This window comes from Ceratotherium simum, chromosome 1 (genome assembly GCF_057802395.1).
Source record: "Ceratotherium simum simum isolate JZ-2026a chromosome 1, ASM5780239v1, whole genome shotgun sequence".
Taxonomy (NCBI): domain Eukaryota; kingdom Metazoa; phylum Chordata; class Mammalia; order Perissodactyla; family Rhinocerotidae; genus Ceratotherium; species Ceratotherium simum.
In genome coordinates this window covers 104,069,957-104,131,305 of record NC_141900.1, presented here as the reverse complement: position 1 = coordinate 104,131,305, position 61,349 = coordinate 104,069,957, and the positions used below count along the sequence as shown (strand labels likewise).

Genomic DNA, 61,349 nt, shown 5'->3' with positions numbered 1-61,349 from the left:
CCGACCAACACACAGCCCTGGTGTTCTTCCCCTCACCCCTTCCTCAGCACCCCTCTCCCTGCTCCCCAGGCTACTCTTTGTCACCCTGTCACCAGGCACTGGGAGCATCTCTTGCTCTGGTTCCTCCCAGGGGTGGTTCTTGGGCAGCTTGCTCTGTGTCTGTGATTTCTCTCCCAAATGAACTTGTGTGCTGTGGAAAAACAGGTCAAGTTCTGCTCATTTGGGATACTGCTGGGCCTGAGTACCCTGCACTGAGTAGGTGCTTCATGAACATTGGCTTGTTTAGCTGCAAATGTGTGCAGCCACCCAGGGACCCGAAGCTGTGTTCTGGAGGCAGTGGAGAGGGGCCACCGGGAAGGGAGTTGGCTAAGGCTGGATGGGTCTGGGTAGGCAGAAAGAAGGGGTCAGGCTGGTGAAGATGATGGGTCTAAGCAGGGCCATTCTCTGGCCACAGGGAGGTGGGGACAGTTGAGCTGCACTGATGCACTGATGCAGCTGCACTGATCAGCTGCACTGACGGCACGGGGCAGGGCAGGCTTGAACTGATGTGGACAGAGGGAGCCATGGCAGGGGTTTTAGGAAGAGGAGGGGAAAGTCAAAATAGAGGCAGGAGAAGTCAGAGGTGGGAGCTTTCCTCACAGGGACATTTTCCTTCTCCTACTTCTCCTGGGGCTGTGGCCGGCATCGCCCCACGTGTCCTAACTTCCACCAAGAGACTGGTGTTCCCCACAGTTTGTGATTCTTCTGCCTCTGGGATCGGACTCTCCCTTCCCTCCCAAGGGCCCTGCTTGGTTCTGTCTCTCTTGGTACCTTGCTCTTTGTCAGCCATCCCTGCGAGGGCGTTAAGGCGTATGCCCCTCAAGGGCTTACTGTTCTTCTCAGCAATTGCATGTTAAAGAGTAATTTCTGAAAAAACAAAATTTTCAAGACCCGCAGAGTGGACATCCACTGATGGAAAAGAATATTAAGTTGTGGGATTTTAAGCTGGAAGGGGCCTTGGAGAGAATCTGTTTGGGAGCCCAGCCCCTTGGTCCCTGACAGTGGCTGTGTTTTCTGCCACTGAGGAGGCCGGCCCAGACCCCAACCCCTCAGCCCTGGTCAGTGAGGATGACAGACCCTTCTGTGGGTGAGGAGCCAGTCCTCTGGCTCTTCCTGCTCCCTCAGAAGGCGGCAGACCTTGCTCCTGCCTTCTGCTTAGAGCAGAGTGCTGTGTAGGGCTTGAGGTGAGATGCCCTGACCTTGGGGGAGGGAAGCCCTGGGTCTGAGGGGTATGTGGGGTTGTGGGGGCTGTGGAGGGTGGCGGGTGACGGGAGCGGAAGGCCCTGATTCTTTATAGCCCAACCCGGGGTTGTTCAGTGTGAGCTGGAAGTGCCCCACCCTCCCCACTACGAGCAGCTTCCTTCCTGCCTGCTGGCAAGGGCTGGGTGGGGAGCAGAGGGGAAAGGAGGGAAGGGAGGGGAGAAGCAGGCAGTGGGGGAGCAGCCCTCTGCAGCTCAGGAGGCCTCTGGCCTCCTCAGGATGTAACTCATGCTGCGTCAGGAGGTTGGGAGTGGAGAAGTTTGCTCAGCTTCCAGATTGCAAGGCGGGTCTAGACATTTGTGGAGGAAATTTAGGCAGGGTCTGTGCTGTTATAGGGCTCAGGCAGTGAGAGGTATTGCCTGTCTGAAAGGGCTCTGGGCTGGCACTGGGGAGCCTGCGAGCAGCCCGGCCCTTCTTGAGGAAGCCACATGGGGGCAACAGAGAGCTGAAGAGAAGTGGCGCAAAGGCCTGGGCTCAGACACCCAGAGACGACAATGAGACCCAGGATGAGCGAGGGCCACAGTGGCGCGTGCCTCTGGGCCCAGCTGGGGTGGTGGGTCCCCACTAGCCTTCTGGGACCCTGAAGTGGTTCGTTTGCATAAGCCTGAAGCTCCTGATGATGGCTCTGTGACCACCCCGCCCCCAGAGGAACAGGAGTTCCTTTTCTTGGGAAACCTGCCTGCCTCTGCACAGACCACAAGGGGTATGGGGATCTGAGGGTGCAGGGAGCCATGTCCAGCACAGCCCGGGCGGGGGCATCAGGCGCTGTGGCTCCTGTGAGAGGATGCAGGTCCGGCAGCTGCTGGGAGTCGTGGGCAGGAGTGCAGGGACCCACCCTCTGGTGCTTGTAGGTGCCATCCCCGTCCACAGGTGGGCTCCTGAGGGCACGTGGGCCCTGGTAGGGAGACTCTTCTGCCGCCGGGCCCTCAGACTGGTAGGAAAGTCACCGGGCTGAGAGGCCTTTGAGAATCCTAAGACTTTGCCCTGGGAGTGACAGGTAACTGGGCTTCTGGGAGGTCCTGGGGAGTTCGCACTAACTTCCTGAGGGAAACCTGAGTGTCTCCAGGCCTTGATTCTCCTTGAGGTTTAGACTCTTCCTAGAACCACGGCCCTGAGCAGATTCTGTGCCTGTGCGGTGCGTGTGTGTAACCATGAGTATGTGTGAGTGTGTATGGATGTGTGTGAGTATGTATGTGTGTATATATGTGAGCATGTGTGTGTGTGTGTATGTATGTGTGTGTATTATGTGTGTGTTTGTATGTATGTGTGAGTGTGTATTATGTGTGTATATGTGAGTGTGTATGTATGTATGTGTATGTATGTATGTGTGTGTATACGTATGTGTGTATGTATGTGAGTGTGTGGGAGTGTGTATGTATGTGTGTATATGAATGTATATGTATGTGAGTGTGTGTATGTCGGTGTGCATGTGTGTATGTGAATGTATATGTATGTGAGTGTGTGTATGTATGTATGTATGTGTGTGTATGTGAGTCTGTGGGAGTGTGTATGTATGTGTGTGTATGTGGGTGTGTATGTGAGTATGTAGTATGTATGTGTGTGTATTTATGTGTGTGTATGTGTGTGTGTGTAAACACACATGTGCACGTGCCCATGGGCAGCATGTCCTGGGGCTCCCTCTTTGACCTGCCTCCTTATTTGGTCCCTGCTCCTCCAAAGCTAATTTGGACAAAGAACATCAGTGTAGATATGAGTGTTTTTGCATCCATGGGGACTTGAAATTGTGCTTCAATCCTGGGATCCAGAGTGAAAACGAGGAATTTTGAGGGTCGGTTGAGGTGTCCCAAATGATGACCTTGGGGGTCCCTGTCTCAGGCCATGCAGTCCTTACTTATAAGGCCACAGTTGTCAGGGATCAGTCTGACAAGCCCTGCCTCCTTCCTCCCTCCCCCTCTCCCTCTCCCCTCTTCTCTCTTTCAATCCCTCGGCTGGCCCAGTTTCCTGGTGTGGTTGCTGTGGTGCTGGGTCTCTTGGGAACCAGGGCTCTGAGCATCAAGTGTGCCCAGTATGGAAATTCTGTAGCAAGCATCACTGGGGATTGGCTGAGCAGAGCCCCTTCCCCCTGCCTTTCAGGTGCCCCGGGCAGGGGCCAGGCCCTCTCTCCAAACCAGGGTGGGAGGGAAGCCTTTAGATCCATCTACTGATTTGTGAGATATGGAGAGCCTGATCCCAAACCCTGAGGCACCAGCAGTCATTGTGCTCTTTTTCCTGTCCTCCCAACTGGGTTATAAGCCTCTTGAATCCCAACGATGAGCAAATGAGACGTTCCTGGTATATTTGCTGTGGATGATCTGGACCTTTCCTGGGGTTCCCATTCTGTTGTTTGGCTTCCTAAACTGCAGCCCAGTAGGAACTGGCGGACCCCGGTTCCTGGAGGAGCCTGATTTACATGGTGTTCTGCCTCGTGGATCCAGAAGGGGGAGCTCTCTAAGCCTTGTCTTTTTCAGGGGAAAAGATTTCTCTCTTTCGGGACATTCTGGGCCCCTGCACCTTGATCCACCTCTGCTGTCACCTTTACACCCTCACCAACTTTACCTTCCTACAAGAAGCCCCCACGCTGGACTGCTGTTCTCCAGAGGGATGAGGATGAGGTGTCCTGACAGCTGTTGTCAGCTCAGCCAAATTCTCCCTCAACCCTGCTCCTTTGTAAAGACTTTCCTTCCCTTTCCAGTGGAAACACGCTCTCTCCCTACTCTGAAGTCAAAGCATTCATAGTCTGCACCACTTCTTGGCACTTGGGATCCAGGACCATGTGACTTCTCTTGTTGGCTGCCGTTATTGGTATTTGGCGCCTGTAATATTGTCTATTCATGTGTAAGCATCTTTTCTTGGCAACTAATTGCAAACTTTTAAGGCCTGGGGGCTGAATTGTATGCCTTGTATTTCCCTAGGGATTCCACACAGGTTGGAGCACATGGAAAGTGATGGATAATTTTTTTGTGAATAGATTGGGGAGAGGACAGAGTCGGAGATCTGGTGATCCTGAGTTCTCTTCTCCAGTCCTTAATGTTGGCTGATGTTCCATGGGGTGGGATAACTACCCTTTAGGATATGGAACTAGTGTTGGGTTAGCATTCCCATGCTCATCCCCCCACCCAGGCTGGTGTAGGCTCTGAATTCTGCCTGATGAGTATAGCAGAATGAACAGGACATGGTTCTGGAGAGCTGACATAGCCACCTCTGTATCTAGAGCTCTTTGGGTCTTCTGTCCTCTCTCTGTCTCTCTTTCACACACACGCATGCACACGTACACACACCTTGAATTCCCGATTTCCTATAGCTCTTGTTATATGTGGTAGATAGTCCCTGGCCTGGCCTGGTGAGTGTGGGGAAATTACTTGACTAAGAACCAGGAGACCTGCTTCTTGTCCAGTTCTGTTTCTAACTTGTGGCATGACCTAGAGGAAGGATCTGAGCTGCTCTGAATCTGTTTTCTCATCTACAATATGAAAGTGTTCACTTCTGGCTCTAATATTTCATAAAACAACAGAACTCCCCAAGGAAGGCCCAGGAGTTAAAAGTGCAAAGTTCAGGGGAGGCTTCATATCTTTTCCTTGATGACTTGTTTCAGGGTGAGGGAGGCAGGCACATTCTGGACATATGGCAGTGGGACCTGAGGCTTCTTAGTACCGATTGGCAAAGCCAGCTCTTGCTTCACTACATGCTGCCTCCTGGAGCTACTGTCCAGTTCCAGAAGCACTGTCATGGTTTGGGGTGATTATTTAATTCACTGTGTCCCAAGGAGGGCCCCAGTCTCGGTCACCCGAGCTGCCCTCCGTGGTTTCCTGGCGAGCCTGGCAGAAAGGGCTTTCAGCACCTTGGACAGAGACAGAGCTCCAGCCCTGCAGGACCTGAACAGCCAAGAGAGCTTGGGATCTCCTGCCAGGCCAGCCAGCTTCCCTGGCAGAGTGGCACCAAAGTGTGGTTTGCTCCTTAATATTTTTCAGTCCCTCAGAGACATCCTAAAATAAAGTGTCCTAGTCTCCCTTATAATCAGAATACCCCTCCCCATCAGACCCTCCTACACAGTAATTCTGGAGCTTCTACTTGCTAAGTTCTGAAGCCTCACTTAAGCCCCTTCTGGTGTCTCAGGAGGCTGAGCCCCACCCTTAAATCAAAGGGACAGATGGCTGTTAAGGTTTCAGGCAGAGGAAACTTAAACTGACCCCTCATCTTTCTTATTTGGTGGTAAGTAGATCCGTGGGAGGACTCCATACCTGACCCCTACTGAGATCTTGCTTTATGAAGATGCTCCCTCCCTTCCTCTGTGCCTGAGAAAACCCTTACCATGCAGGAGGGCGCAGCCTTCCCAGGAAGCCCTCCTGGCTGCCCCAGCCCACTCAGAGCCCTCCCTCCTCTGGACTCCCTGCATGTATTGTCAGTAGCACAGTGTCACACCAGACTGTTTTCAAGACATTTCATGCCCGTTAGTTCTCTCCCCAGTTAGATTATGAATTCTTTGCAGGTGGAGTCCATATTCTATGTCTGTTTGCTTTCAGGAGACCCCACAGTGATGAGCACACAGCAGTGTGGAATGGGAGGCTGATAGGTCTGAGGGTCTTCTCACCTGCCCTTAAGGGTCTCCCACTCCACTTATTTTTAGTCTGAAATAAATATCCAGGGTGCTATCTGTGGAGTAACTATCGGCCTCAAGGACACCTAGGATCAGAGAGCAGAGGCAGGAGGTAGAGGTGGAGATGGGTATTACCATCGGTGGGTGGGCAATGTGGTTGTGTAGAGTTAAGGAATCACTCACTCTTGGGGCTGGAAGGGATCTCAGAGATCATCTTGTTTGATCTCCTCATTTTACAGGTAAGGAAAGTGAGATTTAATGATCCTCCTAAAGTTACACAACAAATGGGCCCCTTTCCATTGCCTCTGACCTGGTTCAAGTCTTTGATATCTTTCCCCCGGTCTACTGCACAGCTTCGTGTGGCAGATTATATTTTTCCAAGATGGTCGTGCCAATAGATCCCATCACACATGCTTTTCTTATGATATGTCAGTGACATTCCTCCATTGAGAGGTGGTGGTGTATGTTCCTCTGTTTGAATCTGGCAGGCCATGATTACGGCAGAGGTTATTTTATGTGACTTTCGAGGCTAAGTTATTAAAGGTGATATAGCTGCTGCCTGAACCTCTTCTGGGACACTTGCCCTTGGAACTCAGCCACCATGCCAGAAGGAAGCCAGGCAGCCACGAGGAAAGGCTTCATGTCGGTGTTCTAGCCCCAGTCCTAGGTGAGGTCCCAGCTTACAGCTAGCATCAACCACCAAATGTGAGTGAATGAGCCTTTCGGTCCTGAGTTGAGTGGAGCAGACACAAGTGGTCCCAGCTGAACCTGCCCAAATGGCAGACCCATGAGCAAAATAAATGCTGTCATTGATTTAGGTCACTGAGGTTTGGGATGGCTGTTATGCAGCAATAAGTATTCGAAACACCTCATATCTGCCTCAGTTTCTCCTAACTATTATACACATTTCATTAATTCAACAGACCCTCATTAGATACCAACTATGTGCTAGGATCTGTACAGAGACAGACATGAGTTCTGTATTCATGGACAATACATTTCAGCTGCCACTGCTGTTCCTTTGTGCACAGAATAAAATCCATACTCCTCAGCCCTCTACTAATGGCTCTAGCCTATTCCTCCACTGACACCTCACCAAACTGTTTTTTCCCCAGACCTGATCTCCCTTCCCCAGTCTCTATGCCTTTGCTCATGTTGTCCCTTCCAGCTACAGTGCTTCTGCCCTGCCCCCTCTCCACCTTCAAGGACCTGCTCTGAAACCTCCTCCCCTTGAGAGACTCTCCAGTTGAAAGTAATCGACACCTCCTTGTAATCCCACAGCACTTACAGCGGACTGTACAGTAGTCTACCCATCGCCTGCCTATCGCCTCTCAAGCCTTGGTAGACTGTGAACCCCTGGAGGAGGGGTCCTGGCTTATCCCTCCTGTCCCCCCACAGGGCCCAGTACATAGGAGCCCCCCAGTAAACATCTGTTGATGTGACTAGTAGCAGAACAGGAATTAGAAGTCAATTCTCCTGAATCCTAGTCTCTAGCACCTTACTTGCTTCTTTTGACATCACCATGGCAGGGAAGAAGTCCCACAAATGCTGGGTATCACAGGGTGGGAGAAGACTTTGGTTATGGGCGGGGGGTTGACAGGATTGCTGCGTGCGGAGCTGCAGACGGCAAGGAGTAGAGGGAGCTCTGGCTTCTGACTAGGAGTGAGGTGGGACCCCCTCTCCCTTCCTTCCTTCCCTTCTTGCTTTCAGCAAGCCCTGAGCACCCACTTCTGGGTGGTTTCTTTAATCTTCTTCTCCTCCAACTCCAGTTCATATCTGAAAACATCTCTCTTCTCAGGACCCAGTTGCACAGAAAAACAAGGCCCCACTGTGCAGTCTAGGCTTCCCCTTGCTCTGTGTTCCTCCCCCCAGGGTTTCTGAGGAACCATTCCTCCATAAGCTGTCTTTCCTGCGCCCATCTGACTGGAACTGCCTCCCAGTCCCCAGTGAGTGTCACTCACTCTCCTGGGCCTGATTTTGGCTGCCTTGCCTGGCCAGCTCCTTGGGGGTCCACAGGGGCAGGCTTTAATTTCTTTTTTCCTCCCAGGATGTCCTGGCTCAACTCCTTCAGACTGAGCAGGAGTAGAGAGTGGGGTGGGCAGGATGTTTTCCGCAGACTTTTCTCCCTAAATTGTCTCTTTCTGGGAGCTGGGAGGAGCCTGTGTCTCACTGTTGGGACAGCCTCTCCCTCCCCTCAGTCACCAGTGGGGACAGTCCCTGCAAAGGCTCTGGAAGCCTGAGGTGGGGGTGGGGTGGTGTCTGGTTGCTCTGGGTATTACAGTTGAGCCCTTTCCTCTTCTCCCTGACCTGGGGGTAGTGGTGGTGGGAAGGTGGTGGCGGAGAGGCTTCTCCATCAGCTCATCTCTTGCCCTTTACCTCTTGGTGCCTGGCATCTGTGGCCCCGGGAAGGATGCCTCTGGGGAGAGCTTGTCCCCATCTCACAGCCTCTCTTCCTTGTCCCAGTCCTGGGCTGTGGGGTGGCTCAGGGGGACTGCCTTCAGGCTCTCCCTTCAGCCTCTAGGAAGTCAGAAATCTGCATTCGGCTTTGCCATCTGAGTGTGTGTGTGTGTGTGTGTGTGTGTGTGTGGCGATTATTTATCTCTTGTTAGCCTGAGGGAGCAGCTGTCTCCTCCCCTGCCTCTATGCCCAGGTGAAGGGTTACTCTGTGCCTGGTCTCTTCTCTTTTGGGAGGATCAAGGGTCCCTCTGATTCCTTCGTCCTCCCATGGGATAATAGCAGAGGCCTGTCCCAGGACCATGGGTACCCGTGTGGACAGCTGGCCAGACTACACAAGTAGCCCCTGCCCTTCAGCCTGGCTCTCCCTTGCCCTTGGTCTGTAGAGGGCATGCCACATTGTCCCTTTCCATTTCTTCTCTCCCCACGCCCATTTTCCCTGCAGGCCCTTTCTCACATTCTCAATCCCTTGACCTGAGAGGGAGGATGCCCCACTCAAACATGAGCCACCCTGGACTCAGGTCAGGCAACCCAGCATCCGGTGGGTGGCCTCGGGTGGGGGGGGCTGGGCCCGTCGTAGACTGGGTACTGGGCCTGTCCACCCAGTACCCAGATGGATTGATGTGCCTGATGCCAGGTCACAAAGGAAGGGTAGTCTGTGCCACCAAGAGCCCTGGGCATCTTCGAGTGCGAGCGAGGAAGCCGCCGGAGGTGGCGAGGGCCGAAGTGATGACTGTACAGGCAAGAGCCTCTGGTCTTTTTTAGCATCAGCTGGTGGAGCCACCTCCTTCTCTCCCACTGGCTGCCTCCCTGAGTCACTGCCCACCCACCAGCAAATAAAAAAGGGGTGTCATCTGCTGGCCAATGGCCCCATCTGGCCCCAGTGTTTGCATCTTTTTGCTCCTGTGTGGAAAGTGAGAGTCTGGGTAGGGTAGTCTAGCCAAGACCTCTTCCTCTGGGCCTTTCTCCTCCCAGACTCTGCTTCCTTCTCTGCCCTTTGTACCTCCCCTCCCCCCACATCCCATGATGGTTCTCCCTGGTGACAAGACCCACCCCCTTGCTCCAAGGACAGAGGCAGCTGCAAGCCCTCAGGGGCCCCCACATGGCCCCATCCATCCAGCCGGGTCTCTGATCCGGGCAGCAGGGGAGGGGACCCAAGGCCGGCTGCTCAGCTACCGACTCCTCCCCACCCGCCAGCTCAGCTGTCATCACCCGCCTTCCCGCCCTGGCCTTCCCGGGGCCCTGCCTGGCTGCTTTGGCCGGGGCACACCGCACTCCAGAGACCCTCACTCGAACCCAGGCAGGCGGTGGACAGGCAGCGGGCAGACACCCTGCCTGCCCTTGAGCATCCTCAGGCCTCCTTGCCTAAATAAGGGAGCTGCAGCTGGAGCGAGCCAGCTGGCCGGGGGGAGGGGCCTGCCGCTAGGCCAGGGTTCTCCGAGGGGCTGGGCCGCCGCAGCGCCGCAGGGCCCCGAGCCCGCCGATTGGGCCTGCCTGGCTGGCCCCGGGCTGCAGAGGGAGGGCGGGCCGCTCATACAAGGGGATCCCCAGGCTGGAACCTCGCGCTCTGGGGCCTTTCTTTGATCCTGCAGCTAGGAGGCCGCAACTCCCGTCAGAATGTCCCTCTCTGTGCCGGAGGGCCCCGAATAACCCTGGAGAGGGCTGTGTGTGTGCGTGCGTGTTGGGGGGGGGCGCCCCTGCACTGGGTGCGTGCCCCTCCTCAGTCTCACCCACTCTTATCTCAAATCTCGGCTGGCCTGAGGCCTCCAGATTGTCTTGCCCTTCATTTCCCGGGTCTCTCCTGACCCAGGGCTCGTCCTCCCAGGGACCTGGCCTCGCCCGTGTCACTTACAGCAGGCACTGAGAGCATGCTAGTAGCAAGCTGGTGCCTGGCGTGGTGGGGGACCAGGGCATAAGGGACCGGCCTTGTCCCTTCAAGTCAGGTTCCTCAGCCCTTCCAGTCCAGGGGTAGGGGCGGAAACCCCAGGTCCCCCCTTGGCCATCTCAAGGCAGGCCGTCGCACCTGTCCTCAGGGTTCCACTACCTAAGGGTCCCTTCCGCCTCTCGGGGCCGCGAGTCTCGGGGGCTCCGGGCCTGAGCGAGGGGCTGGGTGGGGGGGAACCCTCGGCGCCTTCCAGCCAATAGGAAGGGCGGGCGCGCGGGGCGTGAGGTGGGGGGGAGAGGGCGGCGCTGCGGGCGCGCGGCGGGCGGGAGGGGGCCGGGAGGCGGGGGCCGGAGCCCGAGGGGCGCGCGCCGCGTTAACCCTTGCGCGGCCGGCCGAGCCGCAGGCGCAGCCGGAGCCGCGGGCGCCGGAGCGGCTGGCGGCGCGGCTGGCGGGAGCCGGGAGCCCCGCGCTCGGGCGGGCGGAGCGCAGCGCGGGGACGCGGCGGAGCGGGGCCCGCGGCTCGGCGGGGGCCGGCAGACAGGTGTGCGGGCGGCCGGGCGGCCCGAGCTCAGACGGCTCCAGGCCGGGCCCGCGGTCCGGAGCAGGGAGCCGAGCGGGGACCCCGCGCCCGCAGCCCAGTCCCGGCCCCGCCCGTGCTCTGCCTGGCCGCGGGGTGCGGGGATCACGGCTGGGCCGGGCCGCCCGAAGCCTGTGTCGGGCCGGGCCGGGCCGGGGTGGGTGGGTGCCCGCCCGGCCCGCCCATGGGCTCAGGATGCCGGTGCGGAGGGGCCACGTCGCGCCGCAGAACACCTTCCTGGACACCATCATCCGCAAGTTTGAGGGCCAGAGTGAGTGGGGGAGGGGCCGATGGGGAGGGGGCTCTGGGGGCAGGCCGACCTCTCCCGAGTGTGGATGGGGGGGCGTGCCCGGGCCGTGTGCATCCGGTAAGTGCGAGTCAGTGGGGGCTGGTGGCCCTAAGTCGCTGGCCGGGGGTCGCGGGGTCAAGGCTTGGTGCTGGGGGCCATGGGCTTGGGGCCAAGGGGCCTGGTGTTGGGGCTCCTGGTGGGAGGCTCAGCTCAGGCTTCCAGGATCGGGGAGTGTGTGTGACACCCTGAGTGTGCAGGGAAGGGAGGTGGGAGTGTTCAGGTCTCCCTAACTCTGGGTGCCTGGATGTGGATGGGGCTGTGTGGGTGCAAGGACAGGAGAATGTATGTGGCCCCAACTGTGGGACCCTGACAGACGGTGCATGTGGCTGTCTTGACAGTGTTGTGAGAGACTGCAGGCCAAGCAGGCGGGGTCATGCCTAACCTGCTCTTGGGTGTGTGGGGTGTGTATGTGTCACCCATGAGTTCTACCTGCATGGGCAGGGGGAGGTGTCTTTGACAAGGCTACAAACTGTGGGCCCTGGGGTGGGAGGGGGTCACAGGCTGAAGCTGGGCTTTGAGGGTCTAACAGGCTCGATGCAGTGTTCCCATATTGTTGATTTTCCTGTCCTGAGCCCCTTTATGGGGACTACCCCTAATCCTGGCCTGGTAGGGGAGGCTTCCAGAAGTGTCCCAGACTAGGTGAATGTTCTGGGCGTGGGCGTTTGCACCCTCCTGGCATGCATGTGTCTGTCCCATGCATGTGCCATGGTGGGTGTGACTGCCAAGGGCCCTGGGAGCGGGGAGTGGTGACATTCCTTGCCCATGACCCTGTGAGCACAGGACAACGTGTGCTTGTAACCGTGGCAGGGGGAGGAAGGGGTCAGTTCGGATGGGCAGCATTGTCTAAAGCAGAGGAACAAGACGATCCCGAGGGGGAGGAGACTGACATGGTCAGAGGCCGGGGCTTTTCTTCCCACAAGCTCCAGGAGGCTGGCTAGGCACAGGAAGAACCTGGGCTGGGATCTGAGGGCCTGGCTTCTTGCCCCAACTCTGCCACTGACTGCATGTGACCTTCAGTGACTCTTCCCGGTTGGTCTCAGTTTCCACATCTGGGAAGGAGGGGGCTGCCAAAGGGGCCTTTCAGGTCCCTCTGTCCTGGTATTCCAGAAGCTCATTGAGGGGGGTGGGGGTGGGGCCTGCCTTCGAAGAAACTCACTCTTCTTTCTGGGCCTGGGAGTGGGGTCCAAGTGGTTTTTCTTCTCCGAAGCTGGTGTGTGGCTGGTACTCTGGACTGCCCTGGACTCAGGTGGAGATGGAGGCTGTCAGGGGTCTTGTCAAGTGACAGGGAGCCCTGACTCTTGGGGTTGATGGCTGCCTGGGAGTTTTGGGGGGCCAGGGGAACTGACCTAAAGATGACCCAACTTCAAAAAGTCACTTCCTGGAGGCCAGGGTAAGGGAGGGCCAGGAAGGCAGGAGGAGGCCAGTTCCTGGTGGCCCAGCCTGCCTCAGGGAGCTCTGGGTGCTGCAGCCTGGGCCTTGCCCATGGGATTGCCCTGGGCTGCAGCCTGAGGGCTGTGCCCATTGGGAAGGGAGGGGGCAGAATTCCGACTGCTGCTGAAAGCCCCAGCATTAAAGGCCAAAGTGGCCGGAAACTTCTGTGTTTATAAAAAGCTCTTATCCCTGGAGCATCTTCCCTGGCACAAGCTGGGGCGGCTGCTGCCCGCTGCCTGCTGCTCACCTGCCAGCCTGATTCTTGGGGCAGACGGGGAGGGGTGAGCCAAGCCTAGCTGAAATGGGTCCACTGGGGCACCTCTCCTTGATGGGGCCAAACTGAGGCAGGCCTCACATCCCTGGGGGAGGTCCCATTTCCTGGGTCTGTCTGCTTAGAAGTGGGCCACTCTCTCAGGCCCCTCCCTGGGCTTCAGGGATTTCCAGAGTTTGGAGCTGTGGGTCCCTTTCCTTGCTTCCTATGACCTTGGACTTCTGCCTGTGACTCTCAACTTATTTCCTCACCTTCTGCCAGACCTAGGTTCAAAAGCTGGCTCTGTTACGTACAAGCTGCAAGCTGTGGGCATGGTTCAGAACTTCTGAGCCTTAGTTTCTTCGTCTATAAAACGAGGATAATGATCCTATCTTACGGGGTTGTCAGAGTATTAAATGAGAGAAGGCGGAGGTGCTCACGGGTAATTCCTTGCGCCCACTCCCCAGCCCCTGACTGCTCTTGGAAGGGGCACGGAAGTTCCGGGAGGTACTGACCTGGAAGGGTCCGCAGATACTTGGGGGAGTGATTTCCTAGGGATCCCCGGGGTAAGGAGTGCTCAGGGAGCGCCCCACGGTCTAGAGAGCGGGGGTCAGGAAGAGAAGCCAGAGAAGCCGCTGCAAAGGGAAGGCCGGCCGCCATCTCTGGCCCTTCCCAGGCTCCCTCTCCAGCCCCAGTGTTTATTCCTCCGCCGCGGCTGCTGACACGCGTTGCTGACACCCGCCCAGGCTGGCCTCGGCCCCGGGCGCGGAGGGGGCGGCGGGCCGCTGGCAGCCTGCCCGGGGGAAGCCAAGCAGCCAGCTAGCGGGCCCGGCGGGGGAGGGGGCGCACCGCCCGGCCGGGCCGCCGAGGCACCTGTGTCTGAGCACAGCTGCGTTCGCCCCCTGCTGGGGGACCCCGTCCCCGCTGTGTTCCCTGAGGCGGGGAGTCCCCGGGCGGGCGGCTGTGTGTGACAAGATAATGCGTGGAAGGGCTGGGAGCCCCTGAGGCAGGGGTCCCTGCTCACGTGCCCGCTCATCCCCGCCCCCCAGGCCGCAAGTTCATTATCGCCAACGCTCGGGTGGAGAACTGCGCCGTCATCTACTGCAACGACGGCTTCTGCGAGTTGTGCGGCTACTCGCGGGCCGAGGTGATGCAGCGGCCCTGCACCTGCGACTTCCTGCACGGGCCGCGCACGCAGCGCCGCGCCGCTGCGCAGATCGCGCAAGCCCTGCTGGGCGCCGAGGAGCGCAAAGTGGAGATCGCCTTCTACCGGAAGGATGGTAGGCGCGGGCCGGGGCGGGGCCGCGGCGCGCGGGGGTGGTGGGGGGTGGGGCGGCACGGCGGGGGCGGGGCCAAGAGGGTTGGGGGGTGGGGATGGGGGTGGGAATGGCCGGAGCCCGGGTGGGTTCGCTGGGGGCGTGACCCCAGCTGGGGCCCTTGTAGTGGGCCAGGTGGGAGGCGCAGGCTGGGCGTTGGGGTTGCTGGGTTGGGTCTCTTCTCCTCACACACTCTGGTGGAATGGTTTTCTGGGTGGCCAAGGGGCTGCTTGGCTGTGGTTTGGGCGCCTCTGGTTCCTTCCTCTCTGGGCAGATGTGAACACGTTGAGCTAGGTGGGCTGGTGTTTGACGGGGCCAGGATGGCAGGTACGTGCGTGGACCGAGGTCATACAAGGTCAGGCTGGAGGCTGGGCGCTGGCCTCCGGCCACAGGCCTCTAGCTATCCTAGGGCAGCCCCTGCCAGCTGACTGGCCTGGGGCGATGTCACTGAGGGCAAGGTAGGGGAGGGCAGCTCTGGTTGGCTCTCTGCTGCTCCTCTCCTGCCCCCTCTTTCTTCTGCACTTCAACTGCACCTGGCGGGCGGTTTGTGCCTCTCCCACAACTCAGTTCCCTTTGTCTCATCTTCTGAGCGTCCAGCCTGCCACCCCCTCCTGCGCCAGGTGTCTCTGCTCAGCCACTGCCTCCCAGCCCAGCTGCTCTGGGCTTCCGGAGAGCTGATAAACAGAGCCCTGGGCGGGCCTGCTTCCAAACCACTCCTGACCTGGGGGGAGTGAGCTCTGCTCAGGGAGGGCAGTGCAGTAGGACTTTGGGGTGCCAGCAGGTATCAGAGGGCTGGGGAGGCGGCCCCAGAAGGCGCCACTGGACTGCCCATGGGTGCCCAAACGCTGCTACTCACCAGTGGGTATCTGACAAGCATGTACTGAACCCCTGTGAGCCAGGCACAGCGCAGGGGTCTTGGAGATAGAGCAGTGAACTAGACAGATGAGGTTCCTGCCTGCAGGGAGCTTCCCTGCTGTGGACGGCACTCTTTCCCTCCCCCTGGGGGTAGGCTAAGTGAGCCAGCAGCCCCTGTATGTCCTTGTCCCTGTGTCTGGGAACCTCCCCTGCATGCTCAGGGTTGGCTGAGGTTGCCCTGTAAAGATTGCATCCCCCAATGACCCTGCTTTTGCAGGCATGCAGAGCCTGTGACATCACTGGACAGCATTAGAGGGCCACTGGCATTGGGGCATTGTGGAAGAGGGTTTGCTCACAGCAAACGGGGGTTCTGGCTGGGAGGCAGGGGCTGGGAGACTAGATGCAAACTCCAAAGGCAGGGCCTTCTGTCTGGTTTTTCACTGATGTCTCCCCAGAACCTTAATCAGAGCAGATCTACTTCTGCATCTGCCTGGCTGTCTAGTACTGGCTGACCTTGGTGGGTGGCTTCTGTGTGCTGGACACTGGGCTGAGTGTTTCTTTCACATTATCTCATGGAATCTTCACAACAACCCTAGGAGATAGATACTATTTTTATCGCCTTTTTATAGATGAGGAAACTGAAGTTCAAAGAAATTAAGAAACTTTCCCAAAATCACACAGTTAGAAAGTGGCAGAGCTGGAAATGGAACCATGTCTGTCTGATCAGAGCCCTACCCACTCTGCTCTGCTGTCATATGTTAAAAATGACACCAAATAGTTACAGCTATACCTGTATACTGCATATTACTTTATGTACAATTTTATTTTGAAAGTTGGCAAACCATTGGTTTATGAAAAGTCCTGGGTTCAGGTCTAACTCTAGAAATGATGTAATATGGGACAAGTTGGGTACTGCCTTGAGCCTGTTTCTACTTCTGGGATAATGTGCCCGCTCCACCCCTTGGCCACAGAGGCCTTGAGTGCTTCTGTCTTCACTGTAGTGTGTGTGGGGAGCTGGCCCTTCGTCCTGCCCCTGGCTGGCTCCTTTGGGAGAGGATGGCCATGGGACCCCTTCTGCAGAGGTGTTATCGTGGAATCTTGGTGACCCTGAGGATCACTTAATCCAGCCCACTCGGGTTACAGATGGAGAAACTGAGAAGCAGAGGTCCAGTTACCGGCGAATCAGTGGAGGCAGTGGGACTGGAACCCAGGCCTCCTGGCCCAAGTACGAGCTTTTCCCCCTCCCAGTTACTGCTCCAGGTAGGGCTGCGACCCAGAAAATCCTATGCCAGCTGTCTCTGCCTGCCCCCTTCTCTACTGCCACGTAGTTTCCATGGGGATCAGGTATCTCCTGTTGGCCAACAGGCTGGTCTTGGCCCTCAGGTCATGTGGGTCCCCTCTTGTCCTGGCACTTGAGGCCTAGGATGTAGACAGATTTCCTCCACCTCCCCTCCCTCTGCCTTGAAACACTCAGTCCCTTGGGCGGATCCCTGTGGCCTGACCTGGGCTATGTGTGTTTGCACACGAGCTCACACCTTTATGCATGGGCAGAGTAGGGAAGCAGAGGCGAGGAATGCCAATGCCACCTCTTGTTTCTGTCCAGGCCTTTCTCAGGGTCTCTGCTGGGGCCAGCCGCAGGGGTGTGGGTCCCTAGGCTTCAGCCCCAGGGAGGTGGGTGGCTGGGAAGGAGGCGGGGCGTTTCGCTGGCAGGCGCCACTGCCGACAGCTGTGCTGTGTCGGTGCCTCTAGCCCAGCTCTGTGCAGTATCAGGGCCTGGAGCCAGACAGCCCCGTTATTTAGTTGCTGGGACTGCTAGGAAGTGGGGAGGCCGGACTGGGGGGCTGTGGGCTGTAGGGAGAGACACAAGGGGCCAGGGGCTCACTGGCCCTGTGTCTGTGCCCCTTAACGTCATGCCCAGGATTAAGGTGGAGTTGGGAGCAGATCCCCGCAGCGTGGGGCTGGCAGGTGGTGGCATCCCTGTGGGCCGTGGGGCCTCGCCTCGGCAGCAGGTGCTGCTGGTGCACACCTGCACCCCATGTCGCCATGGGGGGCTGCGGGTCCCTCGCAGTGTGGCTCTTCCTCACTCTCTCCCCTCCTCTGCCAGGCCTCATGGAGGTCCCCTGCACTCTGTCCCTTGCGTTCTCTCTGCTCTTTGTTCCCACCTCTCTGCGCCCCGCCTCCCACAGTGCTCAGCCTGTCTGCCTGTGCCAGGGGTCTCTGCTCCTCTCCATCTCCCCACGTCTCGGCTGCCTGCCTGCCGACTCGACTCTCTGTCCCCTTGGTCTTTATCTCCTTCTCTCTGCATCTGTCTCTCTTCTTCCCTCCCTTCAGCACCCCTGAGCCTTCTTCCTTGCCTCTCTCCCTCTGCCCTGGTGTCCTTCGCCCCTCTGGGCTCCATCTTGAAGTCTCTGTCTAGCTTCCCATACCTCTGCCTGTCCTGGCCTGGTCTCCATGTCCCTGTGTCCCCGGGAGGATGTGCGTGGGTGGGGATGGGGGTGTCTCTAGGGAAGAGTCTGTCAGCTTCTCCATTCCAGCTGCAGGCTGGTTGCCATGGTAATAGGGTCAGAGGGCCCCCACTGCAACAGCTGAGCTGTGGGCTGGGGGAGGGGTGGAGATCAGTGGGCCACCCTGCTCCCCAGTGCCCCCAGTGTCTGTGGGGAGCCAGAGCCGCAGAGGTGGCCCCACACTCATGGTCTGTGGTCTCCAGACTCAGACCCCAGCTTCTCAGGTGCTTGTGCAGGCATATCTATCTGGCCCCAGTGACATTCCACACACCCCAGGCCATTTCCACGTCTCCTCCCTGTCCGCTGAAAGCAGACTTCTCTCTGTGACACTCCTACACTCCCCTTCTCCATCATGGCCAACCCTTCCCCCAGCTCAGATACCCATCCCCTCCGTCCTCTCCAGGCTGTGGTCCTCAGGCCCCCAGGCCCCCATCAGTCTGGGTTGCTGGTAAAGGAGCCCCTGGGTATGTTGAAGTCGGGCAGGAGGGTCAGACAGGGGCTGGTGCCTACATGTGTTCTTGAGATGGGAGCAGACCAGAATCATCCCCAGGGGAACAAGGTTAGACAGAGGTAGCACTTTTCTCTGGGAGCAGAAGCCATGCGGGGGCTCCTTCCACCTTGGGCCCTTCCTGTCAGGGCCTGGGGCAGCGTGGAGACAGCAGCAGGTGAGAACACCTGTATGGGTGGCCAGGAGCAGGCCCCAGGGCCCTACCTCAGAGCCCAGCTGCATTCCCCACCCAGCACTTTCCCTCCGTGGCTCCAGGGAGGGGTCATTCCTGAGAAGGAGCAGGGTGCCCTGGCCTGCTTGGGGGTTCCTGTCCCAGCACCACCCTGGGGGCGAGGCAGGCCTGCCAGGATTGAGTGGTGTCGGCCAGTCCTGGCAGACTCTGGGGTCTGGAGAGTGTTGGGAGGGCGGCTCCTCCATGTTGTGTCTGCTGTAGCCCCCGGAGAGGAGCTATGTAAATATTTGCAGAGAGCCGGCTGGGATGGGAGTAGAGTTTCATGGTGGCCTTGGGATCTGGGGAGGGGGCTGTGGGCAGCGGGAGGGCCAGCGTGGAGGGTGAGACTCAGCCACTTTTCTGCCCAGAGGTGGCTTCCAGGGTGATGTGTTGTGAGGTTCCGAGAAAGCCCTTTCACGCTTGAACAACTCCTGTGAGGGTGCCTGAAATGCCTCCATTAGAGAACCTTTCTCTTGGGCTGAGAATGAGCTTTTTTCTTTAAAAACACATTCTCTCTCATCACCCCTTCCCTGTATGCAGGGAGAAACGTGGAAATATCTAGCCCTTAGCGTGAGGGAGTTTAACAGAAACTTTCCTCCCTGACATGGGGAGGGGGGTGGGAGGCAGCTGGGACAGGTGATGAGTATGGGAGAGGGTCCGCATGAGCTGCTGTCCCCCTCACGTCCCCTCCTGTCCTTAGTCCAGGGGCCCATAGAGAACTCCACGCTGTGAACTGTGGTTGGCCTCGAATGGTCCTCTTTCCGTTTTGGTCACACGTCTACTGGACTAGAAGCACCTTGAAGACCAGGCAGTGTCTTCTCCTTGGCCCACCATCTCCTCGCTCACTGTCTGCAGGAGGTTGCCATGTCTGACTTCCCCACTGGATTGTAAGCTCCAGGAGGGCGGAGAGCAGCCTGTCTGTTTTGTTCTCTGTTGTATCTGTGTGTCAGGTGCATAGTGGGAGCTCAGTACATGCTTGCTGAATGAATGAATGAATGAATGAATGAGGAGGGCAGTGTGCAGAAGCCTTGTACTGGGAGTCAGAGACTTGGGAGTGATTTCTGGCTCAGTTAGAGACTTGCTGTGTGACCTTGAGCAAATCACTTCCCATCTCAGGGCCTCAGTCACTCCCTCTGTGGAATAATTGAATGCTGGGGCTGGGAGGGGGCTTAGAGGATGGGGGCTGTCAGGGCCAGAGGAAGGTGGGCCAGGGAGAGGTGGCCTGCGGTGGCCACTGAGAGAGCTGGGAGTCCTCCAGCCCTGCTGTGTGTAGGGGATGTTGTGGGGTGCAGGGAAGGCCTCTGGGGACTCTCAGCCTCCCCCTACTCAGAGGCCTGGGTTGGGGAGCAGAGCCGGGGGAGGAGCTGTGGCCACTGCACCACCCGCGCTCACAGGCACACTGATTGTGGTTGCATTCAGAGTTTGCAGGCTGGGACGCATGCTTTATGGCAGTGACCCTCACGGCCCTCTAATAGGTAGGCCTCTTCTCTATCATTTTACAGGAGGGAAACTTGCTTAGAAAGGCTAAGGGGATTTGCCCATTTTTACCCAGGTGGTGGGTGCCTGAGTGGGAACTCGAACCCATTTTTCCTCTTTCCACTCCAGAGCCCTGCCCAGCATGGAACATAACCACACAGGCTATCTTGCCCCAGAGGGCCCTTTTGGGGTGTGATGGGCTCAGGGCCCCAGGAAACTTGGATTCTGAGAGCTGCAATTCCTCATAACACCTGTCCTCCCAGGTACTGCTGGGAGAGGTTCCCCAGATAAAATTATAGATGCTGACAAAGCAGCATCAAGTGCCAAGGCTGTTCTGCTCGCCCTCAGGCAGGGCGTCACCTAGATGGCCGCAGGTCCTGGCCAACTGTGAGAAGCGAGCCGACCCAGGGCCTCAGCATCCCTGTTCTCTAGGGTGCTCCCTGCTCGCCCTGCACCCTGCCTATAACCCCTGCCAGCCACTCCCTCTCCCTCCGCAGGCTTCTGCTGGGCCTGGCTCCTGACTCTTCCCCCAAATCATGGAAACTGTGGTATTTGTGTTATTGTTTTTTTTTTCTCTTTCATTTGATTTTTTTCTTTTCCTTTTGATCTCGCTCCCCAGTCCCATTACCCTCCCCTTAGGCAATCATTCAAATGTACTTCCTGTGAAAGTGTTGCTTCCATATGTTCTTGCAAAGTGTGTATTTTGTCTGGATGCATAGGTTTAATTTATGTAAATGATATTGTGCTATATATTGTATTCTGGTGTTCACTTTTCTTACACAGGAGTATGCCTTTAAGTCCATCCAGGTGTTATTATTTTTTTTTTTTTATAGATTTTATTTATTTTATTTTTCCCCCCAAAGCCCCAGTGGATAGTTGTATGTCGTAGCTGCACATCCTTCTAGTTGCTGTGTGCGGGACTCGGCCTCAGGATGAACGGAGAAGTGGTGCCTCGATGCGCACCCAGGATCCGAACCCGGGCCACCAGCATCGCAGCGCGCGCACTTAACCACCAAGCCACAGGGCCGGCCCATCCAGGTGTTATTTGACATCTGGTTTTAGCTTCATATTCTGTGGTGTGCACCCACCTCATTTTACCTGTCCCGTCTCCTGGGGAGGGCCCTTCAAACTGTCTCCATAAATAATGCTGCAGTGGGTGTCTTCATTGTGGCCCCTTTTGGACTCACATGAGGATGTCTTTGGGAGGCATCTCCAGGAGTGGAATTGCTGGATCGCGGGGTATGTGGACATTGATTCAGCCAAATATCGTCAGGTTGTACCTCAGCCTGGCTGCACTCATCATCACCCTCCTAAACAGAGCGCCAGATTCTTCTTCCCTCGGATCTCTGCCACACCTGGCAGTATCCAGCTTTCTAATTTTTGCCAATCTAATGGGTGAAAGTGATATCTTGCTGCTTTAATTTGTATTTCCTTGATTTCGTGTGAGTCTGAGCATCTCTTGATAGCCTTCAGGGTCACTTTCCTGTCAATCACCTGCTCAGATCCTTTGCTCACGTTTCGGATGAAGCCACTGTCTTTTGTTCTTATTGATTTGCAGGAGCTGCTTGTGTATTCTAGAAATACAAATGCATCCAGTTAAGTATCTGATGTGTATTCTGGTTATTAATTCCTGTTGAATCAAGATATTGCAAATATCTTCTCCCATTCAGTCATCTGTTAAATTTATTCAACAGAGATACTTAATTTTCATATAAACAAATTCATGGATTTTTAGCTTTGTTTGTGCTTTTGACATTTTGTTTAGGAAATTCTTCACCATCCTGAGGTTGCAAAGGTCTACATTTTCTTCTATTATCTTAATTGTTCTACCTTTCTCATGGGTCTCAAATCCATCCTGAGCCTACCTCTGTCTGTGGTGTCAAGTAGGGATCAGGTTGTATTTTTTTCCGTGTAGTGAGCCAATTTCCCCAACATATCAAGTAAACAGCCTGCTCTTTTCCATTGATTGGTGGGGCCTCCTTTATCGTAGGTTCATTCCCATGTATCTGTGGGTCTGCCTTTGAGCTCTCTGTTTTGTTCCAAATATTTATATGTCTGTTCTTGCATCAAAACCACATTAAAAAAAAAAAACAAAACTATGGCATTTCATGTGTCTTAGTATCTAGAAAGGCAAATCTTCCCTCTCTGTTCTTCTTTTCAAAGGTTGACATAGGTATTTGAAGACCTCTCTTCTTCTTTATAAACTTTAGAGAAAGTTTATTGAGTTCCTGGAAAGAAAAACTCCACTAGAATCTTGATTGGGATTAGATTGGTTTTATAGATTAATTTGGGGAGAATTGACATCTTTATAATATTTGTCCCATCCAGGAGCCTAGAGTGTCTCTGCATTTATCAGATCATTTTTGTATCCTTTATTAGTTTAAAATTTTATTTTACTTTTTCCCTATAGAGGCCTTGTGTATTCTTGGTCAATTCCAAGAGACTTTATAGTTTTTGTTGCTATCATGAAGGAGATCTTATTTTTGACTACCTATTCTAATAGCTTTATGCTGGTAGAGAGAAATATTATATATTTTGTGGGCTGATCTCATATCTGGCAGCCTGGCTGAACTCTCTTATTAGTTCTAATTGTTGATCTGTTGATTTACTGGTTCTCCTGGGAGATGATCCTGTCATCTGCAAGTAGTGCTGCTTTTCTCTGTTTATGTTTGGGTCATTGTCATATTTTTTTTTTTTGCTAGGAAAGATTCGCCCTGAGCTAACATCTGTTGCCAAGCTTCCTCTCTCTTTTTTTTCCGCCCCAAAGCCCCAGTACATAGTTGTATATTCTAGGTGTAAGTCCTTCTAGTTCTTCTAGGTGAGCCGCCGCCACAGCATGGCAACTGACAGACGAGTGGTGTGGTTCTGTGCCCAGGAACCGAAGCCAGGCCGCTGAAGTGGAGCATGCTGCAATTTAACTACTAGGCCATCAGGGCTGGCTCTGTCATATGTTTTTTTTTTTTTTAAAGATTTTATTTATTCATTTTTTTCCCCCCAAAGCCCCAGTAGATAGTTGTATGCCATAGGTTCACATCCTTCTAGTTGCTGTACGTGGGACTTGGCCTCGCGTTGGACGGAGAAGTGGTGCCTCGGGGCGCGCCCGGGATCCGAACCCGGGCCGCCAGCATCAGAGCGCGCGCACTTAACCGCTAAGCCACGGAGCCGGCCCCATCTGTCATATGTTTTGATGCTGGAATGTTCCATCTGACTTTTCAAGAGGCTTTCATGTGCGCTTGTATTTGTCTGTTGGAGTGTCCCGCTGCCCTGTGAGGTGGGCGAGTCAGGGAGGGATTATGACTCTCGGTTTAATGGTTGAGAAGCTGTGGCCAACTGGGTGACCGATGGGAGAGCTGGAACTGGGATGGGGCTCTCTCAGGGTGTCCCCAGGCTCTCTGGGGTGTGCTGGGAGCCAAGATGGGAGCACAGTTCTAGACGCTTGCAGAACCCTGGAGGAGGACAGGGACCCCAGGTTGTCCTCTGGCCGACTGTGGCTCCGTGCATCCTTGCGTGGGCGTCCCAGTGAGGAGGGCTAATCAGTGTCTGAGGCTCAGAAACACCACACCTGTGAGGCTCCTGCTTTGGCCCCTCATCCTGGATTCCTGGGCGGTCAGCCTGCATGTTCCATGCTGACTGTTGACCAGATTTAACAGCACTTCGGTGAAGGACACCACCTTGATTCCCATGGTCATTCTGACTGCTGTATAGACTCAGGATGGGTTTGAAATGGACAAATTCTATTGTTAAAGGACAATCAGTGACCCTGGATCTGAAAGGGAGCTTAGAGGGTGGGGAGATGGTCCTGTCCACACCTGCCATAAGCACAGGTCACCGTCCTGAGTCCATGATCAGTCCTTGGACACTTACTTACCCAGTACCTCCCGTGAAGCCAGCCCAACCCTGGCCTTAGGGTTCCGACTCTGGGGCGAGGGAGGATGCTCACCCCAGAAGCCGGTGTACAATTATCTCCTAAATCAGGGATACAGTTCTACAGGAGTGCTCAACGAGAAACATCCATGTGGTCCTGATGGGGCAGTCAAGAAAAGCTTTGTAGAGGGGATCCTGCAGGGCCTAGAGGGATGGGAGAAGTTGGAGGGGAGAGGAGTGGGGGCCATGGGAACGGGAGGATGGGGTGAAGCTGGGGTGCACGGGGCGGGGGCGGTGCTGAGGCCAGCCTGCTTGGGACTCAGCATGTCTGTGTGTCCAGGGATGGGAGGCTCAGCTGGAAGGGCAGGCCGAAGAGTGTGATGTGGTCGGGAACAGGGGATTCTGAAGGATTCTGAGGGGACAGACTCCAGGAAGTAGGGGGGAGGTAAAGGAGGCCACTTGTAGTGGCCTCGGGGAGGATGGGAAGGAGAATGTGTCCAGGAGAGAGAGTGGCTTTCCGGCATCAACATGGCCTTCTTTCCCCTTCCAGGGCTTCTGGGGAGCAGGGCATGGGTGTGACTCCCAGTTTATAGACCACGAGGCTGTGTCCCTGGAGGTCAAGTGGGGCTGGGCCCCAGAGCTTTTCTAGAAGGTCAAGTGGGGCTGGGCCCCAGAGCTTTTCTAGAAAGAGCTCTTCTCTTGAGGCTGCCTCAGTGGTCCCGAGGGAGGGTGGTGCAGGCAGGCCACATGCAGTGGGTTTGGGTGGGGATCGGACAACTGCATGGGGGCCCCCTCTGTGGGACCCTCTACATCCCTAGGGAGGTGTCAGGCTGGAAGAGCTGGTGGAAGGGTCTGTCTGGAGGTGCTCCTTTTGTGTGAGTTGGGGGCTCACTGATCATTCCCCAGGGAGTCTGCATCACTCAGCTCCTGGAGGCAGGAGCATAGGATAGATCTCTCTCTTACACACACACACACACACACTCGCGCGTGCATGCGCACTCATTCACTAGCTGGCCTCTCAGGCTCCCCCACTCTGTCCCCTGAGCCTGCAATGTCCCTGGCCTTCCCTAGGCCCCCGGCTGCCCATGAAAGCGGTGTTAGTGACATGGTGGCCCCTGGCCAGGAGCAGCTCCTGCTGCATCTTCCTGTCGCCGCCACCAGGCTAAATATAACCTGACACTGCACAGCCCTGGGCTGCCGCAGAGACAGCCTCTCTGCCTGGGGGCGGACAGGGCTGACTGGAGCCCCAGCCTCCTGCCCTCAGCATGACTTTGGGCCCAGCTCCTCCTGCTGAAAGTGAGGCAGGGAGGCAAGCTGGGCGAGGATGGCTGCCTCCCCGAGGTCACCTTCCCTGCAGGGACCCGGCACCCTGCGTTGTTACAGCTCTGGATGCTTCTGCAAGGCCATCTGTCATCTCATCTGGCACCCAGGGTGGGGATCACTTGTCCCCGCAGTACCCACAGGGAGTCTGAAGCTCAGAGAGGTGGGTGACCTGTCCACAGTTACACACCAAGAGCCCAGCTTCCTGACGGTTGGGGCAGGTCAGCCCATCTCCCTGGGGCTCCTCCCTCTGCCTGGGTTATTTTTTCTTTCTTGTCCTGGGCTCTGAATTGGGGTCCTGTTGACTCCTTGGCTCAGGAGAGCAGGTGCCAGGCCTGTCTTATTCCTGTTGCCCAAAACGCTTCATATGTGAGTGCTCAGTGAATGTTTGTGGGGGATGAAGAGCCACCCGTGAAGAAGCTGTGATGACACCTCGTTTACAGATGAGCAACCAGAGACTGTGACCTGGGGAACTTGCCTAAGGACGCTCAGCGTCACCTGCAGGCCTCCGCTTGCCGTCACCTATGCCCTGAGAGACAGAGATAGGCCCGCCCTCGCTAAAGCCAAGTGTGGCTCCTGCCTGGGGCCCAGCTGAGGCCAGGGGTGCCCAGAAGTGGGAATTCGGGTTTAGCCCCTGACCCTTGATGGGTTGGGATGCTGGGCAGGGATGATGCCCCTGGGTGCCATGCTGGGCGTGAGTCGGCACTATATGAAAGCAAGGCAGCGTTGTGTTCTGATGAATGACGGTGCCCTTCCCTGCGGTCAGGAGGAACTGTACCTGTGGCACCTGGAAAGTGTCTGGGCCTGGCTCTCCGGCGGGGTCCCTCCTGCTGCCCCTCCCCTTCTCCCCTCCTCAGTGACCTGCGGGGAGCTGTGTGACCTCTGTAGGCACAGAGGGTGTGAAGAGCGTGGAGCCTGTCACTGCATGGCTGTCAGCCGATGACTGCCTCCGCTTTCCTTGTCTCTATCCCCACAGAGCCCGGGGCGCCCTGAGACCCAGGAGGCAGGCACAGCCTGGGCACCCAGGCTCCTCACCCCTGACCAGGGGTCTTAAGCTAGGGCTGGGGGTTGGGGGTGTGTGAGTGGGGTGTTCTTTGGCATCAGCCACATGAGCCAGGTGGCCCCTGAGCCTCTCTCTTCCTGAGACCGGCCCACTGCCTCCTCCCATTTATCAAGATCTCCCTTGGCCCAGGCTCCTGCTTCATGTGCATCATGTCATTCATCCCCACAGCCTTGTGGAGTGGGTGTGACCTCCCCAGTTGCAGATGAGCGCTCTGAGGCTTGGGGAGCGTAGGTAACGTGCCCAATGTCATTCTAACGCAGTGAGCGAAGGCCTCCTGACTCCTGGCCCGGAGCCTCCTACCTTTGCCTCAGGGAACCCACAGCCTTCCTGTGGGTGGGGCGGGGTCCTCCTGTTCCCCTCCAGGCTGTCCCTTGTTCCCGAGTGAGCAAGTGCTCCTGGGGCTGGCTGCCTCGGGAGTGTGGGCCGTGCCTGCCACTGCGTGGCTCTCGGAGGAACTGCAGCCTTGCCTGGCTGCTGCCGGTCAGCCCCTGTTCCTGGGGGAGCTGTCCTGGGGGCAGGGCAAGGTCAGAGGGAGAAGAGGAGCAGAGGGCTGGGCAGTGTCTAGGGGCAGGTAGGAGCAGGACTGGTGGAGGGCGAGGCGCCGTACTGTGTGTGCAGTGCCAGCCCGGGGCTCCCCGGGGGGCAGCTCTGCCGGACTCGCATTTCTTCTCTGCTGGGAAGTTGTGTGACCGTCAGAGCCCCACCCTCCGCAGGCTGCGATTTGCTCTGTGCTGATGCCCAGCTCTGACTGTTGCTGTGCCCCACCCTGGGCCTGGCTGACCTTCAGCTGCCCTCAGGGACCCACACCCCCCATAATCCCAGCCAGTAATGGGATGGGGTCCGCTGGCAGGTCTGGCTGAAGAGCTGGGAGTGGGTGATGTGGCAGCTCACGGAAGACCCAGCCAGCCTGGCAGGGTGGTGGGAGGCAGAGCCTCAGAGAGCCCTGGCTGACCCGGGCCACCGCTTTCCTTCCCTCCATGTCCCCTTGAAAATAGCAGCTGGAGCCTACTCGCCCTCCCCGCAGCCATTAGGCAGCACTCCAGTTCACATTTTTGGAATAACCAGGGCTTTGACAGGGTTATTCGAAAGGAAAAATTCCTTGAATGTCCACAAAGGGAGAGGGCCAGGGGGGCTCCAGGGGTGAGCGTGTCTCTGGGGCCAGTAGCAGGCCTGTGCTGCCAGGGGCGCTGATTCTGGAGTTTCCGCAGCCTGGCAGGGGGTGGGTGGCAATTTGGGATGCCGGGGTCTTGGGCTGTCTGAGCTGCAGCATGCAGCTGTGGCCTCTCTTGCTGAGAAGCCTGAACTGAAGTGGGCATGGAGTGCCGCGGCCTCAAGTCCAGAATCCTGAGCCCTGTGCTGGGGACAGAATCCCCAGGCCATCCTGAAGGGTTGGGCTCCTCTGGGTTCCAGATGCTGAGTTTCTCTGAGACTAGCTTCCTGGTGGGGAATGAGGATCAGGGGCCTGGATCACTGGGGTCCTGGGGGCGGGTGTTGGGGGTCTCCAGGGCTAAGGTTTCCTGGTCTTTGGCATCTCCTTGGTCCTGATGAGTGCCAGTCCCTGTTCAGGCCGCTGCTGGCCATCACCATATTAGGGCATAAACTCTAGGCAGGCTGTCTGGGTGCCAAACGGTCTCCAGCTGGGCCCGGCCTCCTGCAGCTCCCAACACCACAGCTGTACTTCAGCCGGGCCATGTCAGAGGCCGGAGGTCAGGGGACAGGAGCGGCTGCTGGAGGGAGACCCAGACAGAACCCCCCAGCTCAGGTCCTGAGGGCCGAGCCATGAGGGCCTGGGATGCGGTGAGTGGAAGGGCTTCAGGGTGGGGCGGAGAATTCCTGGCCGGCCCCTCCCCTGGTCCAGCCTCATCATCCCAGTGCCATCCTGTTTCCCTTGGTTTCGGAGGATCTCCTTCCACAAGATTTATCCCACAGCTATTAGAATTGCTGATCTGCTTCCCTCTCTCAGCCCTGTTGCCAGCATGTCTTCCCAGAGCCTGACCAGCATCTCCCAGGAATCAGGCCCTTCATGCCTGGCCTGCTGAGGCCGATGCTGAAACTGCTGCCCCACTTCCCAGGGCTCAGTGCCCAGGACCTTGTTGGCAGCATCAAGCAGTGGCCCCAAGCCCCTCCAGGTTGCTGGCCTCTGCCTTGACTCAGTTCACCACCGCCACTTCCTCTCCGCCCCGTCCATCTTTGACCCCTCTCCCGCTGTCTGCACTGCCACGTCACTATCACCACCAGCCAGTGCCTGCTCCCTGGTGCCTCGTTCTAGGTGGTAGGCCCTTCAGAGGGATGCAGACAGTGGAGAGTTAGGCCCCTGTAGTTCAGAGAAGACAGATAAGCACAGAGGAAACCGAGACAAAGAGAGAAGTCTCTGCCCCGGGAAGAGAGGGAGCTGAGGACATGCCTGGTCCCCATAGGGTCCATAGGAGAGGAACAGGATGTTAATGCACCTTCTTTATTTATCAAGGAGGGTTTCCTGCAGGCCAGGGTACTGAATTGGGCCTTAGGCAGAGCCTGAGAGCATGCCTGGCTCTCTTTCAGAAATCAGCAGAGAGAAGGGTGAGGGGGCTGTGCACTGGACAGGGAGCGGACTGGGTACATTTGGCCTGGTGGACTGACCTCACCTGGTACAGGGGCTCTGGTGGCCAGAGAGAGAGATTAGGAGGGGAAAAAAAATCAAGGACACAAAAGACAAGGAGAGACAGATGAAAGATCTAGAAGCAGTGCTTCTCAACTCTTTGGTGAATGATCAGTTTTCTTTGTTTCTAATATGTCACAGACCAATACTCGTGTGAAATACAGAATCACGTGCTTGGATATTGTGGTGATGCCAAATCGCTGGAAAGGTTTTGAAACTCTTGCTCTCGACTTATGAACTTACCTTGTGTGGACCGACACAGCAGTTGGGTATCGTGTAGAGAGAGCGAAGGCAGAGACAGGGAGTCACCACCAACCCGTCTATAGCATTCAGTTCCCGCCATGCCTAGGCACTGGGCATATGTTGACTTATTTAATCTTTACCAACTTGCTAGAGAGGAATTATCATTCTCATTTTATAGATGAAGAAAATGAGGCACAGGGAGGTTAAACAATTTAAGAACAATGCGTAAATGACTAAGCAGCAGAGCTGGGATCTGAACCCAGAGATCCTGGGCCTAAAGTCTGTGGGCTTAACCACCGGGCTACACTGCCTCACATGAGGGAAAGCAAAGATAGATTGAGAGGGTAGGGAAATGAGATGAAAAGACAGAGGACGAAAGGAGCCTAAGCCAGTGTAGGGGAGCATTCAATAGGGAGAGAGGGCTAGAGAAACAAGACAATCAGAGAGAGGGGAAGGGAGAGCTTTGAAAGCAGCAAGCTGGAGCGGATAGATCGAGGGCAGAAACTCAGTCTGGCAGGCACACAGCAGGAGCAGGGGTTGGGGCAGGAGATCCTGGAGCAGAGGGAGCCGGGGACTGTGTGCAGGGGCCCTGGGGGAGGCAGAAGTGGATGGGCCCCTTCAGATTTTTGCTCTGCCCACCGAGGGGCCCTGGTGCCACAGTGGCTGTGTCCCCCACTCTGCAGGGAGCTGCTTCCTGTGCCTGGTGGATGTGGTGCCCGTGAAGAACGAGGATGGGGCTGTCATCATGTTCATCCTCAACTTCGAGGTGGTGATGGAGAAGGACATGGTGGGGTCCCCGGCCCGGGACACCAATCACCGTGGCCCCCCCACTAGCTGGCTGGCCCCAGGTAAGTGCAGGCGGGCTCTCTGGCTGGTGCAGGAATACATGGGATCCCTTCCTGGGGCCATGAAGCCATCCAAGGCCAATGCCCTGCAGGAAGGGGTGTGGGAGGTGGGGGTCCCTTCAGAGGTCTGGGAGAGAACACTGAGGAGGATATGGCTTGGTCCCATCTGGCTCAGGATGGACAGACAGGGCGGGGTGGAGTGACAGACAGCTCAGATTCACAGGTTCTTGGGGCAGGATCACACCTGGTTTCCTAGCCTTACCTGCTTGAGTTCCCACCACCAGCGTCCCCGGGAGTGGTCCTCTCTCTGGCCCCAGGGATGGGGGATTCACCCTTCCCAGATGGCCCTGGCCACCTCGGAGCGGCTCCCTCTGCTTATCGGAAAGTTCTGTCTCCCATGGACTCAGCTCTCTGTGAAGTTTCTGCCCTCTGGTCCTTGTTCCTGGACTGGCCAGCTCCCTGTTGTGGCCTTGGCTAATTGAGAAGAGGATTTGAGGGGAATGCTCACTGTGGCTGGAGACGTGGAGGCCTCACCTCATCTCCCTGTGATTCAAAGGCTCAGACCCACCCCCACCCCGCCCAGCCATGGCCACTTCTTGGTTTCTCAAGTTCTCAAGCTCTAGAATGGCAGTGTTAATAATGCTGGCACCACCTTTTCACAGGTGCCCTTTGCAAGGAGGCAGGGTATGGCAGGAAGGCCGTGGCATCACTCCCCCATTCAGATGTAGGCCCTGCTATTTACTGTGTGATCCCCAGCAAGTCACATGACTCATTCATGCCTATGCTTCCTCACGTCTAAAATGGGGATAATGATACCCACCAGCGCAGCTGTGAGAGTCAGGATGGTTTATGAAGAGCCCACCTGATATGTGGCTCGAGAAATGGCGGTGGTTATTGTCAGAGCCTTAGATAAGACTGTATTCTAGAATTGTTTTGAGACTGGAGTTCTGTGCAGGGGGAGTAGGGGTGGAGGGGTACCGGATGTGAGGGCTCTCACTTCCCCTCCTTCCTGCCTCTGTGGGCCTCCCCGGCTGCTCTGCTCGCCTCCACTCACCTCCCCTCTCCCTTCCGCTCTCCCCTCAGGTCGCGCCAAGACCTTCCGCCTGAAGCTGCCCGCACTGCTGGCCTTGACGGCCCGCGAGTCGTCGGTGCGGCCCGGCGGCGGGGGCGCCCCGGGGGCCGTGGTGGTGGACGTGGACCTGACGCCTGCGGCGCCCAGCAGCGAGTCGCTGGCCCTCGACGAGGTCACGGCCATGGACAACCACGTGGCGGGGCTCGGGCCGGCGGAGGAGCGGCGCGCGCTGGTGGGCCCCGGCTCGCCGCCCCCCTGCGCACCTGGCCCGCACCCGTCACCCCGGGCGCACAGCCTCAACCCCGATGCCTCGGGCTCCAGCTGCAGCCTGGCCCGGACGCGCTCCCGGGAGAGCTGCACCAGTGTGCGCCGCGCCTCGTCGGCCGACGACATCGAGGCCATGCGCGCAGGGCTGCCCCCGCCACCCCGCCACGCCAGCACCGGTGAGGGCCGCAGGCCACTGCGGGAACTGCCCCAGCGCTTCCACACCCACAAGGCCTACCCCGTACCAGGACGTCAGCGTCCTCCCTCTCGGCCCCGTCCTGTGTGCCTGGGAGATGGAAATCCCATTAAGCACTTATTTAATCCCATTAAGTGGACTTTTACTCCATTAAACGTCCATTCATCCCACTACAGTTGTCTACTCGCACAGCCTTTGCTGGCCCATGTGCTGGCTCTCCCAGGACAGCATGGAGCAGGGGTGGCCATGGAGAGTCTGAAGGGCGGGAGAGGCATTTGGGTCCCTGCCACCACCTGGCCCTCTGGCAGGCTCCCAGTGCCCGCTGGATAGACTCTTAGGGGGGATCTTCCTCCTCCTTGGTCACCTCATAGTTGCATCCTGGCATACTTCCTTCAGGTGGGGAGGGGGCTGGCCTTGCTTGTTGCTCTGTGAGTCTGCCCCATCTCCTGAGCTGGCCTCACTGACACACTGGACCCCATGGCCTGGCACAGGCAGGGCCTGGTCTTCACCTCAGCTCTATGTTGTCGACCTGACCCTGCTTTCCCCTTCACCCCAGGGGCCATGCACCCCCTGCGCAGTGGCCTGCTTAACTCCACGTCAGATTCGGACCTCGTGCGCTACCGCACCATTAGCAAGATTCCCCAAATCACCCTCAACTTTGTGGACCTCAAGGGCGACCCCTTCCTGGCTTCGCCCACCAGTGACCGGGAGATCATAGCACCCAAGATAAAGGAGCGGACCCACAATGTCACTGAGAAGGTCACCCAGGTAGGTGCCTGGTCCCTGACTTTCCCCTCAGCTTGGAGGAGCTTGGAGGAGGTGGGAGTGGGCTGTGGTCAAAGGTGGAGTGGAGGAGTCCAGTCAGTGAGGGCTCTTGAGGGTGGGCAGACCTGTTGGCTGAGGGTGGGCAGACCTATTGGCTGAGGGTGGCAGTTCCAGAGCTGGGGTGAGAAAGAGAACAATCTGGGAGGTCCTGGAGAAAGGGAGACTGGAGGGGAGGTGGCCTTGGGACAGGGCAGATCTAGAGGACAGGTTGGTGGCGCACAGGGAGGACAGTGCAGTTGAGGCTGGGCACCTGAGAGGGTCAGGGTGGGCAGGAGAAGGCAGCCACAGGGACACAACAGGGTCTGCTCACAAGGTGTGGGGAGGGGAGTACTGGGGGCAACCAACAGGAGGCTTCGAATTAGAAGGGGCCACAGAGGTCAAGGTCAGGGGTCTTGATTCTTGTAGGCCAAGGTGATGAGCCAGGTAGAGAGTGGGGGCCTGGTGCTAGGGCTGGGATAGCCTGGAGGTGCCTACCCCTGTCCCCAAGCCACAGCAGAGGAGAGTTTCCTTCCCACGTGGGAGGGGAGGGTGTGGTGGTGGGTGCACAGATACTGAGAGATGGAGGGATCAAATCTATGAATTCTGGGCCAGAGAAGACCTCCAGCCTTTGGGGGCATTGCCCAACACTGCCTGGTGGCAGGGCCAGGCTGGTCTCCTGCCCCCTCCTGGCAGCAAGATGGCCTGCACCACCCGACTGCCCAGTCCATCCCAGCTCCTTCTTCATGTCCTGGCAGAGGATCAGGAGTGGGGATCCCTGCAGTGAGTGAGAAGCCTGGGACAGTGGGAGTCCTTTCCCACACCTGCTGCACCCCGGTCCCTGATGCCCCCTGCTGCCCCTTTCACAGCAGCTCCCCGAGTTGGCCCAAGTAAGGGAGCGCCCGTTTGCTGGCCCCGCCTGCTTCCTTGGCCCTCCTCCTGGCCCTGCTCCCACCGCCTCTGGCTCTCTGAGTCCCTGCCAGGTCTCCAGCCCCTTGGCCTTGATTCCAGAATGTTCCCCCACACCCGAGGCCCCATATCTGGCTGCCTACCCCTTACCGCTTCCCGCCCCTGCCTCTCTCTTGTTCCCACCTGGAGCCCTGGCGTCTGCCCTGCTCCTGTGGCCGCAGCAAGTGCCTGTCCTGTTGTCGTGGTCTGTGCGTGTGCGTCTATATGTGTCAGCGTGTGCCTGTGTTCCTGGCTCTGCCGGTCACTGGGCGGTCTCTCCATCTCTGGGTGTCTGACTCTGGCTGGCTGGACACTGGACTGGCGGGGCGGGGGTGTCGGGGAGACCATTAATCTGCAGTGACAGTCCGGGCTGCCGGGGGAGGGGGAGGGGCACGGGCTGCAGGAGCGGCTGCAGCAGGAGCTGGGAGCGGGCCGCGGGGGAGGGGGCGCTGGTCGGCAGGGGCAGGGTGGGGAGCCTAGTGTTGGCGTGGGGGTGGGGACCTGGGAGGAGGAGGGGCCGGCTGGAGGAGCCGAGGTTCCGAGCGCGGCGCCGCTGCTGGGCTGGCGGCAGGCAGAGCGCAGCACCCTGGCAGCGGGGCCCGCACCAGGGGGCCATGGGCAGCCTGAGCCAGGCCGGCTGCTGTCCACGCTCACTGCCAGGGTGACCCCAGCCCCGGGCCCAGCCCCAGCGACCCTGGCTTCATGCCAGAGGCGGCCCTGGGGGCCAGGCCGCCAGCCTCTGGGGCGCAGCCTGGGCTGGGACTGCTGCTGGGGCGCAGGTGAGGTGCTGGCTGGGCCCTCGGGCCCCAGGGCAGGCAGGCTGGGGGGAGCCAAGTCCTCCATGGCGGCCCCAGCGGGGAAGGCGAGCGGGACAGGGGCTCTGCAACCCAGGGCCCAGAAAGGCCGGGTGAGGCGGGCCGTGCGCATCTCCAGCCTGGTGGCCCAGGAGGTAGGTGACACCCCGGCCCCTCCCCCTCCCTTCCGGGGCTGGGGCATTGAGACAGGCGGCAGCAAGTCGGTTGCAGTCCAGAGGGCTCTGGTTCCAGGCCGGGAGAGGGCTTCTGAGAAGCAGGACAGTTTGAGCCACGGGTCCCTGCTCATCCCGCTCTTGGTTCCAGCTCGCTTTTCTCCAGGCCGCTGGGCCGGTGCACAGTGCTTTCCTCAACAGGGGGCTTCCCTCTCTCATGGCCTCCCTGGCCCACAGTCTTCTAGCTCAAAATGCAAAGGGAGGAGGAGAACAGGAATGAAATGGGTGCCCAGAGAGGATGGCAGGGAGACTGGGGAGGAGAGGAGCCGGCCTCCTGCTCCCACCCCACCTCGCCCAGTGGGCAGGGACAGTGAGAGGGCTGGCGAGCAGCAGCCAGGCCTGGCATGGAGGCGCTGGGGCTCCACCGCTCCCACACTCTGTGTGCCGGAGGTGGACTCTGCGCCTGCGAGGGAGGCATGGGTTGCTTCAAGGGTCCAGCCTAGAGGCTGGAGTCTGGTGAGGGTGGGGGTCAGAGGCCACTGGATGATGGTGAGGGCACGCTGAGCTGAGACAGCTGGCTCACCTCCTCCTGGGCAGCCTGAGGTGCTGGTGGCTGGGCCATGGACCCCAGGCTGATGACTGCAGGCACCTCCTGGGAGCCACCTCTCTGCCCAGAGAGGGCTTCTGTCAGAGAGCCCGGAGGAGGCTCCGGGCAGATGGCAGATGTCTGAGGATCCTGCCCCTGCCACCATCTCCCTTGGCACCTGAGGTCTCTGCTGAGGCTCACATGCTCTCCCAGCTGGGGGACAGGTATCGGGCCTTCTTCCCACCCACAGAGGAGCCCAGGGTTTGGCTTAAATGAGCTTCAGTGTTCTGTGGGACAACAGGTCAAGGGGGGTTACACACCTGGCCTGAGGCCGTATGGTAAGCTGCTGGTAGCAGAGCTGGGCCTGGTCTCTGTGAGATGAGGTCTGCGGGTCCAGGCTTTGAGTCCCAGGCTTGCCCCATGCACATGTGTTTGCACATTGGGGCGTTGCTGGTCCTGCCATGGGCAGACTTGGGAGGCAAGATCACTGTTGTCAGGTGTGGTCCAGCAAAGCCCCCAGGGTGCCTGGCCTCTCAGGCATCAGGAGGAGCCCCATCGAAGGGCAGTTACCTTCTTCGGCCCCCTTGTCTGCAGGGGCCCTGGCTAGGTCCATTTTTTCAGTCCCCACTTGACCCCTGAAAGGCCACTGCCCCATGCTGTCTGCCTTAAGCAGCAAGCATCTTGGGGTGAAGGCAGGGCAGAAGGGGGTCCTGGAAGCCACATGCTCCCTCCCCTGCCCCAGGCCCCAGCTGCTCCCCCTACCCGTCACTTGCCTCTGGAGGCACCATGGCCATCCCAAGGTGGCCACACCCCTAACTATGGCCCATCTTAACTTCCAGTTACTTCCTCTAAGGAGTTGTTCTCCGAACAGTCCATCTGGTGAGGGTGGGCCCAGGGGATTCCCCAGCTTGGATATGAATGGAAGACTTTGAGGCTCCACCCACCATGCCCTCCCAGCCCAGAGGCCTGAAGGCATGGGGCTCTGGCACTCAGGACTGCTGGAAACAGGGCCAGCAACCTTGGCTCTCAAGGGGCTGGGCCAGGCCTTGGTTCGGGGCTGCCCAGGGATGGCAGGGCCAGGCTGGGAGAGCTTGGGGAGGGGGCTCTCGGGTTGAGTCAGATGTCTGTGAGAGAGGATTCCGAGGGCCCAGGGGAGGGCACGGGGTGACAGACGAGGCTCCTGGGACAGTGTAGGAAAAGCCAGCCTCAGCTCTTCCTAGTTTGCTTGGGGAGAAAGAGTGCTGTGGCTGCTGCCACCTGGTCTGGATGGTGACCCTGCCTCCGCCTGACTGTTGAGGGGGCAGGATGTGAAGGTGAGCCTGTGCAGGGCTAGTTGTGTCCCTTCTGAACGTCTGCTGTGTGCATGTTCCTCTGTGTACGTGTAGGCACATCTCTGGCTGGGTTGGGGCTTGGTGCACTAGTGTAGGAGTGTGGAAGGGGGAGGACTGCCCTGGGCCTGGGGGGAGAGGGGGCTGGGAGTGTCTTGAACTCTTCCCCCATGGAGGCCAAGGGGCCTGAGTCTGGGAGGCTGGTGTCTTGGGCCAGTGGCATGAAGGGACCGTTAGGCCCTCAGTCCCTGGGCCACCAGCAGTGGGACTCATAGGGAACTGCAGTGACCACCACCGTTTTATGTGTTGAGGCTATGGCTTTGGGGCATTTTCTGGACTGAGCCCATGGTGTGTGTGTGATGTGTGTGTGTGTGTATGTGTGGTGTTTGGAGGGTGTGGGCAAGATCCCATGGTGGGAGTTATAGCCATAGGTGTGGGTCTGTATCGCTGGTGGGGAACAGTACTTCTGGGCATGACTGCACGGTGCCCTGGACTCAGGTAGCCAGCCAAGAGGTCCCCGTGCTGCACAGGGAACTGTGGTGCCCAGGTTGAGGGCTGGTCAGTGGCTGTAGCCATTTGGCTGAGGGGTGGGCATTCTGATTGAAACTTTTTGGCCTCCCTTCTTACTCTGCTTGGCCTCTTCTCTGGAGGCTCCAGCAGAGATGTTACCTTCTCCTACCCTGGAGGTACCATGGCCTGTCCTCCTCTGTCCTAGAGCCCGGTTGGACATCATCCCCTCACCTCCACCTCCCCTGCCTGTCCAGGTCCTGTCCCTGGGTGCTGACGTGCTGCCCGAGTACAAGCTGCAGGCGCCACGTATCCACCGCTGGACTATCCTGCACTACAGCCCCTTCAAGGCTGTGTGGGATTGGCTCATCCTCCTGCTGGTCATCTACACGGCTGTCTTCACGCCCTACTCGGCCGCCTTCTTGCTGAAGGAGACGGAAGAGGTCCCCACGGCCCCTGACTGTGGCTATGCCTGCCAGCCCCTGGCCGTGGTGGACCTCATCGTGGACATCATGTTCATCGTGGACATCCTCATCAACTTCCGCACCACCTACGTCAACGCCAACGAGGAGGTGGTCAGCCACCCTGGCCGCATCGCCGTCCACTACTTCAAGGGCTGGTTCCTCATTGACATGGTGGCTGCCATCCCTTTCGACCTGCTCATCTTTGGTTCTGGCTCTGAGGAGGTGTGTCGGCAGGGAGGCAGAGGCAGGGAGGATATGGGGAAAAGGAGAGAAGGTGGTGGGAGGCAGTGGGGCAAAGAGGGTGGCGAGGGAAAGGGCTGCAGAGGCGTGGTGGGTGCCACTGACCCACGCCCACGCCCACTCCCCCTCCATTCCAGCTGCTCACTGGTTGTAGAGGTCCGGAGGGGGCGCCTTTTGCTAATTTGTCTTTTGAAAGAGGCCCCTGTCTTCTCATTCACACAAAAGCTAGTGGGCACTCTGGCCAAACACCTTACTGTGGGTGTTGCACTTTTTGGAGTCCTAGTTTCCTTGCTGTCACCATGGGGACCATGAGCCCTCTGTCACAAAGCTAGCACAAAGATTAATGGGACTCTGTGCTGGGCGCGGCATGTAGGGGTGCTTCAATTATTATGAGGAGATCCTGGGAGGAAGCCTTGGGTGCTGTTACTGCCGATGTTCCCCAAGGGCTGCAGTGCCCCCTCTCCTCATTTGCCCCCACACTGAATGTCCCCCACAGCTGATCGGGCTCCTGAAGACAGCACGGCTGCTGCGGCTGGTGCGCGTGGCGCGGAAGCTGGATCGCTATTCGGAGTACGGGGCGGCGGTGCTCTTCCTGCTCATGTGTACCTTCGCGCTCATTGCGCACTGGCTGGCCTGCATCTGGTACGCCATCGGCAACATGGAGCAGCCGAACATGGACTCCCACATCGGCTGGCTGCACAACCTGGGGGACCAGATCGGCAAGCCCTACAACAGCAGCGGCCTGGGCGGCCCCTCCATCAAGGACAAGTATGTCACGGCCCTCTACTTCACCTTCAGCAGCCTCACCAGCGTGGGCTTTGGCAACGTCTCCCCCAACACCAACTCGGAGAAGATTTTCTCCATTTGTGTCATGCTTATTGGCTGTGAGTGTGCCCCTTGGGATGGGCAGGGGAGAGTGGCCCAGGGTCTGGGAAGGAAGGCAGGAAGGATGCTAGAGCAGCCAGAGTGGGGCCCTGGGACTTAGAGACGCCAGGGGTCACCATCACGGTGTGTTGCGGGGCTGGGACACCAGGGGAGAGGCACAAGGCAGAGTCCAGGGGCGTGTGTGTGCTTACACTGAGATGTGACTGCATGTGTCCTTGACCCAGTGCAGGGGCGGGCGGGGTCCCTCAGATGCTGATGGCCCCACTCACCCCCACCCCCAGCCCTCATGTACGCCAGCATCTTTGGCAACGTGTCGGCCATCATCCAGCGGCTGTACTCGGGCACAGCCCGCTACCACACGCAGATGCTCCGGGTGCGGGAGTTCATCCGCTTCCACCAGATCCCCAATCCGCTGCGCCAGCGCCTTGAGGAGTATTTCCAGCATGCCTGGTCCTACACCAATGGCATCGACATGAACGCGGTGAGGCCACTGGGCTGTGTGAGGGGCTGGTGGTGGGCTGAAGGGAGCAGGGTCATGTGGTGAACACGTCTCACCTCCCTGCGTCACACTCTGTGGTTCAGGTGGTCACAGTTAGTGCTTAGAAGGACCCCAAGAGGTATGGACCCTCCTTGTGCTAATGGAGCTCATTTACTGGGAGAGCTCTCACTTTGGGGCAGGCTGAATCCGGCCCTTGCACATGGGCTATGCATTTAATCCTTACAACATGATTTGGTCTCCACACCTTACACGGAAGGAAATGGAGGTCTAGAGCAGGGGGGAGTCATCCCCAAGGGTGCACGGCTAGAAGGGGTGGAGCTGGAACGGGTACCCAGGTCCTTCCCCCTACACTGGACCCCCTGATGCTCCTGCCAGGGCCGCCTCTGGGGTGGGGGTTGGGCATGGGGTTCCAGGGGAGGGCGTGCTGAGCCGGCCCACCTCCCCCAGGTGCTGAAAGGCTTCCCGGAGTGCCTGCAGGCCGACATCTGCCTGCACCTGAACCGCTCGCTGCTGCAGCACTGCAAGCCCTTCCGAGGGGCCACCAAGGGCTGCCTGCGGGCTCTGGCCATGAAGTTCAAGACGACACACGCGCCGCCAGGGGACACGCTGGTGCATGCTGGGGACCTGCTCACCGCCCTCTACTTCATCTCCCGGGGCTCCATTGAGATCCTGCGGGGCGATGTCGTCGTGGCCATCCTGGGTACGGCAGGGACCAGCCCCTGGGCCGGAAGTGCCCGCCATGGCCTGGAGAGGTCCGAGCCCTCTGAGGACACAGTCGCTGGGGCTGTGGATCTGGGACTGCCTGCAGGGACCTTGGGCTCTTTTAATTCGCCCCAGCTCAGGCCCTCGAAGGGGGGCAGCAAAAAGGAGCCCCACATGGGTTGGGGGTGCTGAACTCTGGGGGTTCCCAGATTCTGCTTCCCTTCAGGATCTCCTCCCAGGCAGCGACACTCTTGCTTCCTTAAAACAGGACCAAATCCAGATGCCCCAAGGTGGGCCGTGGAGGGAGGCCTTGCACCTGATTTTACTAAGGAAATTTAAAGTTCCCTACAGCCTCCTGTGATACAGCCAAGCCCAGCCCTCCTCATCTCCAGAGCAAAGGGAGTCCTGCCCTTCCTCTCCTCCCACCCCTTTCTTTCTGCCCTACCTGTGCACCTGGGCAGATGTGCCTGGGCAGGGGATGTCCTGCCGCCTGTCCTTCCCTTGGCCCTGTACACCTTAGGGAAATGTGTCATGGTGGGCCATTGTAGGTTTTTATTTCTCAGTTCAGTACAAACACATACACTCACTCTACAAACACCCCCAAACACAGCTAAAACCAAAGTTTCACTATACAACACTGGGCCTTATTACATGTGGTACATTCTGGTGTTTTCTGTTCTATGCTGTGCTAAGCTACGCTATCCTATTATCTTTCAGTAAACAAAATGCTGGTCTTGATTCACTACTGTGTTATGATCTGTAGTTGAAAGAACACTATTTATGAGGGTGTGGTGATGGGCCAGCAGGGCCTTTGGGACATGGGGTTTGGGGAGTAGAAGTCGAGTCAGGACCCAAGGAAGCCAGGGACATGGGCAGAGTGGGGCATCCAGGCTGGTACTGCTGGCTAGTTCCCGGCCCTTTACCTCGCAGGGCACTGCTGGTTACACAGTCCCCCCTTTGTGGGGGTGGGTGATGGGGTGGGGAATGGGGCTGGCGGGTGCTTCCCTGGCTCTGGGGGCTGGGCTGGCCGGTGGGTGATGAGACCGGGGGGAGGTGCCTGGAAGACAGGAGCCTGCTGCCTCTGCCGCCCCAGGGGCTGAGCCCCCCTCTCGGTGGTCTCCAGGGAAGAATGACATCTTTGGAGAGCCTCTGAACCTGTATGCGCGGCCCGGCAAGTCCAACGGGGATGTGCGGGCCCTCACCTACTGTGACCTGCACAAGATCCACCGGGACGACCTGTTGGAGGTGCTGGACATGTACCCCGAGTTCTCCGATCACTTCTGGTCCAGCCTGGAGATCACTTTCAACCTGCGAGATGTGAGTGGTCCACCCCAGCCGGCGGCACCCTGGGTGGCTGCCCCTTCCCTGTGTGCCCTCCTCTGGGGCCTGTTTCCCTGCCAGTCAGACAAGGTTGTGGAATTCCCAGACTCGGCCCTTGTCTGGGGTCAGAGGGAGGCTGCCCTAGAGCCAGAGCTGCCAGCCCCAGCTTCTCTCTGCTAATGACGCGGTTGGGGCCCGACCGGGCAGGGCGGGGGGGGGGGGGGTGGGGGGGGTGGGGGGGGGGGGGGGGTGGGCGCCTCAGGGCCCTGACACCGCTCTTGGTTCCAGACCAACATGATCCCCGGCTCTCCAGGCAGCGCGGAACTGGAGGGTGGCTTCAACCGGCAACGCAAGCGCAAGCTGTCCTTCCGCAGACGCACGGACAAGGGTGAGGGGGGAGGGGAGCGGTGAGGGGGGAGGGGAAGGGTGGGCGGGTCCAGGAGCCCGGGACTGGCCGAGGGGGACGTGGAGGGGAGCCGGGGAGGAGGGCGGAGCGCGGGGTTGGCCGTGTTTGCTCCACCCTGGCTCCATAGACGTTCCTGCCCCTATCTTCAGTATCCCCCACTCCTCACCTCAGCTGTCTAAACGCTGCCCATCCTTTCAGGCCCACTAGAACTGTCACCTCCTCCAGGATGCCTTTTTCCGCCCTTCAGGGCACGGGCGTCGCTAAACTTCTTTGGTCCTCACAGGGCTGGCGTCTTGGTGGGCGCTGCCTTGAACTGATGAGGGGACAGGAGACAGGACAAAAGAGGGCAAGGGGGCCAGCGACGGGGACCGAGGGCCCAGGGGTCCCAGAGAGTCCCGCCCAGCAGCGCCACTGCCGGTGCTTAGGAGATGACCTGGGCCCGCTCCCGGGAGTTCTCAGTCCGCTTGAGTGGGGGGAAGGCAGAAGCAACAACGGGGACCCACCAGGGCGTCCCGCCCCAGCCCTCTCCCAGCCTGCTCCGGCTCCTCCCCTCCCCCGCTCCTCTGCCCTTCCGCGCTCCACGCCCTCTCTGAGGCCCGTTCTCTGTTTCCCACAGACCCGGCACAGCCAGGGGAGGTGTCGGCCTTGGGGCCGGGCCGGGCGGGGGCAGGGCCGAGTAGCCGGGGCCGGCCGGGGGGGCCGTGGGGGGAGAGCCGGTCCAGCGGCCCCTCCAGCCCCGAGAGCAGTGAGGATGAGGGCCCAGGCCGCAGCTCCAGCCCCCTCCGCCTGGTGCCCTTCTCCAGCCCCAGGCCCCCCGGAGAGCCGCCGGGTGGGGAGCCCCTGACCGAGGACTGCGAGAAGAGCAGCGACACTTGTAACCCGCTGTCAGGTAGGGCGGGGGCCGCCCACGGCGGGCGGGCGGGGCGTGGCATCTCTCCTGGTCCCAACCCAGCCCTCTGGCTCCAGGTGCCTTCTCGGGAGTGTCTAACATCTTCAGCTTCTGGGGGGACAGTCGGGGCCGCCAGTACCAGGAGCTGCCTCGCTGTCCCGCTCCCGCCCCCAGCCTCCTCAACATCCCTCTTTCCAGCCCCGGCCGGCGGCCACGGGGCGACGTGGAGAGCAGGCTGGATGCGCTTCAGAGGCAGCTCAACAGGTGAGGGCGCCCCCTGGGATCCAGCTTAGGCCCCAGCTGTGTGTTGAGGGGAAGGTCTGGTAGGTGGTATGTGATCTGTGCGTTTCTGGCAGTATTGTAGGGAAGGGAGAGGGTCAGCTCTAAGTAGGCCTGTCAGTGTGTCTGGCAGCTTGACCCTCTCCTTCCATTCAGAGCTGAGCCAGGGGCTGCCACACCTACGATGAAGAGTGTCTGGGGTTGACCAGCTGGCCTGTCCATAGGGTGGACCTGAAGTCACAGATACTGGTGTCTCCACTTCCCCTAGACCCAGAGCGTCCTCCTCTTTCTTGCCCCAGGCTGGAGACCCGGCTGAGTGCAGACATGGCCACTGTCCTGCAGCTGCTGCAGAGGCAGATGACACTGGTCCCGCCAGCCTACAGTGCTGTGACAACCCCGGGGCCCGGCCCCACCTCCACCTCCCCTCTGCTGCCCATCAGCCCCATCCCCACCCTCACCCTGGACTCGCTTTCTCAGGTACGTTCCAAAGCCTCCTCCTGCCCTGGCACCCAGCCCTGCCTTCTCTGCCCTGATTCCACCCCAATTCTGCTTTGCTGCCTTTTCTTTGTGGCCCTGGCCCCCAGTGCCCCCACATCTCCCACCGCCCCCCTGTTCCTGCCCTCCTCCCAGGCTGTGCTCCTGGAGGAGGGCTGCTTCAGAAGTAAGGGGCACACAGCAAGGCAAGGCAGAAGAGCCCCCAAACCAAAGCCCCCAGACAGCTGGGTGAGGGAAACCAGCAGGCTGAGTGGTGTGTGTTCGCCTAGTGTCACCTGAATGGCGGATCTGCTCATGGGACCTGTATCTCCAAGGAGGGGACTGACAGAGCCCAAGGCCTGGTGGTGGGTGCCAGTGCACCCTTGGGACAGGGTCTCAGGTCCCCGCTGTGACTGGTACCCCCCAGCTCTGACTCTGCTGCCAACCAATGGCTCTCATGCTCTCTGCTTTGCAGGGCTGTCTTGAGGGCTTGGTGAAGCCCCAGGGTAGTGCCTGCATCTTTCTCCTCCTGCTGGTGATGGGCCTCTGTGGCCCTTTGCCCTTTCCTGAGTGGACATGGGGGTTTCTGGCCCCCTGACAGGACAGCTGTATCTGGGCCCTGAGAAGGGGGCTCCTCTGGCTACCAGAGAGGCCTAGGATCTGCTCCCCTTTCCTCTGGCATCTGCTCCCCCTCCCATATGCTGCCTGCTCCTGTTTGCAGACACCAAGGCCCACGTCAGCGAATGTGCCAGTCTCCCTTCACGGCCTCCCCCGCAGAGATCTCACAGCAGACTCGTCAGCACCCACAAACCCCCTCCCGCCTGCCCTGGCACGCTCCCTGGTCTTCCGAGGCCTGGCGGCCAGCCCGCCTCTGTTTCTATGTCCCCGAGTTCTTTCTAGATTGGAGGAAGAGCCTTGTTTCTCTTTCTGTCCCAGTTCAGGGCTCCTTACTCAGGGTTGGGTTTGGGTTGAGCTCCCCCATTCCCTGGGGAAGGAAGCAGCCGTGGCCTCAGTTCTCCCCGATCAGGTGGGAGCTCCCACGGCTCGCAGCCACCTGGGAGGGCTCCTGCCCCCTGAGAGCACATTTTTCTACTTCCCACCTCAGTGCCTCCCCTTTGTGGTTCGAGGCCTGCTCTGTCTGCCTTGGCCTGTCTCCTTGTCCTTCCAGCCCTCTTCTGTTCTCCTGTCCTCTGTCACCTGGATTCTCTGGACCGTCTCTGTCCTCTGACTGCCCCTTCTATCCCCTTCCTCCCCCTCCATGGGCTCCTTGCCTCTCACACTCTGTGGTCTTTGCAGGTTTCCCAGTTCATGGCGTGCGAGGAGCTCCCTCCGGGGGCCCCAGAGCTCCCTCAAGACGGCCCCACTCGACGCCTCTCCCTGCCAGGCCAGCTGGGGGCCCTCACCTCCCAGCCCCTGCACAGACACGGCTCCGACCCGGGCAGTTAGTGGGGCTGCCCAGTGTGGACACGTGGCTCACCCAGGGTTCAGCACACTGCCTGGGGTCCCCCCTCGAGGCCCTGCCCAGGAGGCCCTGGCTGCAGAGGGGAGAGGAACGCCAAGGCAGGGCCCCTCCCCCAGCCCTTGGGACCATCTCCTCCTGCGTCCCCTGAGTCCCAGTGGGAGGGGCAGGGGTAGGGCTGGGCAGTGGCCGGGGGTCTGTGGTCCCCCCACTGCCCTGGGGGCAGTAGCTGGTCTAACTGCCCGGAGGCACCCGGCCCTGGGCCTTAGGCACCTCATGGACTTTTCTGCTATTTACTGCTCTTATTGTTAAGGATAATAATTAAGGATCATATGAATAATTAATGAAGATGCTGATGACTATGAATAATAAATAATTATCCTGAGGAGACTCTAGTGGTGTTGGGAGGGTGCGGCCGTTAGCATGCTGTATACTGTGTTCACATTCATGCGTGTGCGTGTGCTCTGGCCTCTCTGCAGGAATCTGGGTGTGTCTCTGTGTGCACAGGGCCTGCAGGGGCGGCCCCGATATCTGGGTGTGGGGTGTGTACAGTGGGGGGTGCCTCCTGACTCTGTAGGGCCCTGCTTCCACGTGGCCCTGGATTCAAGACAGCAGAAAACCACCTGGACTGTTTTGAATACGGAGGTAGTCCTAATGGGCTGGCAGACCTGCAGCTAGCCCTTCAGGGCTGTGTTGCCTGGATGGCATCCTGGCTCCCAAGGCAGCCGCCATACTGACTGCTAATGCACCATTCTCTTGTTCCCTTACACAGTTCATGAGCCCAGCCCACGCTGACCCTAACCTGGGGCTGTCTTTGGCCTAAGTCCTGGCCCACCCCCCCAATCCCCCAACTAGATCTTGTCTTGACCTTAACCCAGACTCACACGGACCCTATATAATTGGGCCCCACACCCATCCAACTCTGGGTGCACTGGCTCTCCTGGCCCTGAGCAGGGCTCCCTGGGGTCTGGCTGCAGATGGGCTCGTCTTGATCACCTCGATCACTTCGTCACCTGTGATCTTTGATCACAGAGGAGTTGCGGCTGTGAGGACACACAGCTTCCTGGAGGACCAGCCCTGTGGTGGCCGCGGCAGGGCAGCTGCCAGCCAGCAGGAAGAGCCGATGGGCAGTGGCTGGCTCTGCTGAGGTGCTCCAAGAGGCCTCCAGCGCCCTCGGTTTCCCACTTAACTCCACAACCCCTGACCCTTTGGGGTGGGTTCGTTAACCTTGCTTTAAAGTCAAACGCAGCCGTTCTCACTGCTTGTGCCTGGGATGGGGTGGGGTTGGTGTTGGGAGGAGAGGCCCCGGTCACTGAGCAGCCTGGAGGGTTCTCGCTGTGCCCCAAGCAGGTAGGAGAGAATGGAGAGAGTCTCCCCCTGTCCAGGCTGTTCTGCACAGGGCCCTGGCTCCTCTCCCAGAGGGTGTGACCAAAGAGGGGCCTGTGTGAGCTCAGTGTGCCGTGTGGCTGGGGGTGGGGGTATGTGGAGTGTAGGGATGGGGAGAAGGGTGAGACGCCAGGGTCAGAGGTGAAGAGGGGTGACAGAGGCAGGCCAGGAGGAAGGTGATTTTGTGTGACAGGATCTGCAACACATGTACGTGTGTGTCACGTGTGCACATGTGAGTGTGAGCACACATCTGCTCATGGTTTGAAGTTCACACACAGCCCTTCCTGGTGGGTTGATGTTTGTGAGTGTAGGGTGGGGTTTGGCTGGGGGGATTCCTGAACTTCGGTGTCAGCTCGTGGACTCCGGAGGCGAGCAGACACTCTCGGGATCTCAGCCCCGGGCAGGAGACAGACACAGGCGGAGGCCACTGTGAGGCTGATGGTGAGAAGTCAAGGTAGAGATGGAGCTCGGGGCACCTGACACGCGGGGGCTGGGGCAGCTGGGCCAGGTCCCCCCTGTGGCGCTGTCTCCATCCTTGTTACGATCTGCCCTTATCCTTGGAACATCTTCATCCTGGGAGCTCAGCCCTGATTTGAACCACTCTGTCCTGGTGCGGGGGTGGGGGCCCGGAGAGCCTGGGGGAGGGGATGGGGTTCAGCTCAGTGAATCAGGACTGGTGTTGGTGGGCAGGGGGAGGAGAGGGAAAGGAACTTTCACCTGCAGTCTCTGGGCTTTGTATCAGTTGTGATGCTGGTGGTTTCTCTGGGGCACCATGCCAGCCCCCTCAGCCAGCCACCTGCCGCCAGGGAGGGGCACTGGGCCCGGACCTGGGCCTTGGTGGGCCTGAGAAGCAGGCAGGGGTGCTGCAAGTGGGCAGTGCAGCCCAGTGTGGGAGTCCAGCCTGGAGACTCTCCCTGACTCCCATTCCCAGGCTGCTCTGGCCCTCCTCTCCCCTGGCCAGGTGACGGCCCACTCCCCCTGCCCTGAGGTCATGCTCCGCCCAACATATGAGCAACATATGAGCTGTAGACCATAGCTGTGTCTGTGACCCTGGAGCTCTCTGTTGGGCTGGATCAGGTTCTTGCGCAGGGTCTGCTCAAGGCGGAAGGCTGCCTAGACCACCCATAGTGGGGCTCCAGCCCCAAGCTGGCTGCACCTCATGGGGTCCTTGCTGCATCCCTGGGCCCTGGGGGTTCTCAGGTATGTTGGGGAGGGGTGGGTGGAGCTCCATCTCCTGTACTTCTGCAGCCCCTGGGAGTACAGCCTCACGGCAGGCTATTTCCCTCCAGGGACCGCCCTTGTTCACTGTGCATTGCCCACTCTTTTAAGGTCCACTTTATCTTTTATTTTGGTAGAAACCATCAGCAAAAATGCTTTGGAAGGGAGAGGAAGGACCAATCAGAAGCCAGTATTCTGTGAGCCTGGGAGAAGGGATGTCTAAGGGGCATCTTGTTCCTGGGGCTCAGGAAGGGAGAGGAGGAGGTGTGGGGACTGCTGTGCAGCCATTGTGCATCCCAGGACAGGTCCTGCAGTCAAAGGAATGGCTGTTTCCTTTACTGGCCCGAAGGCAATAAGATAGGGAATGCCAGCTCTGGGAGGGTGGGGCCTGTGATTCTGCAGGGCCTCAAACAGTGCCTGGCACTGAAGTGTGCTCCATGTTTCCTGAATGAATGAATGAATGAAGCCTGGCCCTCTTCCTGTGGACAGCAACCCTTGGGCTGGACAGGCAGGGCTGGAGAGGGCCACCCATGGGTGGTGGGAGCAGGATGGTGTCTTCCCAGTACTCTGGCCTCTCCCTCGGTGCTCCCCGGGTCACCATGTTCTCCTTCATACCCATCCTCATGCCTGTGCTGCACAGCTCTGTGGTAACTGCTCACTGCACCAGACCTGCTCCCTGGCCTCGTCTGTCACCTGGGCTCCCAGCGCCACAAGGACTTTGGTGGTGGCGGAGGGGCAAGAGTGGTTGTGCCGTCCGCTCCTCTCTTGCAGGGCTGGGCACCAACTGCTGGGTGGCTGTGGTCCAGAGCTGAGGGTTCTCCCAAACCAAGAGGGCCAGAGGGGTGAGGCAGGAGCTGGAGGGAGCTGTGGTGGGTGAGGAAAGAGATCCACGTTGTTGCCATCACCCAGGAAGGCAGGCAGCAGAGCCTGAGCTGGAGTTGGGTCCGGGGTTGTGGGCAGGAAAGGAAGGGGCAGGACAAGGCTCCTCCCCCCACCTTCATCTCTGCACCTATAGGTCCAGGAGTGGAGTGAGGCCCTAGTGGTGTGGCCTGGCCTTGTGACTTAGTCACTGCCCAGAGTCCAAGTGCAAAGCTGGCCTCTGCACCTGTCCTTACGTGGACTCCCACCTCTGCTCAGCCCGGGAAGCTGCAGCTCTCACATTTCATTGACAAATAGGAGTAATTGATACTCACCAAGCACATCCTTTGTGGCGAGCATTGTTCCTGCTGCCTGAAACCAAAGCCCAAGAGGCTGAAGTAACTAGCCGGGCATCGGTGCCTCCTGAGAGTGGAGCTGAGGTGTGAACTCAGGCAGTCTGAGCCACTGCCTGCTGTCTTAACCCTGGGCACCTCCTCCCTTGCTTTAGGGACAGTGACTAGGAGACTTTTGCAAGGGTCTGAGATTTCTAGAACCTTCTCTCCCCTGCAGACTTTTGTATCTTCTGGAGCATGCTTTGGTGAATTCCTGCTGGTCCTTAGGTGACTTTTCTAGGAAATGCTTGGGGAGTCCCTCTCTTGGGCCCCTTTGTGCTCCTGCAGCACCCTCTGCTCTCCCTACTCCACTCGCCCCACCCTGGGCTGCCAGGTCTGGGGGCTCATTACCTCTGTGCTACACTGTGTCCCTGTCTCTGTCCAAGCACAGCAGCTCCCCCAGAACAGGCACTCAGCAATTTACTAAATGAACATTTCTAGATTTTGGTAGTGCTTAGCAGTAAATTCCTTAACATCAAAAGGGCCTGTGTGCGTGACCTTGGGGGGCTGTGTCTTCCTGTGCAGCCAGGCTTGGGGTGTGAGGGCTGAGCAAGGGGTTCTGGGGTTTCTGGCACTCCCTGAGTCTCCTCTGCTGATCAGCAGACACAGGGTCTGGGACCCTGGGGATGGCCCCTAAGGGTCCATGCTATTTACATCTTCCACTTGGTTCTGTTGGCTCAGCTCAGTGCATGGGGATTGGCCCTTGCCCTGAGTTACCATTAGGGACCTCGTCTGGTGCCCTCTGGGGCTGGAATCCCTTCTGGTGAGCATCTCAGTGCACAGCTGCTCATCCTGTGATGCCCACTGCTCACCTGAACATTGGGGAGCCCCTGCCTCTGCTTCAAACACAGCCAAGCTCACCACCCTCTCAGATGCCACGTCACCAGCCTGGCCACACCCCCAGGGGCAGCCCAGCCGACTTCCAGGGTCTGTTCTGCCGCATGTGTGCCAGGCTCTTTCTGCCACCCACCTGCCCGTGTTGCATGAGCAGATGGACTGCAGCATGCCCCATCCTGAAGGGACAGATGGCCTTCTCCTTTTTGCCTCCAGGACAGAGCCCTCCACGTCAGCTTGGCACAGAGGGTTCTTGTCTTCCTTTCCGGACTCACCCTCTTCCTCCTTCTGCCGGGTCCCTGACGCTTCAGCCGCACAAGATCACATCCTGTGAACTGTGCTTGCGTTCTCCTGCGTTTGCCTAGTCGTTCCCTCTTTTTGTAGTGTGAACTCTGTCCTTCCTGGTCTGGAGACACCCTTCCATCCTTCAGGTCCTAGCTCAGATGTCACCTCCAGCAGGACTTGTCTAGGCTTCTAGTTGACCTAAAGCTCCTGTGGCAGTGGGCCCAGACCTCTGTGAGAGCCCTCACCACACCCCGCCTGTTCTCTTGTCTGTCCTCCGGAAGGGGACGAGCTGAGTATTGGTCATCTTTGCATCTCCCCCGGCAGGCCTCTATGGTGGAGCTGGGGAGATGCAGGCACTCTGCCGGCGTGTCTCTCTTGCTCCCGGTCTCCACTTCCCAGCTGCTCTGCATGGAGGGCTTCCTCTCACATCCTCTGTGTGGCTGCTCTTTTGTCCTTCGAGGGTCAAAGCTGAGAGAGATTCCTCCTGGGGCTTTTCAGTTTCAACTTCAGGTTTGCGGGACCCACCTTTCCCCCAGTGATGGACAGTCCTATGAGAACTGAGGGGGGCCTTGCTCAGGGGAGACCTTACATGGCTCACACGGGACGAGGCGCCTTCCTCCTCAGTGTCCTGGTGGTCTGACCACACAGGGACCATAAGAAGGACACAGGCAGTGGGCCAGTCTAACTCTAGTGCTCAAAAATGTCGAAATGAACTCAAAGCACAGGGCCTTCCAAGGTGACTATTTTGAGAATTTTTAGATAAGGTTATGTCATAAAAGGGTGGTTGGTGTGAAAATTAATGAGGATTTAGTTAAAGATGAAATAGTAACAGCTTTCTTAAAGCTGCATAGGTGCATGTTATTAAACTCTATAAAAATGCAGTTTGGGGCTGGCCCTGTGGTGTAGCGGTTAAGTGCGCGCGCTCTGCTGCTGGCAGCCCGGGTTCGGATCCTGGGCGCGCACCGATGCACCACTTGTCAGGCCATGCTGTGGCAGCGTCCCATATAAAGTGGAGGAAGATGGGCACAGATGTTAGCCCAGGCCCAGTCTTCCTCAGCAAAAAGAGGAGGATTGGCATGGATGTTAGCTCAGAGCTGATCTTCCTCACACACACAAAAAATAAATAAATAAAAACGCAATTTTTCTTGATCATCTTAGTGCAGCAGCATTTTAAATAAAGTGATTCTTGATACTTTATTTTCTGAAAGTCTAAATACAGTTTACGGTTTTTTCTTTGGTTAACTTTTGTCTTCCAAAAAATAAAAAAAAAAAAAATAAAAAGAGAGAATGTGTTCTGAGGCATTTGTTTAAATAATAAACTTCATTATTTTATAATCATACCTTATTGTGATTGGAAGTCTGTAGAGCCATCGCTAAGAAGCCAGAGCAGAAGAATTTAGCACGACCGCTTCCCATCATTTTAAAATTAGAAATAGCTTAAGGTCTGGCTGCAAAAGACTTAGATGCTAACTGGCAATAAAATCAGTCATTAGGGAAGCAGTCTGGAGGGGCTCCCACAGCAAGGCTGCCATATGTACGGGCTTTGCTTCCTCTCTCCGCTTCACCAGGTGATGGCAGCTGGAGGATCAGAGGGGACTTGATGATTAGGGACATGAGGAAGGTCAAATGAGGCTGTTCCCATGGGCTTGAGCAGCCTAAGTGGAGTGAAACTCTTAGCAGATGGGAAAATGACCACCGAGAGCTTTATTTAATGTCAAACTGCCCTAGGTGCTCCGGAATTGCCCCGCAGGGAAGTTTGGCTTTACATGGGACTCTGGCCATAAAGAGAGTTGTTCTCAGGGCTGGTGCAAGGACTGTGGGGGAATGAGGATTGGGTTAAGCAGCAATTGGTGGTGTGGCCCAGCTGCCCCCATCCTCTAGCCCTGGGAGAGCCCTTCCCTGAGGATGCTGAGAAATGGCTGGAGCCCCATCCCACAGAGAGTAGGGTGTGCCTGGTGCCTCCTTGTATCTCTGGGGATGCCCCAGGGGTGAGGCTTCTGTTCTGGGTTAATCCCCCTGTGACTTGAGTCTCTGCAGGCACCTGTCTCCTTGGTATGAGTAGGTCCTGTGCCTGATGCCACTTCTCTTCCACGCCACTCTGACTCAAGCTGGACACTGCCCGCCTCCTTCATTATCCCACAGCACCACTAACCACTGGCTGTTGACTATAGCAGATTATTAATGAATATTGTGGGGGTCATTGTGAGTACTGGGGAAGTTATCTCACTGTACAGCCCAGAAAACAACCTAAAAGATGATCTCAGACATTCCCGTCCTAAATTCTTGGCTGCCTCCTTGTCAGTGCCTTTCTCACTGGCTGACCTCCTTCCTAGTCCTTCCAAGGCCCTCTTGGTTGGTCCCTATCTTTCTGAAGACCCTTCTCTACCTCTTCTTTTTCCCTACCTCCTTGGCCTGCCCCCAGACACTCAGATTCCCCCTTGCTGGATTTAAGCTTCTCTAAGCTGCTCTCAGCTGACCTTGCCCAGGGCCCTATCCTTCTCCTTCTAAAAGACCCTTCCAGGCTATCGGGATGCTATCTATCTAGACATACATCTGATGGACCCAGAGATGAACTAACCATGCCCCTAGGAGGGAGAAATGGCTGCAGTAAAGCTTCCTTTCTTCCTTCCGTTAGCAAGCAGTTTCCCTGAAATAATAATTAGTGATTCATAACGAGGCATCTAGTCGTAGAGCTGGAGAGTTAGATAGGAGGTGAGGAAGATGCAAAGGAAACAGCAGAATGGGAGGCAAGGAGCCTTCCAGGAGATAGGAGCATGGTGCAGCTCTGAGGACGGCTCAGTTCCATCCAGTGGCATCTGCCACTGTCCCTTCACACAGGCAGTCCTGAAGACATGGAGATAATGCTTGATTGTAGGCAGAATTGTTCAGCCCAGGTCTTAGGAAAATCCATTCACGAGCCAATTAGCTTCCCTCTTGCGGAGGCACAGACTGCAGCTCCAGCAGAGGCCGCCCTATTGGGACCTCAGGTATTTGGTGAAGGAGCGGGGTCTGGAAGGCATTCTAAGTGCCACAGCTCATTAGAGACCCAGCTCACATCAGACACGGTCCTGAGGAGGGGTTAGGGGTGAGCGCTGCTCTCTGAGGACAGACTCCTCACGGTTTTCTGCTAACTTTTTGCCAACTGACTGGCAAACATCGAATGTTCTGGGTAACTGTCAAATCTGTGGTTTGGAAATGAATAAAATACAGAAGAGCTGCAAATGACTTTGGTAAAGAGGCAGCTCCCGTGACGAAATGCCTGGCACGTTGGAAGTAACCGATGCTGACAGGGCCAGCACTTCCCTCTCTGCACACCGTCCCCACTGCATGGTGTCTCCCTGGCTCTAACCTGGCTTAGCCCCCGGCAGCCTGGGCCACGGCTGAGGTCCCTGACTTCACAGCTCGACCAAGAGCAGGATAGTTTTCAATTAAAGTGTTTCTAGAGAGCTCTGCCTAGAATGGCAGAAAGTCAAGAAGATCCCTTAGAGAGCGCAGTGTATCCCCCTCAATTTTCAGTGGAGGAGAACAAGGCCCAAAGTTGCCAAAGTCCAGCAAGTTAAGGGCAACAAGGCTTCCTAACCCCTAGCCCGCCGCAGGCCAGAGCTGTCGTGTTGGACATGACGATGGGCGTACGAGACCCAGCCATGCTCGTCAGCATCTTGGAGTTCAGTTGGGACCTGGGAGAGGAGTGTTGGAAGATAACTAAGGTCCTGCTCTGAGTGCCCAGCAGAGCTGCTTCTATTCCTAGTCAAGTCCTTCTCATTCTCCGAGACTGGCCTCATGGTTGGCCTTCTCCATGAAGAATTGCCAGTGATCCTCCGTGGCATTCCTGTGACACGTGATGCCACACTGTCCCATGACAACTCTTCGTGGTGAGAGCTGTATGTTGGCCGAGCAGAGCTGGGATTTAGGGGAATGCCTCTTTAATGTGAATAGAGATGCTCTTTTCAATAAAGATGTGTCCCCTCCCCAACATCCTGCCTGAACATAGGCACAGCCTTTCATCCCTACTGGATGGGGGGTTCCCTGTGGGGTTTCCATGGAAGGGGACGGGAAGCTCGCTGGCCAGAATGTGGTGAGAAGGAACGGTGATCCCCCTGGTATTGCCCTCATTCAGCCTACCTGCAGTCTGACCTGTTCCCAGTTTTAGTAGTTCCTGATTTTCTCCCCGATGCAGAAGGCCTCCTGACTCACAGGGATGTGCGTGGGTGCCTTGCTCCATCTCCAGCTCTTTGTTGGCCAAGGACAGCTTGTAATCTGAGGGGAATGTTTACTCTTTCTTCGACAGCAGAGGCCCCCCTATCTGTGATGTCTCTGGTTCCAGTCCTACAGATCCTTTCTCCCCACGAGAAAGCTGGAAGCTGCCCCATGCGGCACCAGGTTGTCTGTGTGAATTATAGCTTGGGACCTAGGTAAACTTGATTTAGAAGCAATTTCCTTTCAGAGCCACCTATGCACTAGCTGGGTACCTGAGATTCTTATCTCACCTGTGGCCCGAGCTCCCACTCCCGGATCGGGGGCCCCACAGGACTCCAGAAAGGACTGAACTCTCATGTCTTACTGTGAGGCCAGCAGGGGCCGAGGTTTTCTGGGCTGATACGGCACTCTCTGCTCTGGAGGAGAGCTTGGAAAAGGGGCTTCGGTAGTCACACCGACACCACATCAGAGACTTATCCTCATTTGCAGAAATCTTTCAGGTACAAAATTGTCCCACACAGGGGAGGGATGCACTGATTGGAATCTGAGCCTGGCAGGGTCCCCTTTGCTCCCCGGCTCCTCAGGCATGGCCGATCTGATGAGGCTCTGTGAGAGCACCTGGGAATGAGACAGAGGGAACTCTAGGAGTTCAGACTCCAGCACCCGGGACTGGGAAGTTTCTGGAGGAGTCTTTGTCCTTTTGGGCTGCTATAACAAAAACACCACAGACAGAGTGGCTTATAAACAACAGAAATGTATTTCTCACAGTTGTGGAGGCTGGAAGCCCAAGATCAAGGTGCCTGTAGATTCTGGATCTGGTGAGCACCTGCTTCCTGGTTCATAGACGGCCACCCTCATGTGGCTGAAGGGGCTTGGGAGCTCTCTGGGGTCTCTTTTATAAGAGCATTAATCCCATTCATGAGGGCAGAGCCTCCTAATACCATCCCTTGGGCATTAGGTTTCAACATATGAATTTTGGGAGGACGCAGATATTCGGTCCATAGCAGAATGGACCAACCATAGCAGGATGGTCCAGTTAGACCAACCGGCATACCCTTATGTGGACCAGATAGCTACAGTGCTCCTCGGCCAAAGGGAGAAGAAAGAGCTATAAACGATGGATTTGTTCTTTAGGATTTGAAAGTAGAATTTAAAAGCTCATGTTAGAGGTTAAAAATTATGAAACAGACCTGATATAAACCAAGTTATTTTGGGGATACATTTTACTGGTTGCTGTTGTGGAGAAGCTGGCATTTTTCACCTTTGGCAAAATAAAATAGAAATGTGTGTTAGTCTTGTCTTCCAACACGGCTATAAATTTCTAACACAACTATAAATTCCTTGAAGACAGGACTGAGACTGAAGTTGAGAAGGAGGGAGGGGGCCGTCTGAGAAAGTCTCTCACCAAAGGAGTGCACGAAAAGCCAGCAGCAGAGCAGTGCTTCCCGACTCCTTCCTCCTGTGTGTCTGAGTGTAGGAAATAAAAAGCCGCTGTTTTCATTTGGTCCATTTTCGTCATGGTCACCTGTCACTGACCCTGGCCTAGGGCTGGGCTCAGTGAAAGCTGGTTGACTGATTGAAAATATCACGGTTGGAAAAGTGGGCTGGAAAACTCTACAAGCGATGGAGAAGGAGTCAGAGTGGGCACGGACACAGGCTGTGCGGAGCTGGCAGGTCGGAGCTGGAGGACCTCTGGGCAGCACTTGGCTCTATCCCTTCCTTACAGAGACCCAGCAACGGAGACCCAGACAGAGCATGCAGCTTGCCCATGGCTGTACAGGTAATGAGTGGCAGGCCAGGTCTAGAACACAGGGCTCTGGCCTCTCTATCCCGCCAGATGCCCAACACATGACCCTCCCAACCTTGGGACATACCATTTTACAGCTCACACTGTCTTTAAGCACGAAGATAACGCACTAGACTCTCGTCAGACAGCCTGTGCCTGGGAGTCTTCCTCTGGGATTGGGGTGGGATTGTGTTGAGCCATTCAGCCCCTCCACCTCCTCCTCCCAGAGGTGTCACTGTGGCTGAGGAGAAGTGAGCGGTGGAATCTGTTTTAATCAACATCTGTGTAGATAATAGGGATCTTGCCCCAGCTCTATCACCTCTCAGATCATTTCACTACCCGAGGTCACAGGGTCAACCTCAAGTGAGCCGTGAGGAGAACCTCGGTTCAGAAGGCATAAGCAAGGTTGTCTTGCCCTGCTCCATATCTGGACAGGCATGTCTTTCCTCTGGCCCATGGTTCTCAACCAGGGGAGGTTTTTGCCAGCTGGAATATACTTGACAATGTCTGGATACATTTTTGGTTGTCACTATCACGGGTGGGAGGTAGGTGGCATCTAGAGGGTAGAGGCCAGGGATGCTGCTAAAGATCCTACAGGGCACAGGACAGCCCCCAATGACAAAGAATTATCCAGCCTAAAATGTTAATAGGTTGAGAAACGTTCCCCTTTACAATTTATCAGGAAGAGACATTTCACAGCCTTTTTCCCCCACAGTATGGCGAGTCACTGTTATAGCTAATTTGACTCCCTACTGTGACTTTTTCCCTCTGAAAGTAGAAATAGCTTTTCTATCTTCTACGTGTAGCAGATAAAATATTTTAAAAGCTGACTGTAGTTTGAGCTGAACATCCTAGGAGAAAGGCAGAATATTCCTGTTAGGAAGGGAATGGCTCCTTTTGTTTAGAAATACCTTGATGGGCCTGTTTGGTCATTAAAGATGAGGTCCCTAGAGAATGGCCTGGCTAAGTGAGCACTAGACCGATGGAATAACAGACATAATTTTTGAGTTTTATGGGCATCCTGAGAGAGAGGGAGAGGGACTCAGAGGTGAGAGGGAGAAGGATCCAGAAGACATCCAGGGCCTGTGAAGACACACTGGCAGCAAGAAATTATTTTTTGGCTGGAAATGGCCAATGAATCTTTAGGAAGACTGATGTTCACCTTCAGTACTGGGGTATTTCCTGCCTGTGGTAAAATTTCTCTTTGTTGCTCCACAGGCCTTTAGTAAAAGTCCATTACACACATCGCTGTGTGACAGAGGTGCTTTGATGAATGGACGAAGGGGGCATTTCCAGGAGGACCCAGCTGCAAAGTGGACCAGGCAGAGCCGAGAGAGATGGTCAGGCGCCGGGCGACATCACAGGACCATGGCTGCAGCGTGTTCTGACTAGGAGCAGTTGTGGACAATCCCCCTGGTCCCCAAATGTACTAGTGAAGGTGAGTTTTTAAAGGGGTTTGCTGGGAGGAATGGGGGAGGATGGATCAATCTCGCTGTTGTATGACGGGGGCCCTCCAGGCAGCAGATACACCAACTGCATGTATGATAACAACCCTCTGTGGTTAAGGCTCCTAACTGCCTGCCCCAACAGCCGTGATTCTTTTCCTTTTTAGTAATGGAACCCCCGATTTTGAGCTAAGCCCATGGCTTCCCAGAATAAGGACCATGTTTAATAGCCCTCTATGTGGCTTGGATGGGAAAGTGCTGTATGGAACTTTCGAGAGGTGCCCTCCGAGAGAAGGAGAATTCCCGTTCCGCCCTCCTCCTTCCTGCTGACTGAAGTGGGAGGTGTTCAGCTAAAGACAGAAGAACCACAAAATGAAAGGTCCCGGGGCTCTAAGGATGGGAGAGCTGCTCCGTCAACCCTTACTGCCCATCTCTGGACTTATTTTACTGGAGGGAACGGTGTGTCTGCTGCCCCGTAGCTAGAGGCAGGCAAGGGTAGGTGGGGAGAGGGGGTGTGTGGGACCAGCCGTGGATGTGTTTCTGTCCTCGACCCCCTGTCCTCTACCCAGAGTGGAGGAAGGCAAAAGTGGCTTCTCTACAAGTCACTGACATTCCCAGGACCCTTGGGATTAATTCCAGAGCCCATTCGTGGTCATTCTGCCCTAGCCCCTCTCTCCTCAGCTCCTGTCAACCCCATGCCAATCTTCTTATCAGCTCCACCTGCTGTAGCTGCCCCATCACGTGGTTTCGCGGTGTATCAATTAGCGTCAAGTCAGAAAAGCAGGCATGACTGGATATTTCAAGGCAAGAGCGATTAGCGCAGGGATATTGGCAGCATTGGTTCCAACTGTGGAGAAGGACTGGAGGGACAGGAGAGAGGGAGGAACGGGGCCAGGAGGCCAGCAAGCTGCTGGCCCTGCCACAGAGCCCACCAGCCCGCACTAACGCCATGCTGCAGGGCTGCTGGACTCAGCCACTCCTGCGGCCACGAGACCACTGCTCTGCTAACGGTCACGGTGGCCTGCTGCTGCTGTAGCAGAGACAGCTGCTCCTCCCTTCTCTCTCTCCTCTTAGCTCTCGTCATTCATGCCTACTGATGAAGCTTAACAGGAGCCAGCTGGCGAGGAGCCTTAGCTATGTAGTCTTTGGACCTCCCGCCCTTACGACACGGAGGTAAGAGTGGAAAGGTGAGTGTGGGCCTTAGGGCCAATAGGCAAATAACTGGCACGTGGAGGAAGGTGATGTTTACAGTGCCTACTTTTCCAGATGAGCCTCACTCTTACTATTTTTTCTTTTTTGAATTAAATTTTATTCTTATTATGAAAAATTTAAAACATATAAAGCACTAAGAATAGTATAATCCTTTATGTATCTATCATCCCACTTCAACAATTATCAATTCATGTCCAATCTTGTTACGCTTAAACCCTTCACTCCCTGACATCAGATTATTTTGATGTGAATCCCAAAGACAATGTAATCTCATCTGTAAATATCTTGATATTTCTAAAAGATGAAGACACTTAAAAAGAAACAACCACAATAGCATTACCACACCTAAAGTACAATAATTCTTTGATTTAATCAAATATCCAGTTAGTGATAAACTTCTTCAGTTTTCATACATTTTTGAAACAAAATTTATTTGAATCAGAAACCAAATAAGGTCCATACATTGCAATTGGTAGTTAGGACTCTTAAATACGTTTTAATTTATGGGGTCTTCCTTCATATTTTTTCCTTGCTTTCTTTGTTTTGCTTGAAGAATCTAGGTGGTTCATCCTTTAGAGTTTTCTACAATGGATTTTGCTGATTTCATCCTCATGATGTAGATTAACATTAGGGTGACCAATTGACCCAGTTTGCCCAGGGCTCAAACCGGGTAAGTCCTGAGCATACCAGGATGGTCGGTTACCCTACATTTTTCTGCCACCTATAATTCTTATAAGTCGGTAGTTAAATCCAGAGCCTTTATGAAACTCAAGTTTAATTTTTTGGCAGGATTATTCCCTATTGGTGGTGTGTTATTCCAACAGGAGGCACATAAATAGCTGGTTGCCTCTCCTTTTGTGGTATTACAGCTATTAACCATCATTTAAATCTATTCATTCATTTAGGTTTGCAAAATGGTGATGTTCTAATTCTACCTTCCCTTTCCATTTATTAGCTGGACTTCTTTTGTCATGAGAAACTTGCTCTCAGCAATTCTTCAGTTACCCAGAGCTGCAGTTCATATAGTAAAGGCAGTATCAAGGCTTGATTCTTTCCCTTTATTTGCCAGCTTTTCAAAATATGGTTCCTTGGTGTGTCCCAAAAGTGAAGACTGAATTTCCTTTAGTAACATTATAAATTCATGGACGGAAAAAAAACACACAACATTTCAATCCTTTGTAGTTACTATCCTTATTGATACTCACATGTTTCCGTCTTGGCCAGTGGGGACTTATTCAGGTTGGTTCCTGAGTTATTTTGACATGACTCTAGTAGTCTTGATAGCTTCCTTGTTTTGTGATTTGACAAGGTGTTCCAAACCAAATTATTTTGTACATTCTTGTCCCAGTCTTGGAAATAGCCATTTTTTCGAGTCCTTGTTCTTTTTCATGGGAAACATATTTATAAACGGGAGTGCTCATTGCTACTAGACTGGTCATTGTTTCTAGGTCCTTTCAGTGGCTATTGCTAGCAAATATGTGTTACTTTAAAGAGAAAATATTTGGTGTGTTCATACTGATTTACTAATTCAAATTCAGAACTACAGAGTTTTAACTTAACCTCATTGATCTTACATCTTATCTCCTTTTTCCCACACTGAAAATCCTGGCGCTTAATGGTACCAACATAATTGCTCATTTGCTTTATCCCATAACGAACACACACACAACGGTCTCAGAGTAACAATACGAACCACTACAGCTAACAATATGATTACAGGAAACAGCTTGTGATACTTTTGAAGTTCTTTTTGTCCTTAGAGTATATCCCACCAGGGATGTATAGTCAAATTACTGTGTTTAAGTTACTGGGAATAATTCCTTCTTGGGTGGTTATATTACCAACTGGCAGTTATGTTACATAATTACAGTTCATTTGTATAATTTTCCTTTCCAGTTTTAGGGCTTGCTTTTTAAGTTTGATTCTGAAGTTGAATTTATAAAACAAGGTATATTCAAAGAGGTCTAGCTTCTCTCCCTGTCTCCTCTATTCTAGTTCCTTCCTCCCCCATTGATAACCATCAAGATATATATTTTTTTAACAAGCTTTTATTTTATTTATTTATTTTTTTTGTGTGAGGAAGATCAGCCCTGAGCTAACATCCACGCCAATCCTCCTCTTTTTGCTGAGGAAGGCTGGCCCTGGGATAACATCTGTGCCCATCTTCCTCCACTTTATATGGGATGCCACAGCATGGCCTGACAAGTGGTGCATCGGTGCACACCCGGGAGCCGAACCTCGGGCCGCCAGCAGCGGAGCGTGCGCACTTAACCGCTATGCCACGGGGCCGGCCCCTATGTAATTTTTTAAAATATTAAATTTACCACCAGCAATGTAGGAGTACTTCTTTCTATAGCCTTGCCAACAGAGTATGTTGTCATACTGTTGGATTTGCATCCAATTTGACAGGTGAGAAATCGTATCTGTGCATTTTTAATTTGTATTCTTCTGTCACAAGTTGAATTAATTCCCTGGGAGCAGACTCTGAGACAGAGACTAGCATGCAAGCCATTTATTAAAGAATGCTCTTTGGATGAACACCTGTGGAAGGGACAGGAAGGAAGCGGGATTGGATAGAGGGACGAACTGAATACTCTCCCCAGAGGACCTAGCCACGCCCATAGGGAGCTCTGGAGCTGGGAAGGCCCTTGGGAGACGCTCTGAGTTGGGATGATGGGCAGGCCTGCTCTTCCCCTACATCAATCCATCATTAGATGTGGGCTGTTCTGAAAGGAGATGTGACCTTGGACGAGGAAGTTTCCTTCTGCTGAGGCAAACCCACATGAGGGCTGACAGCTGAAAGCCATCTTCTGGTGGCACTGTAGTGGGTGGGGGAATTAAGTCTTTCATTTCTGAAGGAAAATGGGTGATGTCACAGCACCCACCTTTGTCTCTTTAAGATCCACCTTAATGATTTTGTTTTTTGTTTTCTACAGGTAGCCTTGTTTTTATCTATCTATCACCTATCTATCTATCTATCTATCTATCTATCTATCTATCTACCTACCTATCATCTATCTATCATCATCTATCTATCATCTGTCAATCAATCATCTCTCTCTCTCTGTGTCTATCTATCCAATTGAACTGTCTTGGTTTGAGATAGGTGTTTAAATATTCTTGTTTTTTTAAAATGTGTTTCTGTATATTTCTCCTGTCATATCCCACAGTTTCCGCCTTATGAAAATTGTTGCTAAGTCATTGCATACATAAAGAGATTTACTGTTCAATCTTCATCATGAACTGCAGACTTCAGAATTATACAGTGTCCTACTTTGTCTCAGTGAATCCTCTTTGGCCTGAATTCTACCTTGCTGGATATCAAGATGGCGACTCATGATTTCTTTTTTATTTGAATTTGCCCGTTATATCTTTTAATTATTTTTAGTTTTTCTCTATCCTTTTATTTATTTATTTATTTATTTATTTATTTATTTATTTGTGAGGAGATCAGCCCTGTGCTAACATCCGCCAATCCTCCTCTTTTTTTGCTGAGGAAGACTGGCCCTGGGCTAACATCCGTGCCCATCTTCCTCTACTTTATACGGGACGCCGCCACAACATGGCTTGCCAAGCAGTGCGTCGGTGCGTGCCCGGGATCCGAACCCACGAACCGTGGGCCACCGCAGTGGAGCGTGCGCACTTAACAGCCTGCGCCACTGGGCCGGCCCCCTATCCTTTTATTTTTAACCATTCTGAATCTCTTTGTGTTAGAAGTGTCTGCTATGTAGCATAGTATTAGATTTTTGCCTTTTAAGCCAATCTGAA

The 61,349-nt window shown here is 56.3% G+C and overlaps 1 protein-coding gene across 3 annotated transcripts; it reads left to right on the top strand.

Annotated features, from left to right (window-relative positions):
- Window positions 1-10,675: 10,675 nt before the first annotated feature.
- On the top strand, window positions 10,676-44,353 carry KCNH2 (potassium voltage-gated channel subfamily H member 2). Of its 3 annotated transcripts, none has more exons than XM_087432959.1 (15): window positions 10,676-11,080; window positions 13,889-14,119; window positions 29,521-29,685; window positions 30,766-31,197; window positions 31,771-31,982; window positions 36,609-37,037; window positions 37,552-37,939; window positions 38,288-38,421; window positions 38,887-39,139; window positions 40,265-40,458; window positions 40,750-40,849; window positions 41,484-41,756; window positions 41,834-42,020; window positions 42,335-42,512; window positions 43,806-44,353. In XM_087432959.1, the coding sequence occupies exons 1-15, from the start codon at window positions 11,005-11,007 to the stop codon at window positions 43,953-43,955; spliced, it is 3,402 nt and encodes a 1,133-aa protein (XP_087289085.1). In that variant the 5' UTR covers window positions 10,676-11,004; the 3' UTR covers window positions 43,956-44,353. The 3 variants fall into 3 exon arrangements, with proteins under 3 accessions (XP_087289085.1, XP_087289083.1, XP_087289089.1); XM_087432957.1 differs by having other exon boundaries at window positions 10,677-11,080; window positions 38,222-38,421; XM_087432963.1 differs by lacking the exons at window positions 10,676-11,080; window positions 13,889-14,119; window positions 29,521-29,685; window positions 30,766-31,197; window positions 31,771-31,982 and adding an exon at window positions 33,588-33,912 and having other exon boundaries at window positions 38,222-38,421.
- Window positions 44,354-61,349: the final 16,996 nt, after the last annotated feature.

Coding starts and splice junctions, on each gene's coding strand:
- KCNH2 (XM_087432957.1), top strand. CDS start 11,005: ATGCCGGTGCGGAGGGGCCACGTCGCGCCGCAGAACACCTTCCTGGAC. Junction 31,983..36,608: donor TCACTGAGAAGGTCACCCAG/GTAGGTGCCTGG, acceptor CTGCCTGTCCAG/GTCCTGTCCCTGGGTGCTGA. Junction 37,940..38,221: donor TTGTGTCATGCTTATTGGCT/GTGAGTGTGCCC, acceptor CCCCACCCCCAG/CCCTCATGTACGCCAGCATC.